The sequence below is a fragment of the Centroberyx gerrardi genome, chromosome 14 (assembly GCF_048128805.1).
Source record: "Centroberyx gerrardi isolate f3 chromosome 14, fCenGer3.hap1.cur.20231027, whole genome shotgun sequence".
Lineage (NCBI taxonomy): Eukaryota > Metazoa > Chordata > Actinopteri > Beryciformes > Berycidae > Centroberyx > Centroberyx gerrardi.
This window is the reverse complement of record NC_136010.1, coordinates 28,693,484-28,755,267: the sequence shown is the minus strand read 5'-3', so window position 1 is coordinate 28,755,267 and position 61,784 is coordinate 28,693,484. Positions and strand designations below refer to the sequence as shown.

Below are 61,784 nucleotides of genomic sequence, written 5' to 3'. Positions count from 1 at the left end.
TTGCACAATCGGCCTCGTTCAATCTCCTACCCAGAGCTCGTTTGGGACTGCTACAGTCCCCTCTAGTGGCTGATCTTGTAGCCCTGTTGTTCTGATGAGGAGGGGAGTTGAACAAAATACTTCAATGGTGGAGGAGCAGCATTATCTTGAATACTAAACGGACATCTGAAATTATGAAAGTTTAACATATGCTTACAGAGAATATGAGTGATGATAAGTTTTCTGTCAGAGATTTTGAGTGCTTGTTTATAAAGTGATTCTAATGGTTTCATGTTTTTTTGCATGCTTGAGACTAGCATGTGATGCAATATGAAAAGTGGAAAAAAAATGTCACAGTGTAGGATCTAGAAGAATCGCTAGATATTTAAATTCAGTGCCATTTCTTATTTTTTGACCTTTTAAAAAATGTCAGGATAGTCATGTTTTTGTTTAATAGCAGTGGTGTAGTCTACGTGATACGCAGGTATACGCCGTATACCCACTAAGAAGGCTCCAGGATTTCCGTATACCCACTTACAAATGCGCAAGGATACGTAACAATATAGTTTTGTGACAGAACTTTCACTTCAGTGATTTTGTTTCGCAAATACCGGGTAGAGTATAACTGCAATAAAATAAGTTTTGCAGGGGAAGGCATCTCCTCCATTCACGCTTCCATTCATAAAATTCACCCTGTGCGCTCTGTCTGTGTTTCTGTCGCCTCTCACCATCCACGCTCCATTGTGAGCGCTGTCTACAGAGATCTGCCCGCACAGAGTGCGGGGTAAATTCGAGTTAGAAGTCAGAGCGGGCCGTTTATTTTACGTGAGCCAACTTTAAAGCCCGGCTTTGGGTGCATCGAGGTACAGGCCGGGACACAAATCGAACTCACCTGTCGCTGCTTGCTATGTGTGTCTGTTTGGTAGCAGGCTCTGCCAATCTGTCATCGTGTAGTTTGAGTCGAACTAAAGGAATAGGCTACATTATGGATGATTTTAATCGGTCGGTCCTAGTCTAGGTCAGAGAAGGCAAGGTAGGCTACAGCCAGGAAACACAATGTCAGGAAAAGACAAGACAGGTTATGGATCTTCACGTTTTCAAAAGAGGAAGAAAGGTAAGATATGTTATAGGTTAGTTTAATCAAGTGATTGATTATCCATATCTGGAAAGACAGCAAAAATCAGGCAGCTGTGTGGTGGCGAGTTGACTATAGGCGGTCAGATGGAGACTGGAGTGTTAGCTTGGACTGACACTTGGTTGATAGCTTCATGGTTAGATGCCTACAAGCTACAGCAGCTCAACATCTTCAATATAATATTGGATCACTGTAAACAAAATGTTACTATTTCTCTCCAGTCAGCAGGTTAGTCAGTTAGTTACTGAATCCTCCCATTCAGGTCTACTTATGTGGGCAGCTGAACATTAAATGCAAAAACGAATTCTCTTCACATGAAACATCTATATTATTTTCAAGTGAAGACATTGTTTCCCTTAAACGTGAGAAAATGTTTAAAAATGTAATTTTTAATTTGTGCCTCCAGCCATCCTCCAGCCATTCAGAATGGATTAGGCTTTTCATGGTGATCTTTGATGTGGCATTGAAAATATCAGCTTCCTAACAGAAGGACATCACAGGTTAAATAATTTACTTCTTAAAATGAGTTATGCTTAACGTTAAGTTTCCATACATAACAAACAAACCAAAGTAGCTCACTATTAGGTTGTAGTAATATAGTGATATATGTAGTGAAATATATAGAAATATAACTTTTGATTAAATATAACTCACTGGATTACGATTGGATTGGATCTTTTTTTACAGTAAAGAGACAGATGAGCACATAGCCTATAGTATATCATGTATATTTAAAGTTTTATATATTAATTGATAACTGTGTCTCTGTTCATTTTTGGCAAAACCTGAAATGAACAAGAGAGAGGAGACAGAGACAAAGAGAGATGATGGGAGGAGACAAATAAGTGACAAGAGAAGAATTCAGGAGGCAGGCCTGAGGACAGAGACAGACAGACTACAATATACTGTATCACTGTTGGCCTGTACAGACTGCTGCTCAAACTGTTTACTATGCTGCTTCATTTACACCCATGTTCATGTCAAATTACACCAGATTGATGCATTTTGCTGTTTAAATTTAAAAAAATTTCTCCTGGGGGGGGGGGATGCCCCCGGACCCCCCTACTATAGTTCTGTGACTTCCTCTGGGCTGAGCCCCTGATGTTCTGAAATCCTAACAACGCCCCTGAGAATCACTATTCTATTCTATTGTGGCATACTAAAGGAGATATGCGTTAGTGAGTGTGGTGGTGTTTATGGGGTTGTCGCTCCGGGACGTGTGTACGAGGCTGGGAGGGAATCATCACAGTATACCTACTACAATAAACTAGACTACACCACTGTTTAATAGTAAAGTACATGGTCACTGTTTTTTTCCACATTTAAAGTGAGACAGGAGTCATGAGTTAAGTTTACTCCTGCAATCCTTCAATCATGAATTGACATTAGTTCACATTTTTCACTGAGTTATACCTGATGATTTGGGGAATATTTGAATTGTTCTGTGGCAATTATAAAGAGAAACAATACAAGAAAGAAAATAAACCATCATCCTCTATAAAATGTCTATAATCCAACAGATCAAGAACCAAGCAGATGCTAATGTGTGCTGGTGAACAGTTCCTTTCGTTGAAGTGTTATTCATCTACTGGTTCCCCCCAGGGATGTGTTCTTTCCCCTTTGTTGTATATTTTATACTCAAATGGCTGTTGCAGCACGGTAGATGACAGAGTGGGCATGGTCCAGTTAACTTCCTTGTACTGAATGTGTAAACACCCAGGACATGATTGTTGACTTTAGAAAACAACCTCTGATACGTGATAACTCAGTCATTGAAGGCAAAGTTAGGTGGTGGATAATAAATTTAAAAAATAATTTTGTCCACACAGCAGTAACTTGCTGCAGGTATAGTTATTCTTTAAACTTCTTTATTGTCTTGGCCATTTTCCATCTTACTGTCTTTTATGTTTTTTTTTATCCTTGTGTTATGGGTGTATCCTGTTTATATATTTGTTTTTGTATGTGGACATATCTGCTCTGCATGCCAAACAACTTTCCGCTCAGGGACACAACAATAAAGTTCTAATTGATTTACATCTAAGGTAGAGACACATAATAGTAACGTCTAACTAATGTAGCCTACATTGGCTGACGTTTTTGGTATTGAGCATTCAAAAGTAACATAGTCTAGTTTTCTTATTATGAATAATGCCAAGGTAATCCAGGAACATCAATTTACTCACTCATTAATGTTACATTGTATCCATCCTCCTACGCTGTGATGTAGAAAGATTAAAAAAAACCAAAAAAAACCCAAACAGTTTATTTACAGTTCCACAGGTGAATCCACAAGGCAGTCTGTTATCTAACACAGGAGTAAAATCTGAATAACTATTACAAAGTAAGTAATCCAACCTTCACAAAGGTATGATCGTATAATTTATTCAATCACATAACATTGGCTTTATTTGCATAAATCTTACATCCGATGTGAAGTGATTCAGTCTGGATAAAGTTGAGCTAAGCTAACGTTGGTACGGTTAGCATAACGTTACGGAGTCAGCTAACACATCCATGGGTTAACGTTGGACAAGTTAACTTAGTTAAAGATAGAAAGGTTCGGTAGATCATAGACTAAACTCTGCATCTGTGATTTGTGCCCCACTCGTGTCTATTGTGTGTTGAGCGTTATGTTGTGTTTCTTACAGGGAGTCAAGTTCATGGCACACATCAGGCAGCAGGTGGCTCTGCAGTTTTACTCATGTGAGGAGGTTTATTCTTAACTTAATGTTGAGCATTTTCAATGTGAGATGGTTCATACATCAGTCACAGACAGCAATGACTTGGTAACACCCTTTTCACCTCTACTGGAGCCAGTGTTTCACAAATGAAACTGTTTTCACCCTGTCATGTAGGCTAATCATGATGATGATGTTGATTTTTGTGTGCTAACTGTTCTCTGTAAGACACTGAGCCACTGAGTTTCTTCTGTTACAGAAACTCCTGCTCTTCAAGAACCACCTGACACTTCTCACTAGTTAGTAAATCCATATGTATTCAGATGTAATGCATGCTCAAATGAAGTCAAAGAAGGTTGTAAGGTGTGAGGTAAGCATCCCCATCTTTTTTAAGCTTACTTTCGGCACGTGAGGCGGGTTTATATGCTCCAGTGGCATGTTTTTTGAGTGATTTTAGATCATTTTTTGTTGTTTGTGATCCTTTCTGATGATAAAGCCATTTATCTAAACAGGACCGTAGCATATATATTGGAAGTAAGCATGTTCAATTATTTATCTGTTACAATAACACCTACAGTAGCCTAGATTTTCCCACCTTGCTTTTGCTGAATCTTACCTTGTACTGACATATTACAGCTGCTCTCTGTGGACTGGGGCTCTCAAACCATCCACCTGTTATAAACTAGTGTTCTAGTTCAAAGATGATTGGTCTTTTCTAATCATTAGATTGGTCTTCTTCAAAAAATTTCTGAAAAATGTTGAAGCTTGGCAAAAATAAAACGTGTTGAAAATAATCCCTTCAGGTCTTTTGAAGCAGTAAAGTACGTATATTCCTACTGAAATCCATTATTTTCTATAACTTACTTCAGATTGATACTGCTTACTTTGAGGTGTAGGCTACTATGAATTTATCTGATGAAGAATTTAACTCAGCTGCACCACTGTTCACATGTAAGCTATATAGGCACATAGAACAGGATATTTGTTTGTTTGTTTTTTCGGTTTTTTTTTATTTTCATTTTACAATCACAGGTGGCAGTTCTAATAATATTCCAAAAAAAAGGGGAAAGAAAAAATTAAGGGGTAAAAGCGGAAAGCAAAAATAATATTTGGAAGTTATACTTAATTGTTTTCTGTTTCACTTGTTATAAATCGTTTGAAATGGCTGTAGGTTCCGAAGTAGCCCTACATTATCAAACTTTTATTTTGAGAGGAAAATCAGCGAATTTCCGATGGAAGTCATCAAACTTTTATTTTGAGATTAAAATCAATGAATTTACGGTGAGACCCGTTTTGAAGTCCCGTCCCCTTCTCTGGGCTGCAGACATACAGTATGTGGCCTACAGTACAGTATGGGCTTGAGCAGCCAGACAGGGGCCCGTCGCTAGACGTCTGCAGCCAGACCCTACTGTGGAGAGAGCGCTTGCCTGCCCCATGGCCTGCCACCATACCTCACTCGGGCAGGATCTATGTGCAGGATTGCTAAATCATTGGAGAGTGAAGGACACGTCACGTCACGACACGACATGTGAAGGACAATCATTTAGCTGGAGTGCAAGGAAGTGCTGCAAGAGGAATAGAAAGACAGAGCTAAGAATCAAAGGATGGCAAGCGAAGACCAAATTAAGGTAGGCAAGTTTTTATTACATGAAATCATTGCAAATGTGCTAACTTTAAGTAGGCTGTACATGTCATGTGGTTGAGAAATCTCATTATTTCTGCAACACAGCCTTTAAGAAAACTTGGACTTACAGGCAAGTAGTAAGTAGGCTAGTCTTGAAATGATGATAATGAAGAACTCCTCATGTGACTGATAACTTCAAAGCGGCAGGAGTTTGTCACGGGGATATCCCGTGCCCTCTAGAAAGTAAGATGCAAACGCACACACAACGCTGCATAGCCACTTCTAATTACATCTTACCGGCATAGAGGTGTCTGTGTTGCCGGTTATCGCTGCGTTTGCTCTCTCGTATATTGTAATATCTCGTATTGTAAGGCCCTGATATAGTCCAAAAAATTGCCACGGACGAGTAGCGGACACGGACAGCCTGCCTACGCAGTTCTATAGTACATTTTGGCGTCTGTGCGACTTTGTCGCTAGACTTAGCCTTTTCAGACCCCCCTGGCGACTTTATTTCTCAAAAGCGACTAGCGACAAATCTGCCGACTTTTTCTGACCATGGGAAGCAATGTTAATGTGTTGAATCCCAAAGCATTTGGCAATAAATTGGTATGACTGATGCCGGTTTGCTCTACTTGCTTGTCTATCACAGCGCTTCCCACACAGCGTAGCCCCCCTCCCTCCGCTGAGAGCAGGGACTGTAGGATAGGGTCCACTTGTAATTACTACCGGCGTACGCCGTAACTGGCCCGGGTGGGCGGAGTCAGCACTTATATTAAAACGGGAGTTAGGATAAATAGAGAGATGGGGTTGAAGGGTGAGATGAAGGAGGAGAATAAAGAAATGTTCTTTATATTAAAAGTTTGATTAATTGACTGTCTGTCTTTCATCTTAAAAGGTAAACATTAAGTATGGATACATGAAGGTAAGAAGTTCTTGAAGGATCATAAAAAAGGGGATTACAAAAGGCATGTATTTTGAGTGACACTGTGAAAAGGTAGAACCAAAGACTATCTAATCTCAGGTATAACCAATACTCATAATAAAGATAACTACACACTAGACTTACATAAAAAAAAGCTAACACATTCATTGGCAGTGCTCTTATAGTATTGACAGTGTGTGACTTCTAAAAAACTTCTAAAAAAAAAAGATTCATATTCTTTGATACATTTTGTATGTTTGTTGAAGTTGCAAATGACACATTATCGATAGTGCCACAATAATGTACCATAGATCTGTCAGTCCTATTCTTCAAAATATATTTATATCCATAATTGAATAACTCAACATGTGAAGTTCAGTAAAGTTGTGGGTTAAACAATACAGAAAGTAAGAGTTTTTCTTATGCATATTTAGTACTATTCTGGCAGAATTTAGCATGATGACCAACTTAATTATTTCCCGGATTTTATATTGGTTGCCGTAGTCCCTAAATGTATGTAGAAATGCAGGAAATGGGATTCAAATTGCATTTTTTTTTCTGGGGGAGTACCCCCAGACTCCCCGTTTTATTGTGTCCCCCCCACTTCTCAAACCAAAGTTACGCCCTTGGGTAGAGGTAATACATAGCGACACATTTGTAGTTTTACTCATTTACACAAAACATTGCAGTGTGAATAAAAAGACAAGAGACGTATAGTCTTTGCAATTAAATGTATATTTATTAATGTACTTTTCACGAATGAATTGTTTGTCACCTGTCTTCTGTGCTGCACTGGACGATCCTCTGTTTTAAACCCGAAAAAAACGGGCTTCAATTGGCCAAATTTTTGTCTGCACTGTATATTATCTGCATGGGACTGCACTGCTTGTAAATAAAACACCTGCTTGACTGATGAACAGAACCATCTCTTTTGTGCCTCAGCCAATCGGCCAACTTTACAGAGTTCTTTGTAGAAAACGGTGCACAAAACTCACGGTTCGTGTACGTCGTTGGGGTCACAGATCCACATGGTTTTCAGTACAGCAGAAAAAAATGCAAAGGCAAAAGATAATATTGCTTTTTATTTATTTAAAAAAAATGTAAACAGTGGCTCATGTGCCATAATTCTTTATGACCAAAATAAGGCACAAAAGCACTTGTATATGGACAAACTTTAATAAAGAAATTAAAAAAAAAAAAAGAAATGTCTGCATTGCTGTAAATGCAAAGTAACTTAAGGAAAAACAAACCAGACCATCTCTCATTATCAATATACAGCGCAGACGTTGAGATTGTGCCAGAGTACAAATGCCTGCAATCACTGACCACCAGCTGACCTGGAACAGCAACACAGTGAGGATATAGGGCAAGGCACAGCAAAAGCTTTTCTTTATGAGGAAGCTCAGATCTAATGTTGATCAGACACTGCTTGCCCTGTTTAAAAAAGCAGGGCAAAAAAAGTTTTATACAAAGCATCCTGACTTTCTTCATTGCAGGCTGGGGAGGATCTCAGTCAGTTCAAAACAAAAGCAAACTCATCACCTTATCAAACAAAATTGTCACTACCAAATTCACAACGAGTTCTATTTCACAACTAATTCACTACCCCCTAGGGTGCTTTCACCCTAAACAAGGCTGGTGTCACACCAGCCTTGTTTAGTCTTGTTTGCACGGAAGCCTTGTTTGCACGGACTAAACAAGCCTGGTGTGAAAGCACCCTAAGGTGCCTTGTTTAGCCTTGGACAGCCTTGTTTGCACAGACTAAACAAGCCTGGTGTGAAAGCACCCTAAGGTGCCTTGTTTAGCCTTGTTTGCACGGACTAAACAAGGCTGGTGTGAAAGCACCCTAAGGTGCCTTGTTTGCATGGACTAAACAAGGCTGGTGTGAAAGCACCCTAAGGTGCCTTGTTTAGCCTTGTTTGCACGGACTAAACAAGGCTGGTGTGAAAGCACCCTAACAAATTCACATAGGACCTAGCCAGACGCATCACCAGCGATCGGGGGTAGACAAACACAAAAACTAATGATAATATGATGCCCATTGTTATTGCCACATAACGACGCACAGCATCGATCAGTTCTCTCTCTCTCTCTCTCTCAAACACACACACACACACACACACACACACACACACGTCACCATGCGAAACTAGAAAAATAGGAACATCTACTATGAAAATAAAAAAATTGCACTTCATTCCTGACATGTATTACGCAATGCCAAAAACTATGTGTTTCTCTCACCTTTACGCAATTCCAAATGCGTAACGTGCATTTCCCGTTAACCGTCATCACACATTGCAAATTGCTAAATACGTAACCTACAACCAAGAAAAACAACACAGTAAATATGTAAAAAGCACAGCCCAGCAAAAAGTCATGACCACCATGATCATGACCCTAACCTGTATGTTGACATGTTACACTGTCATTCCTATATTCATTCTGTCATGTGTGTTCTTTGATGTCTTAAATGTTATCTCTGTGAAATGTCTGTAAATGTCTGACGCAATGCTCTTACATGCAAAGCAAATTCCTGTAAAAGGCTAAATAAATGAAATCTGAAACTGTAGTTATAGAAACTATAAAGTTAATATACTGGTTCTCAAATAATAAATAAAAATAAATGTCCATTAGGACAAGTGCAGCATATTCAAAGTATCTGGTTATTATCTGGTTATGTGGTTTTGAATTATCAATTATTAATTAATGCATGTCTTAAACATGGCCGCTACTCTTCTTCTACACCCCTTCCCTGTGCAGGGAGCCCCCAATGGGGCTAACGTTTTCCAGTTCACATAGATAATGCACATTACCAAGTCATGTGACTCGAGTCACCTCATATAACTTTTAAAGTTGAGGGTCTGCACATTATTTGGAAGCTGATTTGGTGTCATTTCAACTCACGGTGTAAAAGTAGTTCAACTTAATTTGTTTTACAGTTTATGAAAAAAACTGAGTTCATAATTTCCACTAGGTAGTGTTGAACAAAACCTTCCTCTCACATGGGCCTACATCCTCAGAAAATTGCACACTGGTCGCACATATGGCTGATTTTTAATGCATTTTTGACGTTTTAAACTTTGGACAGTTGCAATAGCGCCACCATCAGGAAGATCAGCCCCATATTACAGTATACTGTCTATGTCTAAAATTGAAGAAAAATCCATCATGGTAGACATACGTCTTCCTATTGGCAAAGTTGTACAGTGCAATATGGGAGTTATGGCCTCCTATGTGTAACAAGTGTATATATTTGATGCCCCATCTGGTTTTGAGTGACAAGTCACCATGAATATCTATCATTTGGCGAGTCTCCTCATACAGGCTTGAACCCCTAACCAGCACAAAAACAATGGGTTTCTTGAACCCCTAATTAGTCAAATGTAATATACTGACATACTCATTATATATTCACATGTTTGTGGCACTTCTACTCTGTATGACCCTTGACAAGTCTGATATCGCAGTACTCTTTGATTTTCCTTGAAGGAGTGGGCAACCCGTGGCTCTTTGAAAGAGGTGCAGGGAATCCCATTGCTGGAGTCCATAGTCACACACTGGAAAAGGGTGGAGACGTTCAGAGCTTTTCCAGAAGATCTGCTCATTGCTACATACCCCAAGGCAGGTAAGGAATATTGAGAGGTCAGCAACTGTTAGCATCCGGACCCCAAACCAGCAGGTTCAGGGACACCTTCTACCCACAGGCCACACACCACACATGCATACTTGCACAGCTATTTTATTAGACTGCTATTTTACTACACTGCTATTTTATTGCATTGCCACTTGCATTGTTGTATAGTATTTTGTTTACATTGTTGTGGCTAGCTCTAGGCTCAAGAATTTCATAGCTAGCATTATCTGCTTCTCGCTGTTTTGTTGTCCTCATGACAATAAAGAACCTTGAACCTTGAACCTTGTAATTATGGCTCTATTGCAAACTTCTTACATGATTAAGTAAGTGTGGCATTGACTATGATAGTTCAAGTTAAAGCTAGATTTATTATCAAGGGTGGTGATCTGTTGATTACTGCTTACTCTGGCAGGTCCTCAGTGCTCCTGCTGCTTGATCTAAGCTCAGCCTTTGACACAGTGGACCACAACATTCTGTTCTGTTTAAAACATTATATTGGCATCCAAGGGTCAGTTCTCTCATGGTTTCGCTCTCATATATCTAACTCACTGTGTGGTTTTCGGCAATACAACTTCTGATCATTCCAGTCTTAAATATGGTGTACCTCAAGGATCAGTTCTTGGGCCTTTACTATTTTGTCTATATATGCTCCAACAGAATGTTGTGGTCCACTGTGTCAAAGGCCAAGCTTAAATCAAGCAGCAGGAGTACTGAGAACCTGCTGGATCTAAATCCAGACTGAAACTGCACGTGGGAACGAATTATGTCATGTCCAGACAATCAACCAAGCTTCAATACGAAATCGAGTCATTAGCATGGACCATTGAGAGCCTAGGAAAAAACTGTATCCTATCCGGACCTATACCAAGTCTCTCAAAGAGCTCTGAACATTTCAACCACATTTTCAGTCTCCATCACTGGCTGCAAAATTTTTGCACAGCAACAGGTTATAGTTTTATCAGCCACTTTGACTCTTTTTGCACTAAACGGAACCTATTCAGGATGGATGGTTAACATTTAAACAGGAAAGGGACAGATGATTTTTAGCCTTATCCAATTCATAGCTTAAAATTAACTTATCATGACAGCAAGACCCTACCCAGACCTCTCTTCCTTTTATCACGATCCCAGTTATTTGTAACAGCAGGTCACATGGTTGTTCCACCTTTTCACGTACTGTCATTCATGACAATCTCATAGACATCCTACTACAGCCCAGGTATCCTTAACAGTCAACCGTAACAACTCTTACAATGGGCTTATTGAATGCAAGGTCACTTTCTAACAAATCCAGTTTTGTTACTGTTATTTCTGATAATCACATTGATTTTATGTTCTTAACTGAAACATGGTGTAAACCATCTGAATTTAATTTTTTAAACGAAGCCTCCCCAGAAGGTTACACTTATACTGAGAATCCCAGGTCTAATGGACGGGGAGGAGGACTGGCCTCTATTTTCACTACACCTTTCAAATGTTCTCCTGTCACACTGGGACATTTTAATTCTTTTGAAAAACTGACTCTCACAATTAAGGATAAAACCCAGCTTCTTTGTATTTTAATCTACAGACCCCCAAAATCAATAACAGGTTTTATTGATGAGTTCTCTGAACTCCTTTCAATAGCTGTAACCAGGTCTGACAACATTTTAATACTAGTGGACTTCAATATACATGTCTGCTGTCCAGGGAATTCATTGTCCATGGAATTTTTAATATGCTAGATACCTTCAACTTCACATATTCCCTCACAGGACCAACTCACAATAAAGGCCACACTCTTGACCTGGTCCTGGCACATGGCATTGCTGTTTCCAATTCATCAATCCTCTCCTGTCCTCCATCCATCTCAGATCACTGTCTCATCCAGTTTGTGATCAATTTAAATATTCCACGTAATAACTATGAAGTTATGCATTGCAGCAGGTGTATCAACACCACCGTGTTGGACTCACTATCCAAAGAGCTGCCCACTACTCTGGCACCACTCATCCTTTCCACTGGCTCCCTACGTGAATTCACAGAGGAATTCAATTCTGTATTGACTAGAGCTTTAGATACATTCGCTCCTGTATCCACTCGCCCTCCCAATAAGTCATCCCCTTGGTTCAACGATGCCTGTCGTGCATGTAAAAGTCAGTGCCGAAAACTAGAACGTCAGTGATGGGCTAAAAAATTGGAGGTCTTTCGACTTGCATAGGATGAAAGCCTATTAGCTTATAAGTGCACAGTCACAGTAGCTAAAACAATATTATTCTAAGCTGATTAATTCTAACAAAAATAATGCCAGGTTCCTGTTTGACACAGTCGCTAAGCTCACACAGAAACATCCCCCTTTTCACTGGCCTCTGTTTAGTGCAGATGATGAACTTCTTTGAGTCTAAGATCAATTCAGTTAGAAATGGAATTACTAGCTCTCTTCAGCCCACTTCACATAGTTGTCACAATTTGAGCCAATCTCACTTAGTAACTTTACAGCACTGTACAGTACTGGCCACAAAATCTACTACCTGTCAGCTTGATCCACTCCCAATGAAGGTTTTCAAAGAACTGATCCGTGGTCCGTGTTAGTGACTATGGTCCGACAGACCACTGAATTGGCTACAACCCCCTCTCACAGGAAGGCTAATGTCTTTAGCCGTTTTCTGCCCAGCTGAATTAACAGGCGATCAGGGGTGCAACAGGTCAGGTTTAAAAGTCTAAAAGTCTAGGCTGATTACTGCTTTAGAGGTTTTAACCTCTAAAAGTTGCCCTTAAAATCATCTAAAAGCCTAAGTATCCATAAAAGAGTAAAAACATAAATACAGTAACAAAATAGGTTTGGGATCGAGCTTTCTAAGCGTTCAAACAGCACTAGCAGCTCTGCTCTTTCTTCTAGGAACTACATGGATCCAGGAGATAGTGGATTTGATCTTGAACCGTGGAGATGCTGGGAGAGCCAGACGTGCTCCGACTCATGTCCGCATGCCTTTCCTCGAGATGACCACCCCGAATCCCACTTTGTCTGGTTAGTATGAGTGTACACAGCATGAAACTCACATTTTTATATTTCATCTACTGGCCACTGGATTCAGAAATGCACTAGCCCATCTAATCTACCCACTATGGAAAGTAGTTTTTAAGAGCAGAGAAGATAACAGCATGCGGCTAGTGCTAATTTCAAGCCCTGCGTGTATGTGTATATTGCTAACTATAGCATCTTACATTTATGCCGTCTTGATCTGGATTAAGAAAGACAAGTTCAGTGGTTCAAGTTTGAATGTAGTCCACCTTGCTGTCTGCAGGGATCACACATTTGGAGCAGATGGAGCCTCCCCGTGTCATCAAGACTCATCTTCCCATCCAGCTCATTCCTAACACATTCTGGGAGGCAAGATGCAAGGTGAGATCAAATACACTGGTTATGATATTACAAAATTATATGATGGTCACAGTCGCCTTTTCCACAAAATATATTGGATAAGTAGGAGAATCATGCGTTATTGACTGAAAAGTAATGCTGAGGAATTGGGGATGTAGAGGAGGGTAAACCCCCCTGAACTCAGTTTACCCTCCTTTTTATTTACAGAATAGAGTTTACCCACCTTTTAAGGCTGGCATAATTTTTTAGGAAGTAAATTGTTATTATACCTCATAGTTAGCAGCATCAAACTGATATAATTTATATGAGGATAGGGTCTTTTAGGGGGAAAATAAAACATAAATTGATGCTTTTTTGAAAACAAATAATCACCCATCTTTTTATTTACCACTATATCACTGAGAGGAACACTGTGTTTGCTTTATGATAATAAAAAAAAAGAAGTTATTTGTGCATGTTTTTGCAGGTGATCTATGTAGCACGCAATCCCAAAGACAATGTGGTGTCATACTTTCATTTCGACCAGATGAATCTGGTTCAGCCGGAGCCTGGACCCTGGTCTCAGTACCTGGACAAATTCATGAGAGGGCAGTGTGGGTATTGTTCGTAGATACTTGGATACTTGCATTACTACAGATAATTTTCTCTTTTTCAAAATATTCATAATCATTTTTTGTGCAGTGGGCTGGGGTTCTTGGTATGACCATGTCCAAGGCTTCTGGAGGGAGAAGGAAAAGAAGCAAATTCTCTACCTTTTCTATGAGGACATAAAGGAGGTAAATAGTGCTTGACAGATGAGAGAAGGCACAAGCAACCTGGTTCCAGGACATGACTGCAACACAGGAATCAAATGCTAATATTGCCATCTTTTTCAGAATCCTGAGAGGGAGATCCATCGAATCGCCGACTTCGTTGGTCAGCAGGTATCCGAGGAAATTTGCAGCAACATAGCGCAGATGACAACATTCGCTGCCATGCGGGAAAACCCCATGGCCAACTACTCTTGCATACCAGACACCATCTTCAATCGACAGGCATCAGAGTTCTTAAGAAAAGGTGGGGGAGAGTGAGAGACAGAGAGAGTGTGTGTGAGAGAGATAGCGTGAGAGTGAGAGAGCCTCAAGTCCTATCTGTTTCTGTTTTGACAGGGGAGGTCGGCGACTGGCAGAACCACTTCAGTCCAGAGGAAAATGCCACATTTGGAGAGCATTACAGTAAAATGATGGCTGATTGCAGCATTCCATTCCGCTTCTTGATTTAAGGAATATTTTAAACTCTTCCATCAATCTGGTTTGTGGATTCCTAAAAGCACGATGTCAGAAATGAGTATGACTAAAGAATGTGATTGTGACAGATTTGCATTGATTTTGTAATTTAATTTATTCCTCACAGAATACTTGAAGACTGTTTGCAACAATAAATACTTTTTAGAATAGAACAACAAAAACACTAGCTGCTAAGTTTCCCACATATAAGTTACTTTGATATTATCAAAACATAAGTGTTTTTTATGAACTGAAGACAGACTGCACTCCCAGGAATGACATACTAGATGTAGAAAATGTGCTCAGTAGAGCACAGACCTCCACCATGTCTGACAACACCCCGCAAAGATTATGCATCTTTTGGTGATATGCCACGCCCGCCACCACGCCCCCTTTTGGCCAATTTACATGAAAAGTTAATCAGTTCTTCCTTGGCCCATAACCAACCTTCATACCAAGTTTTCTGCAAATCCGTGCCCAACCTTTTGAGATATCCTGCTAACAGACAGACGGACAGACAAACACACAGATGTGGGTGAAAACAAACATTGCCTCCTTGGCGGAGGAAATAATCATTCAAAAGGCTGTTTGAACTGTATATTCCATAATATTTACAATGGTGTGATATGGGGGATTACTTTGTATTTTTGTAGTTTCTGTGCCTTTGATAAGTCTTTGTAAGGGTTTTACTGCTTGATTTGAGCAGTTTGTCACAATGTAAAAATGCAATAAAGTAAAAATGCACTGATTATCAAAGCACCTAAGGCTGTTTTGTCATTTATTCCCTAAAATGTACTAGTCACAATAGACACTAGTACTTTTTTCTTTTTTTTTATTATCTTTTTGAGAACAACACGAGGACTATACAACACTAACCCTACATAAATCTCATTCCCCATATCTCAAATCCCCCACAAAAACAAAACAGACAAAACAAGGCAAGGGAAGCACAACATGATGAGATATAACAATCATGACAACGTGGAGGGAAAAATAAAAGGTTAGTCAGTGGAGTAATGAGGGTCGAGCCTACTCCAAACAATCAGGGATCCTGATTGTTATCCAAACATATCATATCCTCAAGATATAAAAGACAAAACAAAAAACAAACAAGATAAATAGACAAACAAAACAACACAAACTATTGCACTCAGATCCTGCCGTTGTCATAGTCACTGACATTGGTGTAAGAGGTTCTTAAAGTCAAATTCTGTATGAGATTGCCATATTTTTAAAAAGTCTGAGGATCTGCCTTTACTCTTGTAATAAATGTTATCCAACGTAAGGTAGCTTGAGACTTCATTCCACCAGTGGACTATTACTGGGGGTTTGGATACTTTCCAATTTAAAGCTATGCACTTCCTAGCTGCCAACAAGGTAAGATCTATGTACCTGCTTTCATATTTATTCCACTTGTCAGACATACTAGTTCCCAAAAGACATAAACGAGGTGAAAAGGGCATAGATACATGTAAACATTGTGATATTATCTTGGTAACGGAGTTCCAAAATGAAGAAAGTATATTACATGACCAAAACGTATGAAAAAACATGCCTTTTTGTTTCTTACAACGCCAACAAAGAAATGACATCTCACTGTTCATTTTATTTAGTTTCTCTGGAGTATATTAAACCCTATGTACCATCTTAAATAGAGCTAGTTTATGCCTTAGATTGTAAGAGCATTTATGAACTTTTCCACAAATATAAGACCAATCGTCTTGATCTATTTCCATATGAAGATCTTGTTCCCACTTCTGTCTTAAATAAACTGTATTTACCATTGAACTTTCAATAAGGGCATTATAAATCTTTGAGATAACTTTTTTCTGTTCTTTTCCCTATTGTTTAATATGACATCAATTTTTGATGGTTTAGGTTCTTGCTCAGTATTTACTAAATGTCTTATTTGAAAAAATCTAAATAAATGGGAAGAGGGAACTCCATATTTATGTTGAAATTGAGCAAATGAGAGAAAGGTCCCATTTTCAAACAGGTGAGAGATTTCCCTTATACCTTTATCATACCAAGGTTTGAACGTGTCATCTTTACAACATGAGAGACTTGGATTTTTCCAAACTGGGGAGAAAGGGGAAAGAGGGTTGTTGTAACCTAACAATTTATGGGACAATTTCCAGATACGGAGGCTATTTAGTATAACAGGGTTCTGGGTGATTTTATCCACTTCTCTGAAATCAATGTATGGTAGATGTTCCAAGTTGTATGGGTAAATATCCAAGGATTCTATTCTTTTCCATGAGCATGAAGTATTTAAAAACCATTGTTTAATCTGAGTAAATTGAGCTGACAAAAAATAATAATAAAAGTTGGGAAGCTTCAGGCCACCAGTTTCATATGGTAAATACAACACTGGCATCCGAACTCGTGGGGATTTGTTGTTCCAAATAAAGGAAGACAGCAGACTCCGGACCCTTTTAAAAAATGATTGTGGCGGTATAGTTGGAAGATTTTGAAATAAATATAAAAAGTTAGGCAAAACAGACATTTTAACTATGTTGACTCTACCCATAAGAGAAATGGGAAACTGACCAATTCTCTTTAAATCCTCCGATATTTTATTAACTGCTGGAAGGTAATTCAAACTAAAAGAGTCTTCCGATTTTCTAGGAATGAACAAACCTAAGTACTTAATACATTTAATGGACCAGTTCCAATTGAGTTGATTCTTCAGTGGTGTATAGTCAAAGTTGGAAATTGGCATTATCTCCGTTTTATCCCAGTTAACTTTGTATCCTGATAACTTCCCAAAATTTTCAATTAAAGATAACATAAACGGTATTGAGTTTACAGGGTCATGAAGATACAACAAGATATCGTCAGCATACAAAGATATAAGATGTTCCTCCTTCCCAATCTTAACACCTTTAATGTATTCATGAGATCTAATCATTGCAGCTAACGGTTCGATAGCAATGGCAAGCAGTGCAGGTGACGTTGGGCAACCTTGTCTTGTGCCTCTTGAAAGCAGGAAGGGTTTAGAATAGTTGATATTTGTTTTAACAATAGCCATAGGAGAACTGTAAAGAATTTGTACCCAGTAACAAAATTTAAAACCAAAATTGAATCTTCTAAGGACAGACATAAGGTATTTCCATTCAACTCTGTCGAATGCTTTTTCAGCATCGACTGAGAGAATAACATTCTGGGAATTAAGTTAATTAGTATGGTAAAGAATATCAAAGTACCTGCGTAAATTATCAGTAGAAATACGACCATGAACAAACCCGGTTTGGTCTAAATGAATAAGACTAGGTAAAACTTTCTCAAGCCGTAAAGCAAGGACTTTAGCAATGATTATATAATCTGCATTAAGAATTGAAATTGGCCTATAGGAGGCGCACTGGAGAGGATCTTTATCTTTCTTTTGGAGTAGGATAATGGTAGCCATACATAAAGACTGAGGGAGAAAACCTTTGCTAAAGCAAGCATTGATTATGGAAAGAAAAAGAGGCAATAAATAATTTGAAAAGTGTCTATAAAACTCGATTGGAAGGCCGTCTAAACCAGGAGCTTTACCATTTTGAAGTGTAGCCATAGCAGACAGGAGTTCTTCTGAGGATATATCTTGTTCTAAACGTACTCTATCCACTTGTGTTAAAGTAGGCAATGAAATGTTATCTAAAAAGGATTTACACCTATCCGGTTCATATTGTGAGGTAGATGTACAGAGTTCAATGTAATATGATTTAAATGCATCATTAATCTGAAGAGGGTCCATTGTAATGCATCCATCTTGTTTTTTAATCTTAAGAATTGTTCTGTCTTCTGATTCCTTTTTTATCTGCCTAGCTAGTAATTTGCCTGCCATTTCACCTTGTTCTACGTAAAATAGTTTTGATTTTGTCAGTGCAAGTTCACTAGCATATGTATTAATAGAATTATATTTCATCTTAAGATCATCTATCTGCAATAAAATATGAGGATCATTAGTTAAACAATGTTGCCTCTCCATACTAATTATATCATGTTCAATGCATTTCAGCTCATTCTTTGTTTTCTTTTTCAAAGATGAGGAAAAAGCTATTACACACCCTCTAATATAGGCCTTAAGTGTGTCCCATATTATCAATGGACATCCTGAGCTATTTTGGTGTACCTCAATAAAGGTTTCTAAATGAGTATTAATATAAGTTGTAAATTCCTCTTTTGAGAGTAATGTAATATTAAATCTCCATGGTTTTGGATTTGGTGGTAACTTTTCAAATTCTATTTCAAAACTCAATGCAGAGTGATCTGAAAGAATCCTAGCGTGGTAAGAGCAGTTTGTAATTTTTGAAATATAATTGACTGGGGTAAAGAAGAAATCTATTCTTGAATAAGAGTTGTGCACATGAGAGTAGAAGGAGAATGCTACCTCCTCGGGATGAAGTGTTCTCCAAACTTCATCAATTCCTAAGTTTCTTGTACTGTTTGCCAAAGCTGTTGACATATTAGGTAATGCATATTTACTTTGAGAAGATCTATCCAATTTTACATCCAGAACACAATTAAAATCACCACCCCAAACTAGAAGTCATCAAAATACTGCTAGTCACTGTTTAATAATAACTAGTAACAGCAAAATAGTGGCAAGTAAAAAGTAGAATAGGAAATAGTGATTACTAGTTACTAGTAACTAAGAATACAACGAGTAGAACTGGATTAGAGACTCAAGGTTTAGGTTTAGGCGCTCCTTTATTCCTGCTGCTATTAGATGTTTTAACGAGTGTCTGTAGGGAATACAGAAAACTGAATGTGAAGAATATGGCTGTAGCCTGTTTGCATCCAATGATAATGAGATAGTGACATTTGGTTTTTATATAGGCCTACCTATATTACCTTCTTTGTCCTGCTGTGTGGGATTGTCTGTATTTGTTATTGTTTTGTTGTTTGTATTGTTTGTTAATGCTCTATGTTTTTTATGTAATGCTGCTGGGTGACACCCAAATTTCCCCCCGGGGATTAATAAAGTACATCTATCTATCTATCTATCTATCTATCTATCTATCTAAATAGTGACTATTGAGTAATGAAAGGTTATCTAAAATGTGTAGCCCTGTAGGATTCAATTAAGAAAACTGCTTATTTTATTTTACTAGGAAGAACATAAAAGGTGACTAACTAATAGAATAGAATAGTGACAAAAAAAAAAGAGCACTAGTGACTAGTGCTTTTTAGGAAATGAATGATAAAACATCCTATAAGCACTAAAATATTGCACTGGGTTCATTTTGAAGGTAATCTTTCAATAAATGCACAAGGGCTGAGAAAGTCCTAATCAACGAAAATGTTCTAGCTTGTGGACTGCTAGAGAGCACAACTGATATCTTCCATCATTTTAGAGTGCAATGTCTTAACTATGGCGCAATATCCTCCATATTGTTATGACTCAGGCTGCTGAGGACCTCGGCTCCACTGAAACCGTCAAATGACCTTTGGTACGGGACACAGAGCAGGCTTCTGAGAGGGCAAAGCTCAATGCTAAGCCAACGGAAATAAACAACGAAAGAGCTGATAAATACTCCGCACTATATAAACCGATCTGGAATAATCACGAAATATGTGTATTGATTGTGCGATGGCACAATTTATTGCTATAACAGTGTAACATTCAAATTGAATTTACTTTTTTTGTTTAAAAAGCCAGAGGTAGTACAATGTTATCTTTCATTATGTCGTTTCTTCCTGCTTTACCGGAGTGGCTGACTCTGGATGCAAATCCACTGGATAGTTTACTTCAAGGTAAGTTCATGCTCCGTTCCTTTTCTCTGCAGTTTGGGTAGGACTATACAATATTTATAATAACCTATAGGCTCCCAGTTATGCAGCAGGCTATTTCTCAACTGTATAAGTGACTGGAGTGTGTTATTGTTAGTGTAAGCTATTTTTATTGAGTTGCCTCTTAGCTAAAGGCTCTGAGGGAGTTCCCTTTGGTAAGCAGTTACGCAGTGGAGATCTGGGGCTTTTATTTTGAAGGGTAAGAACGGAAGTGGTAAGTGTGTGGTGGGCTGTGTTTGACTCGCTGGGAAGGAATAAAGAGTTGGCGTCTTGTTCAGATGACGGAGCCTCCGTGTTTTTATTTTATAACCTGCAGAAGTAGCCTATAGGCGCAACACATAACCCTCGGCTACATTGGTGGCAGCGGTTACACCAATGTAGCCGAGGGTTATGTGTTGCGCCTATACTTCAGCAGGTTATAAAATAAAAACACGGAGGCTCCGTCATCTGAACAAGACGCCAACTCTTTATCCCTTCCCAGCGAGTCAAACACAGCCCACCACACACTCACCACTTCCGTTCTTACCCTTCAAAATAAAAGCCCCAGCTCTCCACTGCGTAACTGCTTACCAAAGGGAACTCCCTCAGAGCCTTTAGCTAAGAGGCAACTCAATAAAAATAGCTTACATTAGTGATGAAAATGTTATCTGACCTGCAGGACTGGTAGGCGCATGTGGGATCTCTGTGCTATGTAACCTGATGAGAGTACACTTATTTTTAGAGGCTGAGAGGTGAGGAAATGGATTTTGATACATACATGAAGATGATTTTGATGTTTATTTGTGTTACCTGACCTGACTAGGATGTCAAGTTACAAGATTTCACAGTTTACTTTCATTTGTTACTTTCTTTCTCTTTCCCTCAACCCACAGCTCGAGTGATGACAGCAGCAGTAAAGACGCGTCAAGCCAGAGGACACCCAGACATCAAAGCAGACCTAAAAGTGGACTGGGTGGGATGCTCCAGTTTTTGTTTTTGATGGGGCTGCTGGCTGTAGTGGGCTCCCGCGTGGCCTCCCTCGTGGTACTAGAATTTTCTCTTCGAGCTGTCTCTGCTTGGGCTACAGCTGGACCAGTAAGCAACTAACAACAGGATCATCTCTAAAAAAAAAATCTTCCCATTGCACTAACCAGTATCTCCTGATTTGTTCGTGTCGGTCTCATTTTGCTTCTACTTCTCAATTTTACTCAACTCAGTTCTGGGTTTTGTCGCATCGCGGTGACTCTTGACATTCATTATACAGAACATCTTCCTTTCATTTGTTTAGATTCACCCTTCAATTCCCCCTCTACTCCTCTAATCCACCAGGAGTCCGGGAGGTTTCTGCAGCAGCTGCTGGTCCAGTGCCAGTTCTCTCTGGGCTGTGCCCTAAGCTGCAGCCTGCACTTCCTCCATGAGGGGGCGCCGCAGCGTTGGCTATGCCTGCTCCTGGCGGCGGCGCTCAGCTGGTTCCTGGCCAAGCAGGCCACACGCCTGCTGCACCATGTCTTGGCTCTGTACAAACTCCACAGCTCGCAGCGCTACTGCGGTGTCTGCATCAGCCTGCTCTCCTCAGGCCGCTCCCTGCTGCCCGTGCTGTGCAGGACCCTGGTCATTACCTTCTCTGTGGCTGTGGTAGCCGCTGTATCAATCATCAATAAACATTTCCTCTCTGCAACAGAGGCCCTCAGGTTTTGGACACCATTGACTATCTGCTACACGCTGCTGGTGGTGTACATGCAGGGTGAGACACACATGTATGGCGAAAACTAGGCTACAGGAAACTCATAGCTTATGTCAGAGGTTTTGGTACAGTGCTCACAAGACAGATATTTGACATCATTGACCCATCTGGGCAGGAGCTCTATTAATAATCCCATGGCCTGTGACAATTTGATAGTATGGACCCCTCTTGTGAGTGGAGAAGAAATTGTTCCATTGTTCATCAGTTTGTTGTCTCCCTCTGATGGGGGTCTTGACTCAAAACATCATGCAACATGTGTCTATCATCATTAATTCGAGCATCCTGATGTCTCAACAATTATTAAGACCTGCAATGTGCTGTGTAACTTTTCCTAGACAATGTAGCAGGCATCAACGGTAGCTAGGACTCCCAGACAACAGGGATCATTCACATTCTCTTAAAGGCTAACCAAAGCTATCTGTCTTTCCTCTGGTGACCGTTCCATCTCGTGCCGCTGGTTCTTCTGGCAGAGGAGCAGCACCGGCGGCCCACCGGCCAGGCCGTCCTCAACACAGTGGTGGTGCGTCTCGGGGGTCTGATGGTCCTGATGCTGACCGTTGGACGCTGGGCGGACGTGCTCCACATCCTGATGTGTTTCCTGGGTGAGGCCAGCTGTCTAATCCCCACCAAGGATCTGCTGGATGCCGCATCCTCACAGGTCGGTGAGTCTCCCTGGAAGCAGCGCACAGGGCCGAGAGCACTTTCTGTCCCATCGGGACCCGAAACTGGGGCACAATATCGATGTGTTCATTAGACTGGGTCCCAAGATGAGGCTGAACTTCTCAAATTTGTATCCCAGGTGGAAAAGGTTTAAGACCCCCAAGACAGATTCAGGTCACAGTATTCTATGATTCAAAATATAGAGCCTACTTCTTATATTGAGTTGTACTTATACCTGATTTAGTAGTTTCACCAAAACACAAAGCAGTAGTGGCAAATAAAAAGGTGGGTAAACTATGACCTCAAGTCAGTGATCATCATAAGGCCGCCAATATCATATATATTTTCAGCCAAGCATTAATTTACGACTTTCCTTAAAAGGCCCAATCCTCATTACTTAAATCAGTTTGAAACTACTTACAATGATGTACGCTATGAATTTATGACATTAAGGTTTATGTCAGACTTAATAAGTGGGTAAAATCTATTCTGCAGATAAAAAGATGGGTAATGAATTTCAGTGGGTTTACCCTTCAAGACATCCCTGGAGCAAACCTTATCCGTTTAGCCAAGTTAAAAGACCAGACAACTGCTCAATATTATAGTATTAGTATTATCATACTGTAAGATGATAGACTTAGGGAAATGATGTCTGCAGATATTCTGACTACTATTGCAGGCCAGCAACTGGGTTATATATAGGCCTACTGTCATCTATCAGGTTATGTCATACATTGGATATGTGATGTTTTTGTGTGCGTAGGATGAAGAGGAGGATTATAGAGACTACATGAGAGGAGAACACCGACGAAGACCACGGACACAAGGGAAAGAGCAGCAGAGTTAACCATTCTGGGGATTAAAAATGCAGCCGGACTGTTTTTGATATGGGATAAGCTAATTTACATCTATGTATTTATGTCCTATTATTTAGGCTTTTATCAACAAGTAAACTTTTACATGTATAATGTAATGGCATTTTTTTTTTTTATTAAACATCCACGTGACAGATTTTACCTGCAAAGCTTTGGTGGTGACTAACATTAATTTGTTAACAATTATATAATGAAGCATTGCATATTGTGATTAAAAATACTTTACACAATTGGAGCTTTTAATTTGACCCTAAAACAAATCTATAGTGGTGTTGCATGAGCAGAGATGACAGAAATGCACTGAGAATGCAGAGGGAAAAAAACACTTAGCAGACGGACACAATGTATCATATTTGTTATGCAGTAGCCGTTTTGGCTGTAAAAGGTTACAAATAGATGCAAGGCAGTAACTTCACCTCCACCAGCTCATTCAGTGGCTAATGACAATAATCTTTACATCATTATCATTACTGGCTCACCCATTTCCACACAACCTATAGGCCTATAAATGTCAGTCTGTTTTTGTCGTGGCCCTCAGAGACTCGTCAATTTGAAAAGAAAAGGCAAAATGGCTGACGACAATGTTAGTGCTGTAAAGTCACACAAAATGGCGTTAGACAAAGAAAAGGCTAGCTTACTTAGCTTTAACCTGCCGTTAGCCTGTATTCAAACCAATTTTGGCCAAAGAGACATTTAAAACCCCGAATAGCCTTTATCAACGGTCCGTGTTTGCTTACTGAAATTGAATTAACCTGAAAACATACAGAAGCCTTTTAAAAGAGATTCTACACTTATCTGGCTTCATGTTACCCTCCCCATTACAATACAGTCGAAGTAAAAGCCTTACTTCTTGTGCAAATCTGCTCTAGCTTGTATCCCCGACCACCCCCACATCAAATTTAATCCACATTTTGACGCTGGTATTATGCCCATTTGGTATATCTTTATTGAAAGCTGTGAACTGACAGGAGCATATTCCATCAGAGGTTTTTTAATATGAATTCCGTCATTATTCCATGTCAAAAAAGGCGTGTGAAATTACAGTGGGCTACATTAGCCTGATAGTCCAATTTCCAAGATAATAATCCAGGGCTGGGAATCACTTGAAGAGGAAATTTAGTTTTGGTGTCTAGTCGTTTCCACCACAGTACGAAATTGTACTATCCCATAAGATTATTGGATGTTTTATTGAATACGGTTCCAATTCAGGAGGAATTCGGTAGAGAAAGGGAGGTTGTTTCCAGCAGCGCCCGACTGTTGTAAAAATGGCCATTGAAATGACTGGAAACTTGTCGCCTCCTCTGTGTTATTGGATAGGGGTTTCCAGACTTTTCTACGCACATCTGATAGGCAGGCTGTACGCATGCGTAGTCTGGAGTTTTGCAGTGCCCCTGTTACCGCAGTTTAACGCATGCGCAGTTCGATTTTTAATGTAGTATAATAGTATAATAATAATGTAATAATAGAACTATGTTCTCTGACCAAAATTTCCATTAAAACTTTTTATTCTAGTAGATTTAACTGCTTTGAATCCTCATCCTTTCATATACTGTCACATTCAGCTCTTAGTGATGGCATAAAATGGGTAATGGGCAAAAAAGTGTCTTATTACCAGTGATGTAGTGAAGGGTAAATATACCTAAACTCAGTTTACTTGCCTTTTTGTTTACAGAATAGAGTTTACCACCTTTTTAGGTTGACATTAATTGTAATGACTTCATGGTGTAAACATGTACTATCAAACCAATTTAAGTTTTATGAGGATAGCGTCTTTTAAGGAAAAATACATAAATGAATGCTTGTGCTGATGATGATCACAGTTGGAGCTCATAGTTTATCCACCTTTTTATTTACCACTACATCACTGTGTATCACCTTGGACAGTCTCTTGGACTTTTGGACATGCGCCTGATTGCTCATGTTACTGATTAGCTTAAAAGAGAACTCAAATCAGGTCAAAGTTCTTGACTTAGTAGCCTCCACTCCAATTTGTCCTAGTAACTTAATTGAAATACAAGTTCAAGGTTCAGCTTTATTTGTCCCAATGGGCAATTGCTTTTGCAGCATAGCCTATATTAAAAGCAAAAACATAAGACAGACAACAGACAGTCGCCACTGAAAAATGTCAAGACAAATCATAATCCTCATAATCATCAACATTGTGATGATTGAGTCAGTCAAAGTCAAAGTCTTGCATCCCAACACTTGAATGAACATATTGCATCTTGAATCAGATTTTCTGTCAGTGATTTTAGCTGATAGCCCATCAAACAATGTATTGTTCAAAAAATACTAAAGTATCTTCTTATCAGAGTTTTGTGAGTGAGGGACTTGTTTCTTCTTCTGAATATCTTCAGCCCAGTGACATGTAAAAGGGATTTGGTTTGATTGAAAGCTTTCCTCATAGGACCAATTTCCCAGACATGTGTCAATCCCACAGCTGCCAATCCTCCCTTATTTCTTGGGAGTTACCCTATTTAATTTTTAATGGGATCTCTGTTACTTTCAGTGGTTTTAATAGGACAAATTAATCCAAACAGACAATCAAGATATGAAATCCTAGACCTGGTCTGAATGTTATAGGGATTGTCAAACTGCCAAGGGGGATCTACAGGAGTGGGATGTGTCCAGGAAAATAGTCCTAAATCTTAGTTCTGTTTTGGTCATGCTCTTAAAGGTCACATCCAATATGATTTTGGATCCCCTCATTTCCCAATCAAACACACACTAATACAGGAATAGGCTTGTAATTCAATATATGAATTCATGTCCCATCAATAATTCTGAATATAGGAACCTTTCACTCAAAACTAGAAACCAGAGTCTAGACTGTAATCTGTTCTGTCATCTGGATTTGCAGAATCATGTAGCTGCTCCATTGACTTCAGAGAACTAATCCGTTGATAATAAATGAGAAATTGACTCTATGTAGTCTACCTACCATTTATCCCTGGAAAGTCACAGCATATTGCTTTACTCAGGTCTATCAGGTCAAAATATAATTGGCTCAGATTTGCTTAGAGTAGGCCTTTATTTTCCTGTTTCCTACAGTTCCTAAGTTCCCTCTTTATGCGTCTTCAAGATCCTCAACATAAAGTTTTTATGCTTCAGTGTAAGTAGCTTTCAGAATGATCACTTGTGAAAGGATCTTCAAGGGGAGTCAACTCACTTAACCCTAATGTATGGCAAAATCCCTGCATCTCATATTATTTGCCACCAAAGCTTATAAACCTACTTATGTTGACTACATGTCTGGAGACAAGTGGAGCAATTACTGGTGACTAATAAGATATTTAGTCAATGTGACAATAGGTCACCAAACTATCAGTTTATAAGGAACATTGGTCCTGAATGCTCCCCATATGTGATTTTTTTTTAGATATGGCTTCCAAATATATTTTTTGGTTATTTTTGCTTTATCTTTGCTCTCCATTATAATGATTTAATACTATAAAATCAAATTTGGACTCATGTAAAGTGCTTCCCCTTGCCATACCCGTCTGACACCCATGGGATCCTCCTGTGAGTCAAAGCTTCTCAGATGTCAAAGCACCAACATTCAACCAGGGGTTTTCTCACACATGCGCACAGAGGAAAGACTATCTCATCGGGGGAAAAAAAAGTTCACACACAAAGCTACGCCTGCGCGGTGTGCCTCTCATTACGAGCGAAGTTGCTGCATCTTTTTAGGAAGCTACAAGCTTTCTTTCGACACCCAAAGGTCGCATGGTGTCAGGGACGCGCCTAGTCACGGGAACAGTTCGGAGCGCGTTCACGAGGTGCCAGATCGCGCTTTAACAGTGAAGAGTATCAAACAGCGTGCGGGGATCCAACCTAATGGTTTACATTGGGTCACAACGAGCAGTCAATGATTTGCGCGGAGTATTTTTGGTCCGGCGTTTATTTTGCAAACCTTTTCTATTTTGCACGGGAAGAAACTGACATAGCAAACTCATCTGTATGATCGGGGGACAGGAGCACACAGTATGGTCCGGGAAACCAGACATTTATGGGTGGGAAATTTACCCGAAAATGTACGAGAGGAGAAAATCATTGAGCACTTCAAGCGGTGAGTAAAAATGAGCGGCGTGTGATTTGCTAATGTAACAACGAGTCCACGGCCAGCATCTCTGTTGTGTCACATTTACTGAAGTCAGGATGAAGCAGGAGGTTCCCCTGTAGCCAAGTGCCATTTGGCAACTGTGCTGACAGCTCTCTGTAACCAACAACACTGCACTGGGTTTGAGCTGAGAAGAAACGGCTAGCACACCTCAACCACCCAGCTAGCTGGCATATGGTTTTGGCATTTTGGCACGGTTACAAACTTGTAGGTCATAACTTGTCGATACACTACATAACCTGTCCTTTTTCGTGGTGTGGCTGTTTTAAGGACCTTTCCCACCAGGTAACCGAGGAACAACCTTTTCAGTAGAGTAGACGCCAGTACACCGTCAGTGTAAACAAACTTCAGCCTACCTGGGCTGCTGCTCCCTGTAGCTTTTACACAAGCTGTGCATTTAATTGCCTGCGTCTTTGCAAGTATGCTTGCAGTGTAACCATGAGTGTTTTCTAGTGCTTCAGCAAAACCGGGAGCCGGTGTTTCACTTGACTTTCTGTGAGTTTGTCAGCTCGGGTCACGGCTTCCTTCGACACATGTGCACTTCTGGCAACAAACTGTGGTTAATTAGCCTACTTGAATGCGCATCAAAGTGCCGTAACAAAGCGGTTGCAACAACCAGCTTTTTTTTTTTTTTTTATCTAATACAATTCAATGAAACATCAAAGGTGACGCGACATCACGCCGCCATCCTCGCGGCAACATTGTTGCAAACTGGCTGCGATTGAACAGCGTGCAGTGTGTTACCGATATGCAACATTGTAACATCGTAGATTACTTGTGTGCGAAAGTAAATAGACATACTAATTGTCTTTGCTACATGGTAACAATACTCTTTGCCCCAGCTGCCGAATTGCTTAGCCTTAAGCGTAACTGATCTGATTTTAATAAAAGCAAGCAACATAAATCGTTATTAACCATTTCATTAGTTGAGGTTTTTTTAATTGAGCTCAGCTTGTGCTAAATGTTAGGCTGCCGAAGCGGAGTGGGAGCATGCACCGTCTTTAACCTCTTTGTTTTCTTTGTTGAACCGGAGAAAAAATGTAAATATGCATTTTTGTGTGGCTTGTCACGGTTCTCTGCGCGCTCTCGCCTCTCGTTGCTCGGCTGTCAAGGAAAAAGCAGCCCGCCTCTCCGTCCATATGTGCAGGAGAATAGTCTGCTGAAAAACATCATAGCTCACCTATATTGGTACGCTACCCTTTCCAGTGGTATGTTATGCGTCGCCAAATCGAACATAAGCTGCCAATTAACTAACATAAATCATACACGCGGTCTGTCTAGCACAATATGAGTCGAAATGCACGTTTGTCCCGCAGCATACCCTCCAACATACGGTTTCCAAAATATAAACTGACATTAATTTGATCCATTGCACCCTCTTGCTCTCGTTATTGTTTACGGTAGAGGGATACTGTGTCTCGAGTCTCGAGCTGCAAATATTGAGGAGCCGTGGCGCTTATCTAGCCATGCAACCCTGCAAAACACTTAATAGGCTACCTATTACCTTTTTATTTACATTCGCCTATGTTATAAGGTGCCCAAGTTTGGGGAATGATGACTGGCAGTATGTTGTAGGCTGTGGGAATAGCGGTGGGAAACCGTGTCGGGGAGCCCTTTTCAGCCTGCCACCTCAGCTCCGATGTTAACCAGAGGTAGTCAGAGTATGCAGGTGCATGACAGCCCAATGTGTGATAGAAGTCATTGAAGATGGGGGACGGCAGAATGAGTAAGCAGTGTGAACAGCTTTTCTAAAATGGCGTCGGAGGCTATTCAATGTTGGGAACTGGCATACCAATATATTTATGGGCACCCTACTGTCTCTCTCGGACAGCGAAAATATCCTCCCGAAAGACAGTTTTTCATCCCCATGGCTTCTTGGGGTAAAAAAAAACCCATAACAAATGAATGTGCTAGTAGGCTTTGTAATTATATATCTTATAAAGCTTGTAAATATAAATGAATAGACTACCCATCAGTCATTACACCCATCACTTAATGAGGTTATTTGCTCATTTATAGGCTTATTAACTAAACAATGGAAGGCATGCCCTCATCTACATCATTAAAAAAAAAAAGTAAATGTTAGGCAAGGCACTGCTTTTTCCAATTGGGAAAATTATGGTATATGTATATTAAAAGATGCTAAATTGCACCAAAATGGCTTTGCTTACACTTGAACAGAAGGAAGCCTAAACATGCATAATGCATCTGGACTCTGGAAACCCACAAACAGCAAACCAGGAAATGTCGCGTCTCCTTCTATGCTACTCAAACCTCGTATGAATGCTTTTCAGTAGCATAAAAGAGCACCTCCCCCTCAGGAAAATACTCCAGGCATTGTTGGGAAATGTATTTATTAACATGCAATGTGCCAGTGTTTCAAGTCCAGTTGCTGGGTTACTGTTGCCTTGCAAGAAAGTACCAGAGAGTAATAAATCACTAGCAAAGCCACGTCTCTCTGCTTTGCAGAATCCTCCCCCCCCCCCCCCCCCCCCATGACATCAATTCACCCATCACTGTGCAAGGTGAAAAAGGTGTTATGAGAACAACTGCATTCATTTTAACTAAGAACTCAATTTGAAAACCGTGCTTGGACAATCAGAGATGTTAAAATCAGAGATGTAACAAAGCAGCTGTGTAAAACCTGCTGATCATCTTGTTTTGCTTCCATTGTTCCCTCTGTAGATATGGACGGGTGGAGAGTGTCAAGGTCCTCCCTAAGCGGGGGTCAGAAGGTGGAGTTGCGGCCTTTGTGGATTTTGTGGACATTAAAAGTGCTCAGAAGGCTCACAATGCTATCAACAAGATGGGGGACAGAGACCTGCGCACTGATTACAATGAGCCCGGCACGATTCCTAGTGCCGCGCGGGGGCTGGACGATAGTCTGTCCTTAGGCTCTCGTGGCCGGGATGTATCAGGGTTCACAAGGGCGGCAGGGGGGCCGGTGTACGGGCCCCCTGCGTCGCTCCACAGCAGAGATGGACGCTATGAACGCAGACTAGACGGGTAAGTGGACAAAGTTTCTCTGAAGGCAGGGGGGACCTTGGTTTCTGGTAAACACCTTACCCCCAAGCATCTTTCCACCATCTGTTCATTTACTTGTTTGGGGGTTAAAGAGGAGAAAAGAGAGTTCATGCTCAGGAATTAAATCTTTTAGGCATCCCCTCTAAAGTCCTCAGAGCGTCGCCATCGCTCTTGGATTCATGCTTGCAGGTAGACACCGAGATATACCGTAAATGAGAGCATGTTTTGTACATTCTGCACACAAATGTATCTGTCACTTATATGAATAGTCAATAGTGTAAATGGCTGTTGGGGATTATCTTTGTGAGTTTAAACATCTCTGTGAGGTGGATATAACATTTGCGGAAAATACGGGGCAAATATTGGATATCGTAAAAATTTCCCAGGATTATTGGAGATTGCTGGAGAGAGAGAGGAAGGGAGAGAGAGAAAGAGAGAGAGTGGTCCAGCGGCCATCCCTGGGATTCCCCTAATCTGGAGTTACCGTGCCCCGCTCGGTGGATTAATATGTCACCCTTTTTATTCTCACGTAACAAAACAACCAAGAGCACACATTTACACATTTTAAGACATGCCAACTATTGTTTGGATTAGTCAAATTGGGTTTTCAATTATGGTGCACCCCTCCTGGAGGTGTTCACTCCTCTCGTGGTCTGGAGTCATGTGGATAACCTACCCAGGATATGTATCCCCCCCCTGTTGGATTAATACCGGCCAGACATCCAAAGGATATTCTATCATTCTAAAGGTATGGGTTGTTTTTTCTTTCTTTTTTTTTTGGTTTTGTTTGGGATTATGTCTGAGATCAGGGCATTACACTGAGTGCTGGGAGACCTCTACTGGTGATCCAACAAACCGTGAGCAAATTACTTTTTTTTTCTTCTTTACTTCATGATGATTTTTCTGGAGATAATTTTTTACTTTTGAACCACTGAGACTTGCACATTCAGCATTCGACGTGGATGAACACGGACTATGTTTGGATCGTACAAATCAAAGAAGCATGCTGGAAATTTGAGACTGGAAAATGGTGCCATCAATGCCACTGGAGATTACTTGCCTCTTGTCTGTGGATTACCTCACCCTTTCCTGAATGTGGAACTATAACTAACAGTCCTTGGATACAATTGCAGTCAGAGTCCGAAGTCTATATCGTGCCTGTGAACTGTATTTAAAATCTGTTCACTGACTTAGCCTAGGTTTGGACTGCGTGCGGGTCACTGGTGAAGGAGAATCATGGATAGACTACAGACATGAACATCCACGAGCTTCAAAACTGCCATGAATATTTTTCCCCTGGGAATGAATACAGTGCAGAAAAGGAGCAAGAATCTGGATTACTAGTAAGAGACATCACCTTCCTTCTAAATCTGTCTTGGCCAGATTTGTTTCCCCTCTGTCGATGGAATTGGACTATTTCACCACTGTGCACTGCGCGATCAAAGTGGAATGTGCAGGACTTTTACAAATGAAGATGGAAGATTTAATTTTCCCACCAGCGTCTCCTCTACAGATTCATTGGTGTTGGGGAATCAATGGAGCATCACTTATGAAGATGGACTCCTGGATACCATTTCTTTATTTTACTGGACTCAAAGAGCAACGTCGATAGTATATTTGTACATTTCCACATTTATTTTTGGATGGATGTTTGGACTGCTACTGGCTTTTTTTTCCCAACGTACAAAATATGAAGCTGGATCAGGACAAGGCCTAGTTTGTTTGATTTATTTTAATTAAAATTTCTACACCATCTCATCCATGCACCTGAGGTCCCCTGCCATGCCGATGAGGATTACATTTTCTAACATGAACAATTTTGCTTCAGTTTTTACCCCCACTCAACATTTTTTGCCCATTTTTTTTTTCTTTTTGCTCACAAAGTTCTATCTCCCTAGATTGTATTTGGAATTATAGGTCAAGTTACCACTCTCTCAAAAGGTTGGTATGTCCTGCCCTGTGTATTTTAGCTGTTCTCTCTAACCCCCTAGTTTGAACCCCTGTCTCTCTCCATTTTCCCCACTAACCGAAGTAGCCGGTAAATAGACTGTTATTACTGCCTGTTTGTCTATATGCAGAATCTGTACCTTACCTTTATATTGTTTTCCTTTTTCCTCCTCTCACCTTACCCCCACTCCCAGCTCCTAACCTCTGCTCTCCCTATACTGAATAGTTCTATGTTGCAGGCATTTTTCATCTGACAAGTGATCAAAGTGAAAAATGTCCCTGTTGAGATGTGTATATGTATATGTATATATATATGTGTGTATATATATATATATATATATATATATATATGTATATGTATATGTATATGTATATGTATATATATGTGTATATATATATATATATATATATATATATATATATATATATATATATATAAGGCTGGCTTAATGTAACATGAAGATTGGGGCTGTGGTGTTGTATTAACGTAATGCACATTTTTCCTAATGCCTTTTTTAAAAGCAGCGAGACAGAATTTAATGCTTATCAAATTAAGGCGGAATCAAATTCACTTTTGCACTTCTTTGATTGCTTTCCAATTCAAGGTGTGTCAAGGTCAAAGGGTTTCAGATTGCTATTAGATGATATTTAGCCTCTAGTTTAATCTCGCCACATGTTAGTAGCTTTGGTTCCATCCTTGCAATTTTACATTTTCTCCAGCCTCCTTTGTTTAGCTGAGCCGAGTCAAGCTCAAATGACAGGGATCTAATGTAAAACCTGTCATAGGGTGCAGTCTCAAAATTTGAATCTCAAAAATGAACTGGCAGCCAGATATGAAAGCACAAAAAACACAGCTACACTGTTGTTTTGCATGAAAACAGTAAAGAGTAAACCATTCCTCATTTTTAAATGGACACTTTGAATAAAAAAATGCATATTTTACTTGCATTCATGACCGAGGCACCACATAAGACGTCTTTTTGAATGTGCTCTGGCATGCTTCCTTATAGTTATGCTGTTCACATAATCCCAAAACAGTTGACGTGCTTAGCATGCACTATCGCAGACTAATAATCAAACACGGAGAGAAATTATGGCAAAAGAATCTAGCTGAATTTATTTTTAAGCTCCATGAATAATGTAAAAATCTGTTTTGTGTAAAGTGAAATTGAAGGCTATCTATTGAGCAGTGAGCCTCTGCTACCAAATTAGCATTTTTGAGAGCATCTAGGGGTCAAGGTAATCCATCAATTTCACAGCAGACATTGTTGTGCCATAGATGATATTCATGAATCCTGCACACAAATGATTAAATCAAATAAGCTGAAATTGAATTTGCCCCCCGACCTGCTGTACCTATGTATAGTGCAGTGAAATGGACTCGGGCTTCACCTAAACCGTTTCATCCTTAACATCAGTATGTGCATGCAGTCTTTTGTTCTAGTGCACAATGGCATGTCTTTGGGTGGAAAGACTTAATAAAAGACCATGCTTCTATCTATGACCTGAAATAATGTTAGACTCTATAGGTTCTATATACATAAAATGTTTTACACTGATCAAAATTCAGATAATTCGGTATGAAATGCATATATAATAACTGACCCTGTAATCCCTAAAATCCAATCATTTAGTGCCATTTGGTGAATACTGTTAATTTTTGCTTGAACCAAAAAGTGTAAAAAAAAAATAAAAAAAAAAATATAAATAATAATAATAATGGTCTCACAAGGATAGAAATATGTGGAAAATCCTCCAAAGTGAAGACATTTTGACAGTCCTTACTTTTTAAGGGGCTATAGTTTAGGGTTAGGACTTGAGTCAAGGGCTAATATTAGAATTAGGATTAGGTCAAGGTTAGGTATGTAGAGGAGAGGGGTAAGGTTAGGGAATGAATGTAGTCTACAAAAGTCCTCCCAAGTATAGTAATAAAGCCGTGTGTGTGCATTTTGACGAGTGTAAAGGGCAGGTTGGGTATCCTTAAGAAGGTCATCTTATGGGTCATTTACCAAGACACCTTTCAGGACATCAAAAACGATGCAGACGAAGACACCGGTGTCATATTTTTTTAGAAATGGCAACAGCCTCCTGTTAGTATTCATATTACTTGTTTCCTCAATATATGAATAAGATTCAGGCCATTTTATCATTTTGATAACTGTTTTGGTTCCATAAGACAGTCCATCCACACATGATCTTTATTTTGAATCCCCTAAGACCTATTTTGGGAATGCTTTGAAAACCATTGAAAGGTTTTAGATGTGCTTGTGTACAAGCAACAATTACCTAAATGTTGGCCTCAATGCAGGTCCATAGACACTGCATGAAAGCAATCCTTAACTTGTCCCTGAGAGAAAAAAATTAGTTTGACGTTTAGTTCATTAACTATACTATCAAGTCACTGCTACGTTTTAGGAAACTTGTGTGAGTTTTCAGCTTGGTCAGCAGCAATGAAAGATTCAAGTCTCAGTTCATGTCTGTCACGTTGACAACGGTGGCAACAAATTATCTGATAATCATAATCTTATGAATGTGTACAGCACTAGAAAGTTGTGAAAACCATGGAACTTAAAAACCTTACACAAGGAAACCTATAAAAATGTGCAAGTGTGCACAATACCCCGGTCATAGAACTAACTGGAAAAGGTTGCTTGTGATTTTTAAAGAAATGCGTTGTGCCCCCATTGATTTGCACTGGTATTGTTAAGAAAATACTAACAGAAGGCTGCTGCCAATTTCTCAATAACTACAACGTTAGCCGTTTCAGAATTGACTCCACCCTGCATCTGCCTTGGATTAGTACTTCAGGATTTTCCAAACAATTCTTAGTGGATGGAGCAACAGTTTAGCAGCAAGCAAAAATTGGAGAAATAAATCTTTACAACATTGGCATGAAAACATCTTGGATGTTCTCAAACATTCAAAGATCCAAAACATATGGATGCTTTAATTAATGATCAATGAGGAAAACATGTAAATCCTATCCAGGGAAACAAATGGATTTTTTGTCCTGAACTTCAAACCTATATAACAAGGCACTTTTGTCGTACCTGAGATTCTACATAATTAATTTCAGAGCAGAAATGTTCAGAATTTTTAGAGAGGAGACTTAGTTTTGTTATTTGTTTAAGCTTGGATTTTTGAGTTTGCACGTGACATTTTCAAGTTTTATGTTTTTTCTCAGCTATCCTAATGCCTTAAATAATTTCTTGTTCCAACACTACATTATCTATAGGATTGGCAATAAATCTTACAAACTGTGCACTTGGCAACAGTAGCAGTGGATTTCTAGAGGTATGCAGGCTTATCTATGCCAATAGGTTATGTTTAGAAAATTAGTCTAGCACAGCACAGACATGATCTTCTCTAATATATTTACAGGGTCTCCAGTATTTTATTCACCTTGTTAATGCAAATCTGTATTCAGTGGAATTCATTCTTGCACTGACTCTGACTGAAACCTCACCAAAATCAAGGATACATTTACGAATACCGGGGTTCATGATATTAATTTTCTACCTCTACTTTTTTCAAATGATTCCATAATCTGATCCTTCCCAGACCCCCTTATTATTCCATATCTCAAATGGTTTACAGTGTCACATTTTCCTGTTGATAAATAACTGACTATCTCATATCCTGACTTTAAATATTATGTAATTGGTTGTAGAGAACTATGGGTAGTCATGAAAATTGTCAAGAGCAGAGAATTGCTTCTCAATATAGTCTAAATATACAATAAGTGTATTGTGCAGTTAATATAAAATAATAATAATTATGATCTCACCTTGAAATAGGAATAATTTAAGGTGACATTTATGCAAAATTTGTACCATTTTGACAGTTGCATTTTGAATTTTCTCTTGCTAATATCTAGCAGAATGTTGAGCCAGGATAATAGCTTTTTTTCTCCACTTCTAGCTTGAACTAGCCCAGGAAGCAAAAGTTGTCTTTTTTTGGGGGGGGGCATTTTTGCATTTATTAGATAGATGAAAGTGAAGAGAGACAGTAAAGACAGAAGAGAGAGAGGGATGACATGTGACAAAGGCCCTGGGCCGGACCCGAACCCAGAACGCTGTGGCCACATGGCATGCGCTCTAGACCACTGAGCCACCAGGACGCCCCAAAAGTTGTCTTACTCTGCCAGTATAGCAAGGGTTTGAGCTGTTGTTATATCCAACCATGTTTTGCCCTGTGTTGGAACAGCATGGCTAATATGCTGATATAATTTAATTTGAATTCAAACAATGGTAATTGGTGTCCTGCCCGCTCATTAGGGGGAGGTGGTACGACACAGCAGTCATATTACCGAGTTAAACTGTGATTGCTTGATACAGAAACAGGGTGCTCAAATCAGAACAAAATTTCCTTCTTAGCACTGTTTAAAATATTCAGCTTCATACAAGATGCTTCTAAGACACCTGGCTTGTTGAGGAAAACAAATCCTGGGAAACTCTTTTAACATCATAAATAACATGGGCAAGCTTGTCAAAAACCACCTCTTCAGTATTTTTTAGCACAAGTCCTGCAATTAAGCTTTGAAATATGCTGTAAATTTCTGTTCTATTAAACACTGAATGTGTGCCTTTTGCCAAAAATCTCTCAAGTGCCCCATGGTGTTTTATTAATATTTTCAATATTGTATGTTGTATTTGCGTAATAGAATATACTAGTTAATATAATAGTGATTTATGTTTGAAATGAGAAATGCTAATTGTTGCAAGCCAAGACTAATAATTTGAAGGAAAACGCATTAATAATCACAGAAAAGCAATCCTCAGCAAACTAAGAAGCCAATGTTTTAAATCTTAGGTTAACACCTCCAAGGTGCTAGAAATTCATGAAAGTCAATCACTTTACTTTTTCATTGTAAACATCAGTGGTTTGTAACTTTGGTGTCTTCGCAGAATTATCTAATTCTGTACCATCAAACCACCAAGTCGTAACAAGACTTGTCTCAAAAAATCGCTAGAATCGCTAGTTTAAATTGTTGCCAAACATTTTGTCAACAATGATGGGATAAATGACCCAATAGGCAGGTGAAGAATTCTTTTAGATGCTTGAAATATTAAAACCCTTTTCAAAATGCTTCAGTGCCCTGTCTTCCCATGTGTGTTCTAATTTAAAAAACACCAAAGACACTTGATAGTTTTGATTGTCCACTGTCTGATGCTAGCAGCTTTCACATATCTGTCAAATATAAGTGTAATGTGATGATGTCTCTCCCTAATTCTCCCCCTCACCCCTCTCCCTGTTACTCAGGACTGCTGAAAGTCGGGATCGGGCATATGATCACAGTGCCTATGGACATCATGATCGTCCTGGTAGCAGTTTCGAACGGCAGCGGCACTACGAGACGGACTATTATCGTGATGCCAGAGAGAGGACTCTAAGTACAGCTGGGAGTGGGTCTGGTACCTCCAGTGGAAGCGGTACAACAGTCTCGGCGGGAGTCAGTGGAACTATCGTTGGCGCTGTTGCCAGCAACACTGGAACAGGTGGATCGGCGGGGGCCGCGCCGGGAGGAAGCGGAGGAACCACGTCCGGCGGGGTTGGCTTCTACCGCTCCCACAGCAGGAGCCCCTGTCGCTTCGAGACGCCGGAGCCTCGCTATGAGTCTCGCGCCAGGGAACCCTTTACTTTGGCCAGTGTGGTTCACAGGGACCTTTACCGGGAGGAGAGGGGTCGGCGCGGGGAGCGGTCATACCGCCACAGTCGCAGCCGGTCTCCACACTCGACGCATTCGAGAAACCCCTCTCCTCAGAGACTGGCGAGTCAGGCCACCCGTCCTCCACGTTCACACAGCGGCTCCGGCTCTCGCAGCCGGTCCTCCAGTTCAGACTCGGTCAGCAGTACCAGCAGCAGCACTAGTGGCAGGTGAGTGAAGCTACACCCTCTAATTTCAATGTCAAGGTTTCTACCCTTGCAGGGTTCTGAGTCCTGAGGACCAGGATTAAAGACCACTCGGCTAAGATCCCTGCCTGTAATGTTACAGATGTTAACTGGACACTTTAAACATTACCTTCATCTTTCACCACAAAGTCGTAAATTGTATTTTTCTTGTTATCCATAACACAGCCTCTTCTACACTTGGCTTACTTTGGCTTGCTCCACCTGCCACCTGCCGCTCCAACTGACTTCCTCTTCTGTCACTAATGATAGTATGACATGCGCCCTCTGTGGCTGGATGACTTCATCGCATCACAATCCACTCTTGCTCCCTTCTTTTAAATGCCATTTTCAAGCCGATTTAAATTACATTTTCACAAGTTTTCTTAGACAGCTCAAAATTATGTTCAGGTGGCCCGCCCAAGGTTTTACAATGCAGGAAAAGCCCTATAAGATGCAAATATCACTGTTACAAATGTCTCACCACTCAGCAAAACCCAGAATGGGACAAATCATTATGTGGAGTTTGAATCAGCACTTCAAATTTACTGGCATAACACAACTGGCAGCAGTACAATGAAGAGCACTGTGCTCAAAACATCACATGTCTCAGTGTCAATAATTTTATACACCTGGGAGCAGCTTTCAGTGTGCAGATGTTTTCTACCATACCCATGTTTTGCATGGACATTAGTTCAACTTTCAGATTAGTGTACATTTAATCTGTTTTTGCCAAGCTACGGTTGTTGTCTTACTGATGGGCTGTTTATAGGACTAATAAGTCAGAGCTTGGAAAAACAACTTTTGGTTATATCAAGCTTGTATCTGCATTGATTTGTTGGTTACCACTGTTCAGAGTTTGGAATTAGTTCCGGTCCACTTTGCTTCACACTCGAGGAATCTCATCTCTGAGATAGATTTTTCTGAGAAATTTACAAATACTGTAAAAGCTTGTGAAAGGGGTTCAGGAATAAATTAAAAGATACAGTCTCTCTAATCTCCTCAACTTGTCTTTGGAGGAATAATAACTAGCTAATACTGTCTCATGCACAAGCTAGGGGAGTCACTTGCATACAGCATCCATAATTATTTATCCAGAATTGCACTGTATATATGTAATGTGTGTACGATTTTCTCTAAATTTTTTGCTGTCATGCCGTGGGGGTATGTCAATTCTAGTGCTGCAACCAAGTGTCCATTATCACTACAAACAGTAGCCCCATTATGTTGTTGTCACTTTTATTATGCCAGGGAATCTTAAGAGGTTGCTCTGTTTTAAACTGAACATACTGATTCTGGGTTTTGCGTGGTGCTACATTTGTAGCAGTGATACTTGCATCTAATTTCTAGTAAATGTATTGGATTGTTTTAGTTGATTTGGTTGCAGTGTAGTAATGAAAATTCTACAAGGAAGTGACAAAAAGAACAAAATTATCAAATCCTACATGTCAGGTTTTTACTACTAGGCAATTGATTATCTCAAACCAGTATTTATCTTTTGATTTGGTGTTATGGACTTGTGCAACTATGGCATGTTGACATTTTGATTTGCACCAATAGAAAAATGCATGAATGCATTTTGTGAATGCAAGCGAGGTTTCCACTTTTGAAAACATCAGTATGTTTGTGTAAGGGCTGCACTCCACTAGATGAATAAGATCTGATAAGAGCAATTGACTTCACTATTCTCCACTTATTTATTTTTTTTGTTTGACTGCATCACCTTTGGACACAGCAGACCCCAGAGCTGTGAATGCATGTAGCGACACATGTGGTCTGATGAGGTAGTGCTATGGGGGGAATTTTAGGAGACGGCTGGTATATTTTTCTCACTGCCTACCTCGGTGGATGGGTAATGGCTCCCCCCCTCCGTGAGATCCAGTTGGAACTGGAAATTTCTGGCCAGTGCTGGCTGTCTGCCCACTCCCACAGGCCAGGCTCCGTCAGCAGCACTTCCGGGAGTGTCTGAGCACAGGAGGAGAAACCGAGAAGGAAACAAACAGCAGAAAGCCTTGAAAACTGAAGACAGGCATGGGAATGGAGAGGGGTTATCTGGTTTGAGCAGAAAGGTGCATGAGACAGCCGTGCATTTTCCCCTCACAAGTATAAAACCATCTATAAATACTGATAGCCAGATGCACACCAGCACCGTACAAACATGAATTGGTGGGGAGAAAGGGAGGGTGTTTTTCCCCTCTTGAGCTGAGAAAGACATTGCAGACTTATACAATGGAAAGGCACACTCGCAGTGTATTGCATGTCTTCAGCATTATGTAAATGCTATCGGTCTGTATGCTTAAACTTGAAAGGTGTCCATAATATTCCCTCTTTAATAAACCGAGTTATCTAATCCTTTTTGTTGTCCTGTAATTGGTTCAGAACAGCCATACATTTTGTCACCTGTTCATTGTTTGCTAAAATTGGTCTATTGACTTTTTGACTGCTGTTCTTGGCTGTGCATTGAAATGTAGATTTTAGCACATATCAGATATCTGATCCATGAAGGATTTCTCAAAAGCAGCACAGCATTTTAATTGTTAGAGTAGCACTTAATACTGCAAAATGATAATTCTCTGTATTTGAAGTTTGTTAAAATTTGATTACAATATCCAGAATTTAGCATATCGGTGCATGATTTTTATTTAGCTAAGAATAAAAAAACTTGAGTATTAAAAGTTAGAAGTAGTAAAATCTTAAGTATTACTTGGCTGTGCAAATGTCATTTGCTATTCTATATTTTGATGGGCTTATAATTTTCAACTTCAGTAGGTTGTTCATAGAGGTTCTGTTGTAGTTTGAATTTAATTATTGATATTTGATTGTAGGGCTACATTGAACCTGGCTTGATAGGATTAATTGGGTAGTAAATGGTAACAGTCACAGTAGCACATTTGAAATACCTTTAGTACAATTTATTGTACTTGTATAGTTGTAGTAAATGATGTTGTTGCCTCACAGACAGTTTCATCTCTAAGCCTGTGTTTCTCTCTTGCTACAGTGATTCTAGCAGTAGTTCAAGTGATGACTCCCCGGCACGCTCAGTGCAGTCTGCTGCTGTTCCTGCACCTTCAGCACTTCCTTTATCCTCCCTTGACAAGGATGAACCACGTAAAAGCTTTGGCATCAAGGTCCAAAATCTTCCTGTGCGCTCTACAGGTGAGTTGTAAGCTGCTCTTGTATCCAAACACAAGGAGCTGTTTTTGTGCAGAAACAGTAGCGTGTAGTGTTTCTGCATGTCCCTCAAATATTTAAACATTTTAGCAGAAATCATTATCAATGGTTGATTATGCCATTATGTTAACTCTTTTTTTAGTATACATACTTGTAAAAACCTGTTAACATTTGATCTGTTCTCTACAGATACAAGTCTGAAGGATGGTCTGTTCCATGAATTTAAGAAGCATGGAAAGGTCACATCTGTACAAATCCATGGAGCCTCAGAGGAGCGCTATGGACTTGTCTTCTTTCGCCAGCAAGAAGACCAGGAGAAAGCCTTGGGAGCATCAAAGGGGAAGCTCTTTTTTGGCATGCAAATTGATGTTACCGCCTGGAATGGCCCTGGTAAGTTGTGGCTGTATAGCTATATTACAGCACAGATACATGGTTATTGGCAAACCATACAAGGTTAATAATGACCACCTAATTTTCAGAGACAGAAAGTGAGAATGAATTTCGGCCCTTGGATGAGAGGATAGATGAGTTTCACCCAAAAGCCACACGGACGTTATTTATTGGAAATCTGGAGAAGACCACCAGCTACCACGATCTGCTTAACATCTTTCAGCGCTTTGGGGAAATAGTGGTAGGTTGATGTTGCATGTTGAAAATCTGGCTGTATGCCTGTATGTTGCCATGCTGCACAGTTTTAGATGACCATACTTGTTATAGCAATCATTGAGAATATATTTATTTTTCATTATAATCCTAAAGGATATTGACATCAAGAAGGTGAATGGAGCCCCACAGTATGCCTTCTTACAGTACTGTGACATTGCCAGTGTATGTAAGGCCATAAAAAAGATGGATGGCGAGTACCTTGGCAACAATAGGCTAAAGGTGAGGATTATCATGTCAATTTTATTTTAATCCATGTCTGTATTTCTTCACAACTGTCAATCATGATACAGATGAGTATTATTTATATAAATTCAATCTAGTCAAATTTTGTTGAATTGCTTAAATTGTTTGATGTAGATAAAATGATCAAGATCTGATATTTTATCCTCCTTTTTCAGCTGGGCTTTGGAAAGAGTATGCCTACGACTTGTGTTTGGTTGGATGGATTAGCATCAAATACCACAGAGCAGTTTCTTACTCGTCATTTCTGCCGCTATGGACATGTTGTCAAGGTAAGTTTATTTTTCCTTTCATACTTGCCCATTGTTTCCTTTCTGGCACCATATGACTCTATTTTCTCCTTCTTCCGCAGGTTGTATTTGACAGAATGAAAGGAATGGCCCTTATCCTGTATAACAACATTGAATATGCACAGGCTGCTGTCAAAGAAACAAAGGGGTGGAAGATTGGGGGCAATAAAATCAAGGTAAGTAAAGCAAAGCTTGCTCTAAAATTATGCTCTGTGATCAAATGTGTTCCTTATGCCACATGACAGACTATAATTGCAATGTCTCTCTTTTTAGATTGCATACCATAATTTCCAAGTTTCTAAACGATGTGTGCTTTTTCTCAGGTGGACTTTGCCAATCAGGAAAGTCAGATGGCTTTCTATCGTTCAATGCAGGCATCTGGCCAGGACATTCGAGACTTTTATGACATCCTTTCTGAACGAAGGTTTGTAGAGTTTTCTGAAGAAAAATAATACATTAAACCTAATAATATTTTGGCCAAAGTATGATGTAATAATGACTTGCTCTTTCTCTTCACTTTATTTCTTGCCAGGGATGAGCGGCGAACTCAGTATGAGTTTCAAGCAGAACGGCCATATTATGAAAATGTACGAACACCAGGAACATATACTGAAGATCCACGTCGCAAATACCCTGCTAGGAGTCGCGAGTTCTACACTGAATGGGACCCATATCAAGGAGATTACTATGATCCACAATACTTTGAAGACCCCCGAGATTATAGAGAATACAGAACAGACCCATATGAGCAGGACATCCGCAAATACAGCTATTTACAACGGGAACGTGAAAGAGAGAGGGAGCGCTTTGAAACAGATCGTGGACGTGATCACGGGAGGAGGACAATTGAGCGTAGCCAAAGCCCATCTCACATTGCTTCTCGTCGTCCTGCCAGCCCCACTGCATCCCCCTCCCTTTCTGAGAGGATACCAAGTGACTCAGACCGTCGTATTTGTTGTCGATCTTCAGAAAGAAGTGGTAGCTGCAGTTCAATCTCCCCACCCAGATTTGAAAAGCCTGAAAAGGCGCGAGCTGAAAGGTATAACAAAACCGATAAGCTTGAGAAGGATCGAGTTTTTGAAGTTGAAAGAGGGAATGTGGGTGAAAAGGAGAAGCGTGCTGGACGTAAAGATCGAGGAGACAAGGAGAAAAGTGAGAAACAGAGACTGAAGAAGCTCAAAGTGGCATCACCCATCATCCAACCATGTGATACAGAACCCGAACCTGAAAGAGATATTAGCCCTGATTCAGCTCTTAGAAGTAAAAATAGCAAGGTCCAAAAGGAAGGCTCCAGCAAAGGACGATTAGACCTTCTGCCTTGTGTGGTACAGTTAACACGTGTTAAAGAAAAAGAAGGAAAATTAATTGGTCACAGTATCCCAGAAAAACAAAGACCTAGGGGTGGGAGTGACAGTCCTAGGTTGGCATCACCTTCAACTGACCAGAGGAGTCCTCCATTCCGCTCAGAACCATCAAAAGGTGATATCATTAAGCACGGAAAGGTGCCCAAAGAAAAAAATATGGCTAGTCTGGTCGAGGTTGTTGACAAGGATGCTAAAATCAAATCCAAGAAACATGGAAAATCTGAAGTGGGATTTGATGGTGGTATTGCTGTGGATATTGACCGTTTAGCTGCAAGGAAAAGGCGTTTTGAAGACTCTGGGAAAACCGATCGACAGAAAAGAACTAGCGAGGAGGAGATTGGTAGACTAGGACTTCGTAAACTATGGGACAATGCTAAGGAGACTGAGCCTGATAAGAACCTTTTGTTAAAAGGGATGCATAAGAAGGAGTACCGCAAGGATAAATCTGAACGAATGGTGTCTGTTAATAGTCCAAGAGATGAACAAGACTCTGAAAGCACCTCCATGAGCCTTACTTTGGAGCGCCAGTCACGACTAGGAGAGCTAACTGAAGATTCTATAGATCAATTAGACTCTTCCTATCTTAAATTGGAATGTGGGGGATCAAAAAGCCAGAGCAGTTCAAGTCTCACAAAGATATCAGATGATGGCAGTCTTGATCTGGATGAATCAAAAGAACAGCAGAAACAGGCTGTGTCTGAAAATGAAGAGGAAGGCATACGGCAGTGCAGAGACTTAGGTGAGGGTGACGAACTACTTGTGGCCCACATTGACCAGACTAATAGCTGCAAAAAACAAATGGAACAAAGTCGATGGCTCAGACATAAGCTTGGCGAGCCTGATAGGTTTGCTAAATCTGAAAGCCCACAAGGTAATGAGGCTGACAACTTTGAAAGGGATTGTATGGTGCATGATGTAGGAAAACCAACTCAGGATGTCGCAAATGATGATTTCCCTTCCTGCAAACGGAAAAAATTGGAGCATTTTGATTTTGAAATTATCAATGCAAAAAGAGAACGCAACTTTGGGAGCTCCCAAAAGTTGAACGAGGATGTTTATCAGAGTATTACATCTTCAATAGGCGTTGGACACTTTTCTGCAAATGAGGAAGATGAAACTGCCCAGATTTCCCTATCAGTCATAAATAAAGAAAGGAAATCCTCTCCAACAGCAGATGATAAAATATTCTCACGCATTGAGTCATTGAAATACAATTTGGACCTGACAGCCAGTCATTTTCAGTCTCCTGACACTGAGCTCCCAAAGCTTAAGACAACATTGCTTGGATGTGATGAGGAGTTACTGCAACGTTGGGAAAGACGGATCAAGTCTGATTCACTCAGAATGGAGATGACCTTTCCAAGTGGTATTGCAAAACGTGAAACCATCCGCAAGCGCCTTGGCCATGATTTGGAGCCTGGAGAGGTGCAGTCAGATTCAGATGATGATGATAGAGAAAACAAACGCAACTCTCCCAAGTCCAATACGTCCCTGTCTTACATCCTCAGGGAACGTGAGGAGAGGATGACAGACCTGAACCTTTCAGGCTCCTTGGAGAAGAATAAGTTTTATTCTTTTGCATTAGATAAGACTATAACTCCTGATACAAAAGCACTCCTTGAAAGAGCCAAGACACTGTATTCATCCCGGGAAGATAATTGGTCCTTTCTTCCCTCTCGCTTTCCAACCTCCCACAGTTGTTCAGATAAGGAAAAGGTAGAGCTAGCACCTCGACCTATTCCTTCTTGGTACATGAAAAAGAAAAAGATTCGCACTGACTCTGAGGAGAAGCTCCATGATAAAAAGGAGGAACTCAAGCCACAGAACCAAGAGCATCAGGAACTCTTTGCCTCTCGTTTCCTCCACAGCTCAATCTTTGAACAGGATTCACGCCGTTTGCAGCGTCTTGAACGTAAAGATCAGGATTTAGAGACAGGAGTTGCTAGGCCTCTTGCTAAGCCAGGTGCTACTGAGGCACAACCTGTATCCGGGGGAGGTGACATCCCACAAGAGCCCATAGTGCTCTTCCATAGTCGGTTTTTGGAGCTCCAACAACAAAAGGACAAAGACCATCCTCCACAGGATACTGAGAGTGTTGCTATAGTGGTGGAGATTAAAAGAGATGAAGTGCAGAATGGAGATAATGAGCTGTCTGTCAAGATATCTGAGCCAGTTGATGACAAATCAGTCAGCCCCTCACTAATCTTGTCAGTTTCCCCATTTGTTCCTTCCCCTAGAGAGATGTCTCCACCAGAAAGGAAAGAAGTTTTAACTCCATCCTCAGATCATTCTGTGTCTGTGATCAAAGAAGAAAAAGTAGAACATGTTGTTGAGGTATCCCCATCACAGTCTCCTACTGTGGAAGACTTCAAACCAGCTGCTCTTAAGCTAACTATAACCCCTCCACTTGTACTTTCAGAGCCAGAAACCGAAATTGAGCCAAAAGTGGAGTTAATTGAACCCAAAGTGAAAATAGGAAATAGTTTGGCTGTGGGACATAATGCTGTCTTGGAAGATAAGCCTCCCACTCCTGGTGGTTCCTTAAGTAGTTTTGAGGCAGAAACTGCAGAATTCCCTTACTCTGCTTATCCAAAGCTTGCAGAAATATCCGAAATCGTTAAGATGGAGCCTAAAACAGAGAATCAAGAATCAAAACACTTTGAGGAATCTCCAAAAACTGAGACAGACAATGATGTATGTATGCCAGAGCTAGAGGCTGAAATAAAACCATTACCAAGCCGCAAACAGCCCAAGAGCAAAAGGGCTAAGCCAAATCTGTCAGTATTGCGTACTCCACAAGCCTCCCAAATTGCTGCCACTGAGAAACCTGCAACTCGCAAGAGTGAACGGATTGACAGAGAGAAACTCAAGAGGGCCTCATCTCCTCGAGGAGAAGTATTGAAGGCATCATCTGAGCCTAAAACCACATCCAAGTCACCAATTCATGCTTCAGATTCTGAACAAAACCTTGAGTCAAGCTTGATCCATGGGCGGACACGTCGCAGAAATGTACGATCAGTTTATGCCACGCTACATGAAGGAGAGCAAGCTGGCAAAGAGGTAGTTGAGTCATCACGCTCCATGCGCAAACGTGGTGCTGATAAAGAACAGATGCAGCAAGATGTTCAGAATCCATCTGCCAGCACTAGGCGAGGTCGTCCACCTAAAAGGGGAGCTAAACGGGGGGAGGATGTATCGCCAGTAAAAGGGGATCATCAAAAAATAATGGAAGAAGATATAGACATCAGAGAGACCTCAACCACTGTGGATGTCCTGAAAGCCTCTGAGGGATGGCGCTCACCCCGCACCCAGAAAGTGCAACAACCTCAACACACTTCATCTGCTGGAACCTTGGTTAATAAGAAAGCAAGTAAAATAGACAAACAATCTGGGATCACTACATCACCAGTTGAAGAAGCTGTTGATCTAGTAAGTCTTGATGAGTCAGAGCTTAAACCTAAAGTTGATTCTGAACTGGTTGGGAAATTATCAGAAAAGGAAGAAAACCCAAACTCGCCAGTGTACAGAAAGGAAAAAGACCTAAACGATCATGGTGGAAAGAAATCTGCTGATGGGGATATTGAAAGGATAGACCCCACCCAGTCAGAGAGGAGACAACAGCCTGAAAAGAGTGTTAAAATGAAAACACCAAGGTTGAAAAGAAATACCAAGCAGGTCATTGAAGATAAGTCACACAGCCTAAAAAATCTTGAGATCCGTGTAAGTGTTGATGATGTGAAAGGTTTACTTCGCTCAGAGGATGAGCCTGAGTCATTTGAAGCTGCTACTATTACAAAAGCCAAACAAGGAGTACAAGAGAATGAGGAAACAAAGACCATAGGTTTTCTGAAAGAAGCGAAAGAGGTTGGTGCACAACAACAGGAGGAAGCTCTATCAGAACCTGAACCTCCTGCTGATCCAGCTGCTGCTTTTTTAGCACGGCAGATGGAACTGGAGCAGGCAGTTGAAAATATTGCCAAACTCACAGTAGAGCAACCTCCTCGACCTTATAAGGAAGCACCCTCAGTGCGACCTACCTTACTGCCTCCTGTCGTAGTGGTGCCAGAGGTTGAGGTTGAAGAGGAAAAGCGAGCTAACCCTGCAAGTGAAACTGAACTTGCAGCTGCTATTGATTCCATTACAGCTGAAGATATATCTGCAGATGCAGATGGATTCACAGCCCCCTCTACTTACCCTGCTCTTATTCCTACCCCTGAACCCTTGATATCACCCTCCTCCAATGAGATTATGGAACCTGAAACACACATGGCAATCAATAATATTCTTGCAGCAGACTCAGATGATGGTCCCTTGACACCCAGTCCAAAGACACTCTTGGCACAGTCTAAGGCAGCCGAACCACCTGTTGCAGTGCCTGAGCATTCCCCTCTACTTGAAACACCCAAGAAAGCAGGCAAAGTCAGAGCCAAAACTCAGAAGAAGTCGAGGAGTCGTAAAGGTGCAGCCAACAAGAAAGGCGAGACTGCTGAAGAGGTTTCAGAGCCAGAGCCCTCTCCGATCAAGCTACCCGAGTCAATCCCAGAAGACCTAGAAACCATCAACTCAAAGGCAGTTACTGTTACAGCCGGAGCAGCAGCCTCAGTGGTCACTGCTGTTGCAACTTGTAGGCGTGACATTACAAGTGCTATGACTGGGGACACGCCTAAAGAGGCAGAACAGCCTGCCGTTGAACAACCTGTACCCAAAGAATCTGCCTTTCACTCAGGCACAAGCAACATCTCCAATTGTAAAAAACGTCCCCAAGCAGCGGAACCATCTACCCCTGCTCTTGCCCCTTCTCCTGTCCGCCCAACACCTGTATCCCAGTTCAATGTACCTCTGCCGCGGCCTGGCAAAATGCCAGTCTCCCCAGACTGGGTTCCTAGATCTGAAGAAAGTAGAATATATGTTGCTCCTTCATCTCATGTTACGGTGGTAACTTCTGCAGCAGCAGTAACTGCACTTGGAACCCCTTCAGGGAATCCACCAATGCCTCCTGACACCAAGGCCTCAGATATTGACCCTAGCTCTAGCACCTTAAGAAAAATCTTAATGGAACCTAAATATGTTTCTGCATCAAACAGCAATGCTATACCTACCACGATGGTGACATCTGCACTGTCAGACCCGTCACGGATGTCAGAGAATGAAAATCCCTCTGACATAGTGGGCTCAAGGCAATTGCATCCTGAAGAAAGACCACTTTTACCACCCCAGCCCACACATCACAAACCTTCTCCACTTACAGAGTCCCAACAGAACTGTGGAGAGAAGGCCCAGCATACAGTCATTTCATCTCCCACTACCTCCGTAATAAGTAGAATTCCAATGCCTTATGACACAGAGGAAACTCCACGGATTTCCCTAAGCAACCGAAACATTGGCCTATCTATTCCCAAGCAGAAATTTAGATCAAACTCCAATGAGAATAGCCGCTACCATGGGATGGATACAGTAGAAGATGGAACTAGAGGGCGCTCTGTTGTTGAGGCCACTCCTTACAGTACAGGCTCCAGTCCTGGCCTAAGGGTCAATACATCAGAGGGTGTTGTCGTTCTGAGTTACTCTGGTCAGAAAACTGAAGGACCTCATAGGATGAGAGCCAAAATTAGTCAAATTCCCCAAGCTAGTGCTGGTGACATAGAGTTTCAGCAATCTGTGTCCAAATCTCAGATTAAGCAAGAGCCACTTACCACATCATCCCAACCTCCTACCCCAAAAGGACCCCCTTCAGTTTATGGGCACACAGGGGTTCTCTTAACTGGCCAGTCTTATAACTCCCAACCTGTCATCTCCAGTACCAAGCAGGAGAGTCCTGGGTCTGACAAATCTGAAGCCCCATATCACACAGGATCCCAGGGTGGAGTGGTAAAGATGTTCCAACAACCAGTTAGTACTCCTCAAGTCTTGATGTACAACCAAGCTGTGATACAGCAGCAGCATGGAAAAAGAGGACCAGGAACAGAACCTCTACCAAAAAAGATGGACATAGCCAAGGCTAACCTCAGCCCAGTCATGAGTCCACACCACCCATCACTATCTGGAACCCGCATGAGTCCCAGCCCTGGCATCTCAACTGATCGGCCACTTCCACACCTAAAGCAAGAACCCCAGTCTCCACGAGCAACTGTTCACTCCCCTTCACCCTTTGCCAAAGCCTGTCCTCCTAGCAGTTCTCCCATTGGCACGTCTGTGGTTCTGGGCCCTGGCATGCCTCCAATGTCTCCGTATCACTCTAGTGTGCATCACCCACACCCAGAACAGTCCTCTGTTATAATCCAACCTCACAGTGTAACTCAGTCAATGGCACATGAAGTCAGGATGAACACCCCGCCGATGTCTGGAATTAACTATGGAAGACGAGCTGATTCTCTGCCATCTCCCCGCCCAGGGCCTACACAGCGCTCAAATACACCTCAGCCCAATGTAATCCGAGACATGGTGCTGCAGTCCCATTCAGGCCCCCAGGGGTCAGTTTTGGGTGGTGGTGGCAGCAGTGGAAATGAAGAGGACCCTAGACACTTTAACCAAGCCCTTAGTAGGCCTTCTGTGCCCCAGCTCCAGTCAGATGTAATGATGATGCAAAGCGACCACCGAGGGCTCCACCCAGGCATACGCTTGGACCAGTACAGAGACATGCACCAGCGCATCCTAATGCACCAGCAATTGGGAGAGCAGGCTGCTGCAGAAGCACGACAGTCTCGCACCCCAGAGGCTGGCACAACCTCTTCCGGCAACATCTCTGTGCCATCTAAGAGTCCTATAGTGGGGAAGAACATGGCACTGACAGCAAAAGAGTCTCCCAAACCACTGGAAGGGAAGATGTCTCACCAACCCCCTACTGAGAGTAGGATCATGGGAGTCCATGCACCTAGTCCTGTCATGGTGTCTCCTCACCCTCAGGGGGTTCAGCTGATGCATCCAGGAGGCACGGGCTCCTTTCCAGTGTATCGGGACATGCGGGGTTTCCCCTCCCAGTTTCCAGGACATCCTTCATTGGGACTGAACCTGGCTAACCGAGGCATTGCACCATCACAGGTTAGGGGATAAACACTCATATTACATACCTTTCAATTTAAATATATTTTCACCTCTCACCTTCTTGTTCAAATACTTTTGCATTCTTGAATACACAATATGTATAATTACATTTTCTATTAATAAATCACATTCATATATTATGCAATAAGCGTAGTTTTATTGATTTGGTATATATTTTCTTTTTTAGGTCCCTCCAGATGCTGAGTTGGGTCACAGGGGTAAATTGTCTCAGTCACTCGGGGGAGGTAGTGACTCCAAGCCTGAGAATTCCCACCTTCGCCATGCTACCTCTATGGACCTCTCACACATTTCCCGGATGACGAGGGATACAGTCTCACCCTCATACCAATCTCCCATGACTTCACCTATGACGTCCCCCATGGCTCTTACTCACAAGCCAGATCTATCTGTCCAGAAGGGCCCTCCAGCCTTTCTGCCAACACCTCCGCCAGCAGTGCCCCCATCAAGTTCATCACAGCCACGACCTGATGCTAAGCTGGAGCATTCAGGACATCGTTCCATTGACATGGTGCAGCTTTTGACGGTAGGAAGACAGAGAACAGCAATGTCATCATTAAGAAACCATAATACATTTCATCATTTTTCAGTGCAAGTCCAAAAGGAAAAAAACATTAAATCAACCCTCTTCTGGTCTTTTCTTTGTGCAGAAATACCCAATCGTATGGCAAGGCCTGTTGGCACTGAAGAACGACCAGGCTGCTGTCCAGCTGCACTTTGTTTCTGGCAACAACGTGCTGGCCCAGCGCTCTCTGCCGCCCCCAGAGGGAGGTCCTCTTCTCCGTATTGTCCAGAGGATGAGGCTAGAGGCCACCCAGCTGGACAGTGTGGCACGCAGAATGACTGTGAGTGTTTTGCCTTCTACTGTTGTTACCTCCGCCATGGAGGTTATGTTTTCACCACTGTTAGTTTATTTGTCTGTCTTACTTGTCTGTGTGTCAGCAGGATATCTCAAAAACTTGAGGATGGATTTCCATAAAATTTGGTGGACAGATAGGCCTTGGGCCAAGGAACAATTGATTAGATTTTGGTGGTGATCTGGGATTTCCGCCATTAGATAATTAATGTTTTTTAGCCACAACTATGAAACGCAGCCAAGAAATCAATTTAGCTTAAAACTTAACTAACTTAAAGTAATAATCAGTGACATTTTTCTAAAAGTAAAAGTCTGACTATATCATTGACTGGTATAGCACAATAGTGATCAACCTATAGCAGTTCACAGTTCATGAAACCTTTTACATTTGCTGTTCTAAACACCCGGTGTCTGGTATGTCTTTCCCAGCAAAAATGTTCTGGCACACAGGAAGTGATGCGTTTCATGTTTGTTTTATATTTGTTTGTAATATATTAAAAAAAGAACTGGGTAGTTAGCATGAGCAATAATGGCCACCACGGCTGAACAGACAAAGAAAAGATGACAGCAATGACTGTTGAACCTGATGTTGTACCACGACAAAATAAAAATAAAAAACATGGATCTTGCAGATTACCACTTTAAGTGGTAGAAATTATGTATGTGGGTGTAACAGCAAGTTGGAGAATTGTTGAGCATTGGTGGAGGTTTGCGCTCTCTCAGTGCCTTTTAGTTTAAATAAGAGATGATGGCTGTGACTACCAAATGATATACTATACTCCATTCAGGATGCTAAGATCCCTTGAGAAACCAATGAAATAATTTTAACCACTAAACTGATTAAAACTCTGTTAAATTGTTAGACAAGTGATGCATTTGTCTCCGTTCTGTGTTTTCTGTATATTTTCATGATAAAGACTTCATTGTGGTTATCATCCCTGGCAGGTGGAGAATGACTACTGTTTGCTACTGGCCCTACCCTGTGGTCGAGATCAAGAAGATGTCCTTGGTCAGACCCAAGCCCTGAAAGCAGGCTTCATCACCTACTTGCAGGCCAAACAGGCAGCTGGCATCATCAATGTCCCCAACCCTGGCTCCAATCAGGTCTGTGGTCATTCTGTCGTTTTTTTCTATTCTAACCTGATTTCATCTTTTTGAACATTGCCTGTGGTTTTGTAATGTAATGTCATGGAGTTTTTGCTTGCTCTCTCATTATATTGTCTCCGTCTTTGCATCCACAGCCAGCTTATGTGGTGCAGATTTTCCCGCCATGTGAATTCTCGGAGAGCCACCTGTCACGCCTGGCCCCGGACCTTCTCAACAGCATCTCCAGCATTTCCCCTCACCTCATGATTGTCATCGCCTCTGTGTAAATTACCTCCATGTTTTTCCTGAAGCAAGCCAACACCAGCCTTTTTGGACTCATCCAGTTTTGAAAACTGGGAATGCCTCATATTTTTAATGGGTTTGACCTTTATTTTTTTTTTATTATTAATTTAAGCATGCACTCACTTTTACTTCTTCACTTCACCAAGTCCTTAAGTCACCCATCCACCTCTAATTCCAAAACTCTCTGCCTTTACAGAGAGCATATGAAGGGTGGCATGGGGATTTTTGATGATCAATTCTCTGATTGCTCATTTCATTTTTGCCATTTTTGGAGGTGTTGTGGATAGCATCCTGTATTTCAAAGCATTCAAAGGGGATGAAACAATGGATTGAGACCTTCTTAAGGGATGTTTTTACTTTCATAAAAATGATGATTGTGATTTTTTTTTTTTTTTTAAGAGAACAGATCTGATCAGTCATTGCACTATGTTAAGGAAAAAAATTTAATTGTGAACTTTGTACAGATTTGAGTATAAAATGATACATGTTATGAAATTATTACTCCAGTGATCAGCCATGCTTGCGCAAGATGGAAGAAAATCTTTGCCTGGAAAATGATCGAGAATCATGCCAGCCTGATCAATCATCACACCGCTTTTGCTCCTTCACCATCAGCCAACTTCTTCTACTTCATTTCCAGAGTCAACTCTCTATCCCCAAGTGTTCCTTCCCCTAGGAACTCATGAGGGGACATTAGGAGTTGTACAGTTTACACTCAATGCCTCAACAGGGGACTGTATAAAGAATATTTAATTTGTTTATTTTTGTTTGCCTCTTCTTTAAGCCTAAGGGTATTGTGGACAATTGTGAAACTGTAAATATTATAAATATTTAAAGACTGAAGCGATGTGGGGAGACCAAGTGGATTATTTTACAAGACAGATCGTCAAATTTCAATGTTTTCTTTCCTTTTTTGGGGGGCAGGGGGGAGGAGGGGAACGGTGGGAAGGATCCCTACAAGATCCAGGAGTGATATTCACAAAAAAAAATATTTTTTAAATTGATTCTGTGCCAAAATGTCTTTTGCAAATGCTAAACAAACGCAATGTATCAAAAAAAATTGATCAGAACCTATTTTCATATGTGACTTTGTATTTGCCACTCAGAGGGCAGAGTTGATTCCCTTTTTTTGGTATTGTTCATTAACCCAACTGTTACTACAGCGCTATTACATTATGAAATTGTATCCTCATTTTGAAGGAACAGCTGTATTGTAGAGGTTGAATAGCAGCTTACTGTTCACCATACTGGTCAATGTATTTCTGTCTTTCCCTCTCCTTGGTGTTGTCCTCTACTGCCCCCTGCTGTTTGTCTGAACATCACTCTCCCACATATTAACGACTGCATCCTGAGGTCAATTAGGCAATGGCTTCTCAACAGTTGAGCTAGGGCATGCTTTATTTTGAAATCCTAAAGGGTAAAGTAAAATCATAAAGGCGAAGAATGTGACTTGAACTTGAAATCATGCCGTTAATGGATGTGTTAATCGTCTGTTTCCATCCCTCCCCTTAACTATTGTCTCCTTGAGCCAAGCTGTAAATACTTATGTCCTCAATCTGTGCTCTTGTGTAGTTTTTCCCCTTTATAATTGTCTCTCTTCAGGGTCTTTATTTTTGTTTTGTGCAACAAAACAAAGCAGTCTGAAAGAGACAGAAGCTAGGTGCGTGAAACCGATGCTGAAAGTAAAACCATGCTTGTCAGTTTTGTGGTGTAAATATTTCTATGACTGCAGGCTGAGTACTCTCATGGTTATGTTGAAGGCACTTCTAATTTTTGATAAACAAATGAGAAGAAAATAAAAAAAATAAAATAAAATTTAAAAAAAAACAGAAAACGGTGATTAATCTGAAAACTTTGTCTTTTGATCAATCTTCATTTTGAGTGTATTTTGCTGTTCCTCCATGAGGACATTTTAAACTGTAAAATAAATGGTTGTTTGACATACTTCTACAGATCATTAAATGGTCCATCACTCTGGGTTTGTGTTTTTGTGACTTGCCTTCAGAAACTAAAGTTGATGCACAGACATTAGCATTTTTAGACCAGGAAGGGAAATCTTACTCGCCCCTTAGCCCATGAGTAGTGCAAAATTCATCACTATCCAGAATCTAAGGAAAAAGGGTTAAGGAAAAACATATGGAGATGGTAGCAATCAAGGCTCCGTCTAATGTCCGTAACCCTTAGGTTTCATCTAATATGTAGGAACACTAAGAGTTATGGTAGTTCCAGTATTAAAAATACTAACAACTCTTCAATTAATTTACCACTTGTGACCCTTCACAGCAAGTAGGCCATGTAGACTTGCAGTGATCACACTGTCCAACCATGTTCCTCCTCAACATCAGGAATCAATGTTGCAGTGCATTCACCAGTCAGAAGATGTCAGCATCTGCCTCTATAGAAATTCTAGCCATGTCATGCAAATCACACTACGACCAGTCATTTCAGTTCAGTGTAAAAATGGTTTGCTCCTTGAAAGAGTTGGCCTTAGCTCTTTCTCAGAGCATAGTCATTATTCCATTATTTTTTCCATTGATATATTGTGTGAATGTGTCAGAAGAAAATGTGTAGTCTATGTAGCAGAGTAGCCCTGCTAAGACCTTAAAAACCTCTCTTAGCCAGGAAGGACTTTGCCTTTGATTGACTTATAATGTTTTTGTTTGCAGCCAGGCAGACCTGAGTTTAATTCTGGTCTACCACAAAGGGAACTGTGGGAGATCTCGTATGCCTAAATATATCTTGCTTGGAAATATTCCCCTTTGGCTAATAGTGTACATGGGCTTACTGTCTCATTGTGTCAATACTGTAATGTATATGCAGGATCAGGAGTGGAGGCGGTGCAATGGCACACAGACCCATGACACCTGTCCATAATAAATAGTGGGCCCCTCCTGTATAAAATGTCAATGGAAATTAACATCACTAGTTAACTATAGGGTGGGAGGCCTATAAAAACTTGAATACAAACATCTTGTAGCACTCTGTGTCAAATACTGTACATGTGGATGCAATGGAAAGATGAAACTTGTATGTCAATGACAAATCATATTTATATAAAGTTTTTTGTGTCTCAGCTCGAAGAGCAGCACTAAAACGGCTGCGGAGCAAGACTTCTAAAAGGAGAATGAGCACCAAGACTGCCAAAGTTGCAGTTTTACCCTGATCCCCGAGGCAAACAACTCCATGGTTCGGGGAATTTTAAGACTCTGGCCCGAACATTAAGGTTTCCGGCTACTCCTCCCGTCAAATTCATGAGCACACTAGCCTACAGATTCCTCAGAGGGATGCCTATGGGGAGTTAGTGGCGATCGGAATTCCATTTGGGAATGTTTGGCGGTCAGGGCTGCAGCGTCTCTCATTATTTTTGGAAGTACTCTTTAGAGCGAAATTAATGTCCTTGAATGCGGACGGCCTGCTGTGAGGAGACACCAACTGTATGACTTTTAGGTTATATATCTCTCGATTTCAGTCATCAAAGGATGATGTAGATGTATTTGTGGTCTCTTCTGTAATGGACTGTTGTTTTCTAGTTCTTATCCCACAAGTCTGATAGAATAATTTTGGTCAAACCTACTTTTCATTTCCAGATTTTCCAATAAAATAGGATGACATTGAGGAGCACCATCTCTGGCAGCATAATCCGGCCACTGAATATCGGAAGCAGGGTAAAGAAGGTCATCCCAAAGTCGTCATACGCTCTACTCCCCTTCTCTCCTGTCATTACAGTAGAAAGGAGGTAACGTGACCACGCAGAAGAGGTGAAGCGTATGCGATTTATGGTGCCTTGACAGGCCAAGACTAGGAATGTTAATTGACGCCCTAGTCGCGGCGTGAGAAGAAGCAGATCAGGGTGGGACACGGTAGTGAAAGGCAAGACAAGGAAGACTTAAGGAGAAACTCAAGACACTTCCCTTCACGTTGTTCCCCCTCCTTTTCAAGGTTCCTGGGCCTTCTAAGATTACAGACTCTGCCTTTGAGCGATGAAGCGAGGCTGAGGAGGAGTTATGTGTTCTTGTTCTGAATGCAGACCTCATTCATATTTCTGCGCAGTTCTTCTCTTGAATTCTTTGCCACAAGATTACATTCTGAAAGCCCAATTTTAGCTTGGAAATGTAAAGAATGTTGAAAATTCAGAGGTTGGTTTTTTGGACACTGATAAGTGCTTGTTTTCTTGTTTTTGTCCTTTTGGCATCGATCTCCCTACATTCCATGCTGATGTTGGACCATTTTTTTTTGCCTTGGATGCATAAGAGCACAGAATAAACAAAGAAAAGATGACACTTCGGCTGTGGTAAAAATGGATTACTTGATTACTTTGCTGCAGGTGTGGGGGTGAAGCCTTGACGCAACAGAGCATTCAGTCACTTTGTGCTCGACCATGCACCCCTCTCATCAGCAATCACCATGCGTAGATGTGCAGTGTTTGTGGTTTTCTGTAGCATGCATCTAACGGGAGACCTAAACCACCAATCACTGTTGAGTAAAGTAAAAAAGGACGGGATCAGCGGTTCCATTGCTGCTCGGTGAACTTAAATGTGAGTGGATGTAGATGCATCAACAACGTGATGAAAGGAGCTCTGGAAAGTTCCCACAAGCATTTACACACACACACACACATGTCTCTGTTTAAGTCACATACTGAGAATCGAACAGTCGAAGAGAGAAAACCTGAGGAAACTTGTGCTTAGAGAAAGAGCTGTTGAGGCTAAAGGGTTGTAAGAAGGTACATTTCTGCTCAACAGATGATATCACTGGTTGCCAGGAGTGCAACAGCTTTCTCACCAGAAACCTGCAGGCTTAAGCCTTCATAACAGCAGCAGTAGTTCCACCCTCCAGAGGTGGTTCACTAAATTCTCTTTCTGAGTTGTGAGACTGAAGCTGGCCAGGGTGGACGCAGTTGAAGACTTCAAATGACTTGGCTCACCCCTCCCTTTAGCTGCGTGGGAGGACTTGATAATAGTGTTGTGATGTGTTCCAGGTCATAATCATTTGGAAAGCAAGGGTGTGTGTGCATGTGTGTTTGTGTGTGCGTCTGCAGAGGGGAGGGCCTCGAAAATAAGAGAACACCCTTTCATTGCTGCACTGTGATAGCGTGAGCACGGCTCCCACCACAATGACTCCCAGCCACCAAATGCGCTCTTTTGTGGACAATGACTACCTCATGTGACGCTGGTTTTTGGGTGTTAATTGCAGTTGTTAGCTGTCGGGAGAGTAAATCATCAGCTTAACACATGTTGACGTTGATTTCCTGGCATTTACTGTGAATTCTTGTTTCACACATCTCTTTCTCATTCCCTCACGTAAAGGATTAGTACAACTTTTGGCCCATTGTTCACCTTACCCAATACCTGATGAGAGGATTGGCACCAAAATCATCTCTGGTAGCTAGCTCTGTCCAGTGCACACACACTTTAGCATACAATATGTTGAACATGAGAACTTGTAGCAGCTCTGAGGCTGGATGGATAGTTAATTTTCAAACCTGCCAGGATTGTTTAGGGGATTGGTAAAATAGACAACATTTTCTTAATTCTTTCATAAAACTTTCAGTGGCAGGAGATCTCTCCTCCTGTGAGACTTCGAGCGTAACTTGTTTTGTTCACACAGGAAGTGAGAGAAGTTAGCCAGACCGCTAAAGTTTTTACGCTGTTGATTCGTAATGGACTTTACTAATGGTTTCAGAAGTTGAATCTATGTAGAGTAAAAACCAGTACCAACTTTCTAAAAGGTTTATCTTCATACTGTATAATGCTAATCACCTATGTTTAATATACTGTATGCTAAAGCGTTAGCATGTGCACCGGACAGAGCTGTCTACTGGAGACACAGAGATGATTTTGGTGCCAATCCTCTCATCACATATTGGGTAAGGTGACTAATGGGCCAAACTCCAAAAAAAGTTGGTTTAGTCCTTGAAGATATTGTGGCTGCTGCGGGGAATGAGGCACTAATGTGGGAATAGAAAACATAGCGCAGAATTTTTTCATGAACAGCCACAAACACAAAGTAGACATGGCTGATTTCCATGTTAAGATGATAAGGTAATACATGGTATTTGTTTATTGTGCTAACATTACAGTTTGCAAATGGGTAGGGAAATTATCAGTGGAATGTTTGGGAGAAAAACATTTGCCTGGAGCCTAATTTTAAATGCCTTAATCCAAAAGATTTGATTTGAACACAGAATTGAGAGACATGGACTGAGATAGATAAGATGCTGTTTTAGTACCAGATTAATATAACCAGGAAGTACAAGAGGCAAAGGTCATGTAGATAAATACACACAGGGTTTATCAAGCAATTCAGAAAAGTGCACTGCTTACTTTTACAAGGCCTTCTCTCTTGGAAAATGTCCTTGGATATATGAATATATTTTAATGCACTTCAAGTTTCTTTTGCCAATTCATCTTGTGGAAAAATATGACATGTAACTTACAATACACGTCCACGTAAAATGAGAGCGTTTCTCCAGGCCTCATTTCAAAGGTCAGTGTCGTGCAAACACGATAGCAGCACTGAATGAAACGGTATGATGTGATCGTTCCACTTTTTCCTACAGTCAATACATTCGTACAATGGACAGCAGTCAAAAATAGATCAAGTAACTGTTGGGGTCATAGTACATATTAGGTGTGGACAGGCAAAGCTGCAGGTATACGGCCTCACCCAGGTGACTCAAACCCCATAAACACGACACCTTCCGCTGACATCATCTCCTGCTCTCCCAGGTTGCAATCTGATATCTGGGATGTTATAGACGAGCTTTCACATTGCATTTCTCACTTCCTCATTTGGCTTCATAAAACCTCTGTGCTGCCTTTTAACACAAGTAAAATTCATATGCAAATGTGAGTTATAAAGCTTTTTCAATGTGTTCTGTAGGCTATTTAGATACATGCAAATATAATCCTTATTTACATGTTTCATGTAAATAAGGATTTTTGACCGCGTTTACAGCACTTGACTTCTTTATTGACCAGTATCTAATCAATAAAAGGAAATAAAGTTATTTTATAGTCAAAATTTAACTTTAACGATGAACCTTCACATTTTAACTGCAAATTTTCATACAACTCTCGACTTTTTGTATTCAAATGAAACTAACATGACAAGAGAACTTACACCCGAGTTCATCACAAGTAGTGTGCATGGACTGCTGCAATAGAGTGACATTTGTTTTTCTGTTCGTAAGACAACATATACACATTTTAGAATAAAGCACATTGTCATGTAAGCATATTCACATAAACTGATAATTAATTAGGACTATTTAATGCTGTGGGACTGCATAGAAGTAAGTGGATTTGCGGTTGTTTCACTTTTCACGGGAAATAAAAGATAGGCTTGTGTTTTTTTTGTTGTTTTTTTTTAAGTCCTTCATCTATTCTGGATTCAACCGCTCTCCGCCTTCGAAACCCAATCTGTCAGTCAGTGTGAATAAGTGTGAGAGATTGAGATTCTGCCTGGGGTGCTTGGGTAGCAAACCTAGACTGGGGTCACTTGGGGTGCTTGTCGATTTGGAAACAGAGTGTGCATGTGCCTGACTCGTATTCGTACACTCAGAGGGAAAATGATGGGTTTGAATTGGTTGGGATGGGTAAAAAAGAAAGTGGAATTGAGGAACATAAAAAAGACAAAGGAAGGCATTGAACAAGGGGAGTCAAGATTCCCCAGCGGGCAATGTTGTTTTCCATTGTTGGGAATGTCGGTGAGTGTGTGTTTGTTGGAAAAGCTTATTGCCCAGCCTCTGCATTAGCTGTTTTGTAGACCTCCATTGCTCAGCGTACAGAGTACACAAACTCTAAGCTGTTTACAAGAATATCACAATCTGCTGCCCTCAAACCTCAACCATGTTATGATTTATGGAAAACTGTGGTTTAACCAGGGATTTAGGCAATTACCAAAGTGTAGTTTCACATAGAACTCGGATTTATGCCTTGGTCAGAGACTCAGGAGCTTTTCAAGTTATGCTTACTGGAACACAATGTCGCAAGCGATGGCATTTTGCTTATTTAAAGCTGCACTAGACAAGTTTGCACACTGGTGGCCCCAACTGGCAGTGAGAGGTAACTGTTTGAATTTGGAGGACTTCATTACCCAGAAATCGATCTGTGATGCTTTATACCAAAGGA

The 61,784-nt window shown here is 40.8% G+C and overlaps 3 protein-coding genes across 3 annotated transcripts; all 3 read left to right on the top strand.

Annotated features, from left to right (window-relative positions):
• The first annotated feature begins 6,332 nt into the window (after positions 1 to 6,332).
• On the top strand, positions 6,333 to 15,340 carry sult1st5 (sulfotransferase family 1, cytosolic sulfotransferase 5). Its single transcript, XM_071916700.2, has 8 exons — positions 6,333 to 6,338; positions 9,831 to 9,966; positions 12,854 to 12,982; positions 13,260 to 13,357; positions 13,803 to 13,929; positions 14,018 to 14,112; positions 14,212 to 14,392; positions 14,485 to 15,340. The coding sequence occupies exons 1-8, from the start codon at positions 6,333 to 6,335 to the stop codon at positions 14,595 to 14,597; spliced, it is 885 nt and encodes a 294-aa protein (XP_071772801.1). The 3' UTR covers positions 14,598 to 15,340.
• A 4,918-nt stretch (positions 15,341 to 20,258) lies between these two features.
• On the top strand, positions 20,259 to 22,856 carry tmem82 (transmembrane protein 82). The gene is made up of 5 exons (XM_071916718.2): positions 20,259 to 20,343; positions 21,038 to 21,110; positions 21,252 to 21,453; positions 21,688 to 22,102; positions 22,573 to 22,856. The coding sequence occupies exons 1-5, from the start codon at positions 20,259 to 20,261 to the stop codon at positions 22,854 to 22,856; spliced, it is 1,059 nt and encodes a 352-aa protein (XP_071772819.2).
• A 4,619-nt stretch (positions 22,857 to 27,475) lies between these two features.
• Positions 27,476 to 55,599, top strand: spen (spen family transcriptional repressor). The gene is made up of 15 exons (XM_071916666.2): positions 27,476 to 27,706; positions 30,443 to 30,763; positions 37,991 to 38,605; positions 41,616 to 41,773; positions 41,978 to 42,178; positions 42,268 to 42,419; positions 42,548 to 42,673; positions 42,853 to 42,966; positions 43,047 to 43,160; positions 43,308 to 43,408; positions 43,517 to 51,386; positions 51,577 to 51,933; positions 52,058 to 52,252; positions 53,209 to 53,367; positions 53,505 to 55,599. Exons 1-15 carry the CDS (start codon positions 27,624 to 27,626, stop codon positions 53,634 to 53,636), a joined length of 10,698 nt encoding a protein of 3,565 aa, XP_071772767.2. The 5' UTR covers positions 27,476 to 27,623; the 3' UTR covers positions 53,637 to 55,599.
• Positions 55,600 to 61,784: the final 6,185 nt, after the last annotated feature.

Excerpts from the sequence above, each read along its gene's own strand:
- sult1st5 (XM_071916700.2), top strand. Across the intron at positions 14,113-14,211 it reads TCTATGAGGACATAAAGGAG|AATCCTGAGAGGGAGATCCA; the intron begins GTAAATAGTGCT and ends CATCTTTTTCAG. Across the intron at positions 14,393-14,484 it reads ATCAGAGTTCTTAAGAAAAG|GGGAGGTCGGCGACTGGCAG; the intron begins GTGGGGGAGAGT and ends CTGTTTTGACAG.
- tmem82 (XM_071916718.2), top strand. The coding sequence starts at position 20,259 with ATGTTATCTTTCATTATGTCGTTTCTTCCTGCTTTACCGGAGTGGCTG. Across the intron at positions 20,344-21,037 it reads ACTGGATAGTTTACTTCAAG|GACTGGTAGGCGCATGTGGG; the intron begins GTAAGTTCATGC and ends TCTGACCTGCAG. Across the intron at positions 21,111-21,251 it reads TTATTTTTAGAGGCTGAGAG|CTCGAGTGATGACAGCAGCA; the intron begins GTGAGGAAATGG and ends CTCAACCCACAG.
- spen (XM_071916666.2), top strand. The coding sequence starts at position 27,624 with ATGGTCCGGGAAACCAGACATTTATGGGTGGGAAATTTACCCGAAAAT. Across the intron at positions 42,674-42,852 it reads TTGGCAACAATAGGCTAAAG|CTGGGCTTTGGAAAGAGTAT; the intron begins GTGAGGATTATC and ends CTCCTTTTTCAG. Across the intron at positions 53,368-53,504 it reads CCAACCCTGGCTCCAATCAG|CCAGCTTATGTGGTGCAGAT; the intron begins GTCTGTGGTCAT and ends TTGCATCCACAG.